Below are 72089 nucleotides of genomic sequence, written 5' to 3'. Positions count from 1 at the left end.
GTCATTACTTTGGATGAGAATAACAAAAGGATCTGCTTTAGTCCGCTTTGGGCGAGAATAGAAGCAATGGCAAAGCAATTTCTTGATCAATTTTTAGCTGATTAAGATTATGGTGTTTAGGTAGGAATTCTTCTCCTATTCATAATAGAATCGCTGAAGTTCACTTTGACTTCAGTTCAAGCCTTATAATTTAGATCCCTAAACTTGTATTTGCCTTCACATCATGCTGGATAGAAAGAGTTCAAAACACCACATATGTTCTGTTTTAGGGATTAGTGATGATCAGCAACCAACAATAATCATTTTCCTACTTTTACAATTTGAATAAAATAAGTTCAGGAATTGATGACATAGAGAATTATGAAGTTGATCGGAGTAAATATACCTATTTGTACACAGATACACAAAGTTTTTGTCTCTTAAACCTCAATCAAATTTATTGTAATTTCATATCTTAAATTTGCTATCTCATTTTATGACCGCGCGAAGCGCGGACAGGTTGACTAGTTAATAATATTGGTCACTCTGCTAGCCTTATTTCACATTACAAGATGTCACCATATTAAGAAGATGGTCACTGGCTGTGCTATAAGCTACTTTTGTGGAATTTTGTGAGTCAACGCAATACTTATAGTACTCTTTATTGCTTAATGCTTTCTTCCTGAAAAAATTGATTAATTATTAAGATAGAGAGTTGTTGTGCAATTGTTGGATATTATCACGCTTAAATCACGGATTCATTTGCAAAATTATGGGTAAATTACTTAGATGTTCATTCAACTATATAAAATTATGAAATAAAATTATTTTTATTTTATTTGTAACAAGAAAGTTATTCAATTATCCCTATTGCACTCTAATAATTAATCAACCAATTTTTTTAATTTTTTGGTGGAAAAAGTTGATGTGGCAGTTCACATGGTTTTTATTTTTTATTTTTGGATCACATAAAATAGTTAACACCCAAACAATACATAGAAATCCACCCATATACCCAACCTCGGGCCTCGGGAGCAAAAGACCTAATAAGAAATGCCCCGATTTTTAAAAGTCACGGACACCCCGCTCGGGAACTATTATCTCGGGAAGCCCAGATAAAACAAGAAAACAAGCCCAATGGGTAGCTCCCGAACTAAAAGACTACGACTAATTTAACACGGCTCGGAGACGTCCGAAATCCGTAACAAGTAGGCCTACCGAGAAATAAATGTTTCTAAAAGGCTACCCTCGACAAAATCTCAGACTTAAGATATTTTCCAGAAAAAACTTTGATAACATCGAACCCCGATAATGCCTAAACCCAGAAAGGAAATAAAGGCGAGGTTTGTTCGAACCCTCGAATAGCCGAAAGGACAAGAAAGGCTTTATATTTATATACAATAGTTTTTTAACAAAGGCCAAATCAGCCTAAAAACAAAAATTTACAACGGCCAAAAAACAACCTTGGAAAAAATACAAAAAAAAAAACGAAAAAATCCTAAGAGGCTCGGTCTTCATCGGAGGTCGCATCTCCATCCTCGGAATCTTCTCTGTCTTCAGATTTACTCGAACTATCGGAGTCTTCCTTAGGGAAGGCCAGCTTCCGGGCCCTGGCTTCCTCTACTCTGGAATTCTCGATCTTAGCCATGACATTGAAGCCCTGGGCCTGAACTTCCTCGAGGGCTTCCCTTCGAGCTTTCCATTTCGCATGTTCGACCATGCCCTTGGCCTTAGCCTGGTTGGCTTCGACATCAACCCTAAACTGGGCCACTTTAGCATCAACGTTTTTATGGCCACGACCACCTCGGATCTGGCCACTTTGAGTTCATTGGCCAAGCCTGCCTTATCAGAAACGGCCAAATCCAACCGAGACTGAAGCTCATTGATCTTTTCGACCTGCACCAAGGCTTTCTCTTCTGCAGCTTGGAGCTGGGCCTCGGCCGACTCCAATTGAGCTTGGACGGTCTCCTTTTTCGAGGCTAGAATGTCCATATTCTTTTTAAACTCTTCTGCCTCGGCCTGTATCGCATTCACCTGCGTTTGGAGCCACCCGATTAGTTCAAGACTCTGTCGGACCAGTAGAATCGGATCATTAGTAGTTATCTCCAATTCGTCTTCACTATCGTGAAGCACTCGAAATACCTGCTCAGCCATCTCAGTATGCTCATCCTGAGCCGTTACAAAATATCACTAAGGAGCTTGAAGGTATCACACTTCTCAGTAAGGCCCCGAACCTCAGCCTCATGCTCCTCCCAAACTCGGAGGAAAGCCTCATGATGCAACACCAAAGCCTACAAACAAAGAAGATGTTAGAATTATCTATAACTCTAAGTATAGAAGAAATAATTAAAAGTACCCTTGAAATTACCCGATTCAAAAAGTGTTGGGTGTCACGACCCAAAATCCGTTAGTGGTCGTAATGGCGCCTAACACCGCTGCCAGGCAAGCTAATCATAATTAATTAATTTAATTACTTATTGTAGTATTTTTGAATCGAAATTTCCTTCAATTAAATAGTAAAAGATAGAACTTACAGAATAAGTGATAAATATTTTCGCAACTAAAATACTAAACAAGCCATAACCACTCCCAAAACCCGGTGTCACAACTGCATGAACATTTACTAGGGAGTAAAAATAAAATACAGTATCTGTCCGGAGTACAATTTAGACAGAAAAATATAAATAACTCTGAAGAAGACTCTGTTGGCTGCGGATCATAATATAGAATGCAGCTCAACTAAATCCCCGCATTAACCACATCTCTGCGCCCACAAGGCCGCTAGACATATATGTACCTGCACAAAAATATAAAACATGTGTAGCATGAGTACGCAAACAACGTGTACCCAGTAAGTATAAAGCCTAATCTCGAAGAGGTAGTGATGAGAGGTCGACTTTGACACTCACTAAGGGTCAATAATATTAAAATAGAAATATTTAAATCAACATGATTTATAAGAATAACAATAATGTTTCTTAACCAACAGAAATAATTAATTCTTCCAATTCCAATAATTTTCAATTTATCGATTAGCTTCACAAGCTGCAATAAAATATCAAGGTATCGTATAATTATTATTATTAGGCATGATGTCTGCCGAGGTCGTTCGGCCCGATCTAGAGTGTCATGTACACTGCCGAGGGACATGTGGCACGATCCATAGATGCATCTATACTGCCGAGGCGTTCGCCCTGCTCCACAAGAAAGGGGGACATTTTCTTATGAACCTCCGAAATGAGAAGATATTATAAGATTAACACATGAAAATGTACCATTTCCATTAATAGTCAAATATATTTGCACAAGAATTCATGTATTTGAAATTTCAGTCTCTTTCCATTTTCTATAACAATTTATGAAATAATTCTAATATTTTAATTAAATAAGGGATACGATTATCATAAGTAATTCATGATTTGAGTCCTAAACTACCCGGACATAGCAATATTAGTAGCTACGCACGGACTCTCGTCACCTCGTGCATACGTAGCCCCCCTGAATTGGCAACAACTATTAATTTAAATCACCTATGGGGTAAATTCCCTTTTACAAGGTTAGACAAGAGACTTACCTCGCTCCGAAGTTCCAAACCGGCTCCAGCGCCACTCTAACACCTCAAACTGATGCTTGTCGATCCAAAAACTATGCAAACAATGTGCAATTCAATCAATATATGTTCTAATACCCATAACTAATCAATTCATGACAATTTCCAACTCCGCTCGAAAAATCGATAAAGTCACCATCAGGCCCACGTGCCAGGATTCCGAAAATTTTCGAAGATAAACACCACCCTTAACATTACAAACTTAAATATATAATTTATTCTCAATTCCATGCCTAAATTCGTGGTCAAAATTAAAAAATAACAATTTCTAGTTTTTTCTTCAAAATTCAGAATTTAGGAATTTTTTCGAAATATTCAATAACTTGATTTATAATAATGAAGTCGATTTTTTATTTGTTACTTTATGTGCTGTTCTCTTATTTGCCGGTGCAGTTGCTAAATCCGCCCAATTCCCACTTCATGTATGGTTACCTGATGCCATGGAGGGGCCTACTCCCATTTCGGCTCTTATACATGCTGCTACTATGGTAGCGGCGGGAATTTTTCTTGTAGCTCGGCTTCTTCCTCTTTTCAGAGTTATACCTTACATAATGTATTTGATCTCGGTTATAGGAATAATAACAGTATTATTAGGAGCTACTTTAGCTCTTGCTCAAAAAGACATTAAGAGAGACATGTGTGGAAGACCCATCGCAGATGCGGCTCCAGTTCACACCAACAACCCTCGCTTCTGCGCGCAAGGTAGCGCTCCTGCGCTCTGGCTTCTGAGCCCAACCTAGCGCACCTGCGCCTAACGGTCCCAGCAGCCTTGGCCCTTTCGCTTTTGCGCTTAGCTTGCCGTTTTTGCTGCGTCGCACCTGTGGCCCTTTTTCCGCAGGTGCGATTACACCAGAACTCAAGCCCTTTAGCAACACAACAAAACTCCAAGTTGATCCGTTGACCATCCGAAACTACCCCGAGGCCCTCGGGACCTCAACCAAATATACCAACACATCCCAAAACACATTACGAACTTAGTCGAGGCCTCAAATCATGCAAAACAACTTCGAAACTATGAATCAACCTCCAATTCAAACTTAATGAACTGTAAAATTTCAAACTTCTACAATTGATGCCAAAACCTATCAAATCACGTCCGATTGACCTCAAATTTTGCACACAAGTCATAATTGACATTATGGACCTACTCCAACTTCTGAAATTGGAATTCGACCCCAATATCAAAAAGTCCACTCCCGGTCAAACTTCTCAAAAACCTTCAAATTTCTAACTTTCGCCAAATGACCCCAAAATAACCTACGGACCTCCAAATCCACATCCGGACGCTCTCCCAATACCATAATCACCATACGGAGCCATTCCCAGACTCAAAATTCCAAACGGACATCGACAACCTTGAAATGCACTTCCACCCAAATTAATGAAATCATTCCAAAATGCCAACTTCCACAATAGGCACTAAAACGTTCTCGGGTCATCCAAAACCCGATCCGAATATACGCCCAAATCAAAAATCATCATATGAACCTATTGGAACCGTCAAATCCCGATTCTGAGGTCATTTTCTAAAAAATGTTGATCAAAGTCAAACTTGCTCTCTTTAAAGCCAACTAAGGAACCAAATGTTCCGATTTTAACCCGAACACTTCCAAATCCCGAACCAACCATCCTCGCAAGTCATAAATTAGTAAAGCATATACGGGGAGTCTTATCTAGGGGAACGAGGTTCTAAAAGTCAAAATGACAGGTCGGGTTGTTACATTCTCTCTCACTTAAATATACGTTTGTCCTCGAACCTGCCAAGAACTGCTTCGAAGTTTGCTGAAATCATTATTTCACCCCTTGAGCACCTATACGTGCTACCACAACCTATTTGAGCACTTTAGCTCGAGCCAGTCTGAAGATTCCCTCGTTTATTTGGCCAAAAGCCTTAGAGCCACATTCCAATATCTGAATTTCCCTACCAGGCCTGTTTCCAACATACGAATACTGTATAAATCATTACTTACTGTACCAAACATGATTGCATATCCTTACTGAATTCACACCATGCACCGCATAGTTCACATGACCATAATAATGCCCTCTGACAACAATAGCCACAATTCCACGAATCTGATGCCCACAACACACCTCATGACACGTATAAGTCCTGTTCCAACTCTTGCAACACTGCCATGACGGAAGAGATGTGTAGAAATTCATAACCAACTACATAGTCAATAAATCATTTAGTCCCTCATCCTGAAAGGAACCATTACCTCATTATGAACCAAATAACATTATTTTCTCTTTAATATGCCTCATATAAATCCGATCGCACTGATCCCAGGTCCAAAAATCTCGCCTCACCCAGTACAAGTCATTCCGATAATAAGCCACCACAATCCCTACCAAAAGTCTCATATGATGCCACCATGTGCCAACAAGCCACAAACCCAAATGTGATATATAAGGAAAAACGAACTCTGGAAAGAACTACTCAACCCACGTAACAAATTAAACAACCGAAAAGGTGTTATGAACCTTCCTCAGAACATGAGAAATAAGACACACAAGAATAGATATGGGGAACTGTACTCAATATCATACTGTTGCGGTGTGCACCCCAATCCACTCAATATACCGTTGCGGCGAGCAGCCCAATCCAAACAATATACCCGTGGCGGCATGCCACCCGATCCACACATGACAATAAATAGGGAAGTACCCATCAAGCCAAAATGATTATACCTACGAAATACCCGAATGTCAACCACAAGCACGCCAAGTGCACAATACCATCAGATAGCGCCATACGCTACAAAACTCAAACACGACTAAGGTGCAATAAATGACCTGCATCTCGAGAGCCATCCTGCTCATATAACACCACAAACTATATGGGATCTCAATACGAGTGCGAATAATCAAACCGCCTCACAACCGACATGGCATAATAGAGACTACACGGAATGGCTGACAACAGAAATAACATCCAAGGCTCGAAGATCCCTCCAAAAATAATGTTATGCTGAATTGGACACATCTAGCCTGATATAGAGCTCACATTCACATTTAGATCCATCCACGGACCTCAAGTCGATTCTGATCGTCTGGGCTAATAACCTTTCAAGGATCCACAATAACTCTTTTTCCTATGACATACAAGAATAACCGTCAAATCGGAAACAAACTTCCACAGTCTACAACCAAATGAACCGAGCGCCCTTCAGGCATAAATCCTCACATTAGCGATAGTACCACAATCTCCATACTTGGTTTTAAATCTTTAATCAATTAAGTGACTACATGTCACACTTATACAATCTTCCCGTGGGATACACTCCCATGACCTTCCGCACCAGGTAACAAGTCTGCACGTCCATACCACCGGCCACACTAATGCTGTAAGGCAAATTAGGAATCCGCGATCAGTACGTAAAGCCTCTTACACATAACACCGATCACAGGTGACGCTTAAGACAATACCAGCTTACTCTAACCATCTGAATCCTTTCCTGCTCATCCGAGCTCTTAACATTCTTGTCGATACCAAATTGTAACCTTGATCCTCAACTCCCAATTCCTATGCCGCTCACTGCACCTAACATACCAATATGTGAGAGTACAAGAATTCCATCATGAATCCTGATCCACTAATAGACCAAACACTCCATCATATAGCAACCTTTTACTTAACTCATTTCAGGAGAACTATTGCAACACGCGACTGAATTCCTATAATCGTAGAAAATACAATCCCCAAGCAGTGGTCTAAAGCACCATAACTCTTCCGGGATCCATCTACACATAACAAGCCATAATACTCGAATGACTCCAAATAAAATCAATTACGGCGGCTGTCAAGCCTCGCACGTACCGCCACACATCATATGTATAACTTAACACGCTGAAGAAACTGATCATTTCCAGTATCATGCCAATTCAACCATTGCTAACCGATCCGACTGCTTCTAATTTTACCCTAGACTTTCCTTAGAAATAACAATAGCTCCATTCAAATTATATCGAACTCAATCCGCACTTGCCTCGAGTGACTCCATTTCACGAGCCCACATTGCCTCAGAACCCACGAACCATCTTATACCCTCCTTGTGCGCACATTTACATCTTCAATCGGTACACCCATTGTGATAATTCCTCTATTAATCTGAAGTCATTTTCTTCCATTCCTCCAATGCTACACCACAACTCGAAGATAATGTAGAACACTCTAAGCCCCTTTCATAATCTGCTACAAAAGCTCGATACTTAACCATACTACGGACTCGAAATCCTTAGGCACCGCACTTAAAGTTTTGAATCCACTAAGACCGTTGTTGAGAGTCATTCACTCTGACTTGGTCTCGATTATAATCAAACTCCAAGGCCCTGCTAGCACATGAACACCCTCTCAAAGAAGCACCCAGCTGGATCACTTTCCTTGTACATCACCTCCACACGAAGCATAAACCCCGAGTCTTCTCAAAGTCTGAACATGAATCGATAAGGCCAATTACAACACACATTCCTCAAATCCTTTGCTCAAATTACCACTGATATTCTCTTTCCTTAGTCGTAATAACCTACCAATATGCCGATAACCAGAAACCTCACAAATACATAACCGTGCAATCCAATCGTAGGAAGTGGGGCTCTCCCACTTAGCTTGGTGCTACCATTGCATAACTCTGGAACCCACCAAGACTCCTTATCCCCCATTGACATGATTTTGCATAATCAACCTGCCAAATTCCTCGAAATCCTTCTGTTAACACTTCATGAACACTCTGAATCGCTAGCCATATTTACATATCCGACCTCTTACCCGATAGCCAGTAGAATCCTTCATAGAAGCTTAGTCAACACCACACGACCGATAACCTGCTCACAGGAGATAACCCACATGTGTAAATTACATGCCGACATCTTCCAACAGCGCTGCACCGAGTACAATTACTACAAAATCAATAAACCACCCTGAGCCCGTGCTCATTCACCAATTGTACAAGTCCATTCACTCCCCGTTGATATCAACTAAAGGTGCAACGATACATCCCAACCCGAAGTCATGTTGCATTCCTCTTCATATCAAGCAAACTCATTTCTGTCACATCCAATATTCCCCCAGTATAACAACCAACATTCCAAATTAAGTCCGTAGACCCAGTCACTGTCCACCATGAATCCCAAATAGATCCAAACTTTCCTCAAAACGTGTAGTTATCCTACCACGTAACCCATATGCTACCTTGCCACTCTCCCACTTTTGTCAAACCCTCTCCTTTAAGAAACTACTCGACTTCTGTTTCTCACACTTGGCCTTTTAGGAACCTAAACACCACAAGACACCTTCTACATGTCCTTTCTCATCCTTCGCTGCCCAGTTGTTGCCTTAAATAAAAATCTATCTCTGTAGCACTTGAACCAATCGATCACCACCAACTTTAAACCTTTTCGAGGACTATCTTTCTCGAGCCATCAATACTAGGAACACCGCTTCGGTCCTGAACCACTGCATATCGCGGTCTCTGACAGCCACTTCTCCGGCATCATTTCACAATACCCTACCCCAAAGGCGAATTGAAGAAGACCATAACACCGACAAACTTAACACATTTCATCAAGGACAATGTCACCACATCACAAAAAAAAAAATTCTACCGCGGTCGAAAATACCAAGTCTTATTACCCCATCGACCCAAACCTGAGCACTCGTAGTCCGATTGTCTTTCCTCTGTCAGAAATAAAATACTGAATCTCTGAATCATGCACTAAGTAAAACATACTTTCAAGTCATTCACTGCCTCAACGCATAGACAAGCATACTACCATTACACGAACACTGTGCGATAGCATCGTACGAATTGTCATAATAATCAATGCCAAATCTCAAAACCTTAGGCAATACTGATACTGAGCTGAAACGACAGACCCGCCTTCCGCAAGGCGACGATAATAGCTCAATCAAATATGCAGGGAAAAACATCCTGCACCACATTTGTAGTACCATTAAACTTCCTCGATTCCCAATTTATAACAAGCGCTTCACATCACATAAGATTGAATAGGAAGAAAATGAAGGAATAAGCCTCAAAGGAATCGAATTACACGATGTGGAATCAAGAAGGGAAGTGCTCCTAACAACCCTGTAGCCTCTTGAAGAAAAGTACAGACGTCTTCGTACCGATCTGCAAGACTCTATTAGACTTGCTCATGACTCGTGAGACCTAAGTGAACCTAGTGCTCTTGTACCATGTTGTCACGACCCAAAATCCATTAGTGGTCGTGATGGCGCCTAACACCGCTTCCAGGCAAGCGAACCATAATTAATTAACTTAATTACTTATTTTAGTATTTTTTTAATCGATATTTTCTTCAATTAAATAGTAAAGGATTGAACTTACAGAATAAGTAATAAATATTTTCGCAACTAAAATACTAAACAAGCCATAACCACTCCCAAAACCTAGTGTCACAAGTGCATGAGCATTTACTATGGAGTAAAAATAAAATACAGCATCTGTCTGGAATACAATTTAGACAGAAAAAATATAAATAACTCTGAAGGAGACTCTGCTGGCTGCAGATCGTAATACAGAATGCAGCTCACCTAAGCGCCTGCATTAATCACACCTCTGCGCGCACAAGGCCGATAGACATATATGTACCTGCACAAAATTGTGCAGCAAGTGTAGCATGAGTACGTAAACAACGTGTACCCAGTAAGTGTCAAGCCTAATCTCGAAGAAGTAGTGACGAGAGATCGACTTTGATACTCACTAAGGGTCAATAATATTAAAATAGAAATATTTAAATCAACATGATTTATAGGAATAACAATAATGTTCCTTAACCAGCAGAAATAATTAATTCTTCCAATTCCAATAATTTTCAATTTATCGATTAGCTTCACAGGCTGCAATAAAATATCAAAGTATCGTATAATTATTATTATTAGGCACGATGTCTGTCGAGGTCGTTTGGCTCGATCCAGAGTATTGTGTACACCGCCGAGGGACGTGTGGTACGATCCATAGATGCATCTATACTGCCGAGGCGTTCGGCCCGCTCCACAAGAAAGGAGGACATTTTCTTATGAACCTCCGGAATGAGAAGATATTATAAGATTAACACATGAGAATGTACCATTTCCATTAACAGTCAAATATATTTGCACAAGAATTCATGTATGTAAAATTTCAGTCTCTTTCCATTTTCTCTAACAATTTATGAAATAATTCTAATACTTTAATTAAATAAGGGATACGATTATCACAAGTAATTCATGATTTGAGTCCTAAACTACCGGGACATAGCAATATTAGTAGTTACATACGGACTCTCGTCACCTCGTGCGTACGTAGCCCCCCCACGATTAGCAATAATTATTAATTTAAATTACCTATGGGGTACATTCCCTCTTACAAGGTTAGACAAGAGACTTACCTCGCTTCGAATTTCCAAAACTAGCTCCAACGCCACTCTAACACCTCAAACCGATGCTTGTCGATCCAAAAACTATGCAAACAATGTGCAATTCAATCAATACGTGTTCTAATACTCATAACTAATCAATTCATGACAATTTTCAACTCCGCTCAAAAAATCGATAAAGTCACCATCGGGCCCACGCGCCCGGATTCCAAACATTTTCGAAGATAAACACTACCCTTAACATTACAAACTCAAATATATAATTTATTCTCAATTCCATGCCTAAATTCGTGGTCAAAATAAAAAAAAATACTAATTTCAAGGTTTTTCTTCAAAATTCCAAATTTCTACAAATTTCCATGAATTTACAAGACTAAATTCGTATATATAACTCACAAGTGGTAGAAACCACTTGCCTCATTATTGACAGTGAAAATGGTGCTCCAAAAATCGCTCCAAGGTCGGCTCCCATGGAGGAAATGAGATGAAATAAGCCAAAACCCAATTTGGCTAACTTATGTATTCTGCCCAGGTGACCTTCGCACCTGTGGTACATCAACCGCACCTGCGGCTCCGCATTTGCAGAAGACCCATCGCAGATGCGGCTATAGTTCACACCAACAGCCCTCGCTTTTGCGCACAAGGCAGTGCTCCTGCGCTCTCGCTTCTGCGCCCAATCTAGCGCACCTGCGCCTGCGCTTCTGTGCATAGACGTTCCACTTCTGCGGTCCCAGCAGCCTTGGCCCTTCCGCTTCTGCGCTTGGCTTGCCGCTTTTGCGGCATCGCACCCGCGGCCCTTTTTCCGCAAGTGCGATTACACCAGAACTCAGGCCCTTCAGCAACACAACAAAACTCCAAGTTGATCCGTTGACCATCGAAACCACCCCGAGGCCCTCGGGACCTCAACCAAATATACCAACATGTCCCAAAACACATTACGAACTTAGTCGAGGCCTCAAATCATGCAAAATAACCTCGAAACTACGAATCACCCTCCAATTCAAACTTAATGAACTTTAAAATTTTAAACTTCTACAATCGATGCCGAAACCTATCAAATCACGTCCGATTGACCTCAAATTTTGCACACAAGTCATAATTGACATTACGGACCTACTCCAACTTCCAAAATCGAAATCCGACCCCGATATCAAAAATTCCAATCCCGGTCAAACTTCTAAAAAACCTTCAAATTTCTAACTTTCGCCAAATGACCCCAAAGTGACCTACGGACCTCCAAATGCACATTCGGATGCGCTCTCAATACCAGAATCACCATACAGAGCCATTCCCAGACTCAGAATCCCAAATGGACTTCGACAAACTTGAAATGTACTTTCACCCAAATTTATGAAATCATTCCAAAATGCCAACTTCCACAATAGGCCCTGAAACATTCACGGGTCATCCAAAACCCGATCCGAACATACGCCCAAGTCCAAAATCATCATACGAACCTATTGGAACCGTCAAATCCCGATTCTGAGGTCTTTTTTAAAAAATATTGACCGAAGTCAAACTTGCCCTCATTAAAGCCAAGTAAGGAACCAAATGTTACAATTTCAACCCAAACACTTCCAAAACCCGAACCAACCATCCCCATAAGTCATAAATTAGTAAAGCATATACGGGGAGTCTTATTTAGGGGAACGGGGTTCTAAAAGTCAAAATGACCTGTCGGGTCGTTACATTGGGCCTCATTGAAAAGGCAAGCGGATCCTACCACGTCCATCACAGCTTGGTCATCCTCGGTCACCAAGGACCGAAGGTATCTAGCAATCCCCACGGGGGGAGAAAATATTTAAGCATCCTCTGGGACCAAAAGCACTATCTTTCGCCTTTGGTCGGGGTTGACGCTCGGGGCCGGGAATAGGTCTACCAGTTTGGGGGTCGATGAAGATCCAATAGTGCCTGATGACGGTACTTTCTTCGGTACCGATAATCCACCAAACCCGGTAATATCCTCCGAAGCAGCGAAATCGAGCCCATCCAAAAAGTCATGAATATCAGTCCCCCCCTGAACAACATATTGGCGTCGTGGATCATAGCATCTGACATCTGAGGGGATCCCGAAATATCAACCATCCCGAGCTCGTCCCTCGAGATATTTTTCGCTGCCTGAGAAGCCTCGCCCCCGGTCTCCCCTTCAGCCATCTCGTCTTGGGACAGAGTGGCCTCAACCCTTCATGGTTCAGGAACTACAGCCAGAGCCCCCTCACCTACCTTCTCCGATTCAGAGGATTTTTGTATCAACACATTAGCCCGCACACGGGCCACAAGCGAAGTAATATTTTTCTTTTCTTCTTCGGACTCATCCCTCAATCGACGAATGGAGTCCGAGGTCATAGCATTGGTGTCCCCCTTTGGCTTGCGAGACCTCCTTGCCGATTTTTTTTTTCGAGCCTGGGGAGCTCGGAGCCCTTTTTCTCTTTTTATCCTTGGCCTCCTTCGGAGCAGGTAATTGGTAAAGGACTTCTTCGTCACTAGATGGGGGCCTCATCACGACATCCTTCCCGAGACCTACAAGAGAACAAAGATAATCAAATTTGAGAAAGAAACCTTAACGATAAATCGATCTAACGGAGAAACTTACCGTGATTGCGGGCCTCCCATCGATCCTTTGACAGTTCTATCCAAGCATGCTCGGAGTATGTTTTCTGTGACACCAGGCCCTCGACCCATTGCTTGAGTCTCGGAACTAGTTCTGGCATTTGGGCCACAGCTGCAACATCAAAAAATAATTAAGAAAAGAAGGCAAGAAGTAAAACATCAAAAGGAAATATCCAAAGCGGGGTAATACTTACGATGTATATTCCATTTCTTAGGAAATGGCATATCTTCGGTAGGGATCAGGTCCAAAGTCCTTATTCGGACAAATTGGCCCATCCAACCTCAGTCATGGGTTTCTTCTATGCTCGAGAATGGGGCTTTGTTGGCTCGGCGAGCAAGCTTGATCAGCCCCCTTCGATAAAGTCGGGGACTGTAAAGATGCATAAGGTGATCGAGGGTGAAAAGGCACCCCTCGATTTTGCTTGAGAAGAATCGGAGGAGAATCACTATTCTCCAAAAGGAAGGATGGATCTGGCCGAGGGTCACATCGTATCTCTTGCAGAAGGCAACGATGACGGGGTCTAAGGGACCCATCGTGAAAGGGTAAGTATAAACACTTAGGAACCCTTTCACGTGGTTAGTAATCGCTTCCTCAGGCGATGGGACTACCACATGTTTGTTGGCCCAATTGCATTCCTCATTAACATTTTCGAGGATTGTTTTGGTCAATGAACATCTGTACCTCGAAATTGGCTCACATCGGCCCGGTACCGAAGAGGCCTTCTCGTCCTTAAAATCAGAGACAGTTGGGCACCCCACCGGGATGAATTTCTTAGGGAGGGTCTCCGCCGCAGCCTCGCCGCCGGCGGGTCGTGATGAAGAAGAGGCCTCTTTTTGCGGCACAACTTTGGAGGTTATTGCCATTGATGAACAAAGAAATATAAACTAAGATAATATGTGGTTTGGTTATGAGAAATCTGGATGTAGAATTTATGGAGCAAAGAGAGTTTTTAAAGAAGAAACAAGAGTAAAGAAATCTTTGAGTGTAAAAAGATTAAATGGAGAGAGCTAGGGTTCTTATAGGTTGATGGCGACGGTTCGGAACCGGTAGTGGCCGACCAGTAACTGATGGACATTAAATGCCTTCGTAGCTGAACCGATAGGATGTTTCATCGTATACGTCATGATCGGGCTCGTCGCTGACGTCATTACCCATCAAGTCGGAGTCTCGAAAATTCATATCGTTTCTCGCCATCTTCCTTCCGAGAAACGAGAGGACTATCTGTATACGGTCAAAATAGTGTTTGCCTTTCGTATGACTGATCGAGACTGTAACATAATCAGACAAGGTTCGGGATCATATAAAATCAAACTATGATGCGAGGTTAGATTGCCAGGTTCGTGACCCATAGACCGATCGAGATCAGCCAAAATCATGATCGAGATCGGCCAAGATTGAGACCGAGCTAAAAAGAGATCGAGCGAGACCGATAAAGGTTTATCGAGCCCAAAGACAAAAAGCCAGAATATCCGTAATAGGGCCCGAATCACGGCAAAAATTGGTTCTGGCATGTAAAAAACAAGCCCAATGGGTAGCACCCGAACTAAAAGACTACGACCAATTTAACACGGCTCGGAGACGTCCGAAATCCGTAACAAATAGGCCTACCGAGAAACAACCGGTTCTAAAAGGCTACCCTCGGCAAAATCTCAGACATAAAGATATTTTCCGGGAAAAACTTTGATAACATCGAACCCCGATCCCGCCTAAACCCAGAAAGGAAATAAAGGCGAGGTTTGTTCGAACCCTTGAATACAACCTTATTTTATGCTAAGGCATTTTCAACTTTTGTAAGTACAAAAAAGCAAAGAAAAAATACGAGAGCCGAAAGGGAAAGAAAGGCTTTATATTTATATACAAGAGTTTTTTAACAAAGGCCAAATCAGCCTAAAAACAAAAATTTACAACGGCCAAAAAACAGCCTTGGAAAAAATACAAAAGAAAAAACGAAAAAATCCTAAGAGGCTCGGTCTTCATCGGAGGTCGCATCTCCATCCTCGGAATCTTCTCCATCTTCAGATTTACTCGAACTATCGGAGCCTTCCTTAGGGAGGGACAGCTTCCGGGCCCTGGCTTCCTCTACTCTGGAATTCTCGATCTTAGCCATGACATCGAAGCCCTGGGCCTGAACTTCCTCGAGGGCCTCCCTTCGAGCTTTCCATTTCGCATGTTCGACCATGCCCTTGGCCTTGGCCTGGTTGGCTTCGACATCAACCCTAAACTGGGCCACTTTAACATCATCATTTTTTATGGCCATGGCCACCTCGGATCTGGCCACTTTGAGTTCATTGGCCAAGCCTGCCTTATCAGAAACGGCCAAATCCAACCGAGACTGAAGCTCATTGATCTTTTCGACTTGCACCAAGGCTTTCTCTTCTGCAGCTTAGAGCTGGGCCTCGCCCGACTCCAATTGAGCTTGGACGGTCACCATTTTCGAGGCTAGGATGTCCATATTCTTTTTAAACTCTTCTTCCTCGGCCTGTATTGCATTCACCTACGTTTGGAGCCACCCGATTAGTTCAAGCCTCTGTCGGACCTGTAGAATCGGATCGTTTGTAGTTATCTCCAATTCATCTTCACTATCGTGAAGCACTCGAAATACCTGCTCAGCCATCTCAGCATGCTCATCCCGAGCCATTACCAAATCTACCTGAAGCCTCTCTCTAAGGAGCTTGAAGGTATCACTCTTCTCAGTAAGGCCCCGAACCTCAGCCTCATGCTCCTCCCAAACTCGGAGGAAAGCCTCGTGATGCAACACCAAAGCCTATAAACAAAGAAGATATTAGAATTATCTATAACTCTAAGTATAGAAGAAATAATTAAAAGTACCCTCGAAATTACCCGATTCAAAGCGTGTTAGGTGTCACGACCCAAAATCCATTAGTGGTCGTGATGGTGCCTACACAGCCGCCAGGCAAGCCAACCATAATTAATTAACTTAATTACTCATTGTAGTATTTTTGAATCAAAATTTCCTATCAATTAAATAGTAAAAGATAGAACTTACAGAATAAGTGATAAATATTTTCGCAACTAAAATACTAAACAAGCCATAACCACTCCCAAAACCCGGTGTCACAAGTGCATGAGCATTTACTAGGGAGTAAAAATAAAATAAAGTATCTGTCCGGAGTATAATTTAGACAGAAAAATATAAATAACTCTGAAGAAGACTCTGTTGGCTTCGGATCGTTATATAGAATGCAGCTCACCTAAGTCCCCGCATTAACCATACCTCTGCGCCCACAAGGCCGCTAGACATATATATACCTGCACAAAAATGTAAAACAAGTGTAGCATGAGTACGTAAACAACGTGTACCCAGTAAGTATAAAGCCTAATCTCGAAGAAGTAGTGATGAGAGGTCGACTTTGACACTCATTAAGGGTCAATAATATTAAAATAGAAATATTTAATTCAACATAATTTATTAGAATAACAATAATGTTCCTTAACCAATAGAAATAATTAATTCTTCCAATTCCAATACTTTTCAATTTATCGATTAGCTTCACAAGCTGCAATAAAATATCAAGGTATCATATAATTATTATTATTAGGCATGATGTCTGCCGAGGTCGTTCGGCACGATCCAGAGTGTCGTGTACACTGCCGAGGGACATGTGGCACGATCCATAGATGCATCTATACTGCCGAAGCGTTCGGCCCACTCCACAAGAAAGGAGGACATTTCCTTATGAACCTCTGGAATGAGAAGATATTATAAGATTAACACATGAAAATGTATCATTTCCATTAATAGTCAAATATATTTGCACAAGAATTCATGTATTTGAAATTTCAGTCTCTTTCCATTTTCTATAACAATTTATGAAATAATTCTAATATTTAATTAAATAAGGGATACGATTATCATAAGTAATTCATGATTTGAGTCCTAAACACCCGGACATAGCAATATTAGTAGCTACGCACGGACTCTCATCACCTCGTGCGTACGTAGCCCCTTTGAATTGGCAACAATTATTAATTTAAATTACATATGGGGTAAATTCCCTCTTACAAGGTTAGACAAGAGACTTACCTCGCTCCGAAGTTCCAAAACCGGCTCCAGCGCCACTCTAACGCGTCAAACTGATGCTTGTCGATCCAAAACTATGAAAACAATGTGCAATTCAATCAATACATGTTCTAATACCCATAACTAATCAATTCATGACAATTTTCAACTCCGCTCGAAAAATCGATAAAGTCACCATCAGGGCCAACGTGCCCGGATTCCGAAAATTTTTGAAGATAAACACTACCCTTAACATTACAAAGTTAAATACATAATTTATTCTCAATTCCATGCCCAAATTCGTGGTCAAAATCCAAAAATATCAATTTCTAAGTTTTTCTTCAAAATTCAAAATTTCTACAAATTTCCATGAATATACAAGCGTAAATTTGTATATTTAACTCATAAGTGGTAGAAATCACTTGCCTCATTATTGACAGTGAAAATGGTGCTCCACAAATCGCTCCAAAGTAGGCTCCCATGGAGGAAATGAGATGAAATGAGCCAAAACCTGAATTGGCTAACTTATGTATTCTGCCCAGGCGACCTTCGCACTTGCGGTACATCAGCCGCACCTGCGGCTCCACATCTATGGAAGACCCATCGCAGATGCAGCTCCAGTTCACACCAACAACCCTCGCTTCTGCGCGCAAGGTAGTGCTCCTGTGCTCTGGCTTCTGAGTCTAACCTAGCGCACCTGCGCCTAGCGGTCCCAGCAGCCTTGGCCCTTCCGCTTTTGCGCTTGGCTTGCCATTATTTGTTGCGTCGCACCTGTGGCCCTTATCAGTATCAGTATCGGTATTGCCTAAGGTTTTGAGATTTGGCATTGATTGTTATGACAATTCGTGCGTTGCTATTGCACAGTGTTCGTGTAGTGGTAGCATGCTTGTCTATGCGTTGAGACATTGAATGACTTGAAAGTATGTTTTAATCAGTGTATGTTTCAGAGATTCAGTATTTTATTTCCGATGGAGGAAAGGCAATCGGACTACGAGCGCTCAGATTTGGGTCGATGGGGTAACGAGACTTGGTATTTTCGACTACGGTGGAATTTTTATCTGTGATATGGTGATGTCATCCTTGATGGAATGTGTTAAGTTTGTCGGTGTTATGGTCTTCTTCAATTCACCTTTGGGGCAGGGTATTGTGAAATGATGTCGGGGAAGCGGCTGTCAGAGACAGCGATGTGCAGTGGTTCAGGACCGAAATGGTGTTCCTAGTATTGATGGCTCGAGAAAGATGATCCTCAAAAAGGTTTAAAGTTGGTGGAGATCGATTGGTTCAAGTGCTACAGAGATAGATTTTGATTAAAGGCAACAACAGGGCAGCGAAGGATGAGGAAGGACATGTGGGAGGTGTCTTGTGGTGGTTAGGTTCCTAGAAGGCCAAGTGTGAGAAACAGAAGTCGAGTAGTTGCTTAAAGGAGAGGGTTTGACAAAAGTGGGAGAGTGAAAAGGTAGTATATGGGTTACGTGGTAGGATAACTACACGTTTTGAGGAAAGTTTGGAGTTATTTGGGATTCATGGTGGACAGTGACTAGGTCTACGGACTTAATTTGGAATGTTGGTTATTATACTGGGGGAATATTGGATGTGACAGAAATGAATTTGCTTGATATGAAGAGGAATGCAACATGACTTCGGGTTGGGATGTATCGTTGTACCTTTAGTTGATGTCAATGGGGAGTAAACGGACTTGTATAGCTGGTGAATGAGCACGGGCTCAGGGTGGTTTATTGATTTTTTAGTAATTGTACTCGGTGCAGCGCTGTTGGAAGATGTCGGCATGTAATTTCCACATATGGGTTATCTCCTGTGAGCAGGTTATCGGTCGTGTGGTGTTGACTAAGCTTCTATGAAGGATTCTACTGGCTATCCGGTAAGAGGTCGGATATGTAAATATGGCTAGTAATTCAGAGTGTTCATGAAGTGTTAACAGAAGGATTTCGAGGAATTTGGCGGGTTGATTGTTCAAAATCATGTCAATGGGGGATAAGGAGTCTTTGTGGGTTCCAAAGTTATGCAATGGTAGCTCCAAGCTAAGTGGGAAAGCCCCACCACCTACAATTGAATTGCATGGTTATCTATTTGTGAGGTTTCTGGTTATCGGCATATTGGTAGGTTATTACGACTAAGGAAAGAGAACATCAGTGGTAATTTGAGCAAAGGATTTGAGGAATGTGTGCTGTAATTGGCCTTATCGATTCATGTTCAGGCTTTGGGAAGACTCAGGGTTTATGCTTCGTGTGGAGGTGATATACAAGGAAAGTGATCCAGCTGGGTGCTTCTTTGAGAGGGTGTTCATGTGCTAGCAGGGCCTTGGAGTTTGATTATAGTCGAGACCAAGTCACAGTGAGTGACTCTCAACAACGGTCTTAGTGGATTCAAAACTTTAAGTGCGGTGCCTAAGGATTTCGAGTCCGTAGTATGGTTAAGTATCGAGCTTTTGTAGTAGATTATGAAAGGCGCTTGGAGTGTTCTACGTTATCTTCGAGTTGTGGTGTAGCATTTGAGGAATGGAAGAAAATGACTTCGGATTCATAGAGGAATTATCACAATGGGTGTACCGGTTGAAGATGTAAATGTGCGCACAAGGAGGGTATAAGATGGTTCGTGGGTTTTGAGGCAATGTGGGCTCATGAAATGGAGTCACTCGGGGTGAGTGCGGATTGAGTTTGATATAATTTTGAATGGAGCTATTGTTATTTCTAAGGAAAGTCTAGGGTAAAATTAGAAGCAGACGGATCGGTTAGCAATGGTTGAATTGGCATGATAGTGGAAATAATCAGTTCCTTCAGCGTGTTAAGTTATACATGTGATGTATGGCGGTACGTGCGAGGCTTGACAGCCGCCGTAATTAATTTTATTTGGAGTCATTCGAGTATTATGGCTTGTTATGTGTAGATGGATCCCAGAAGAGTTATGGTGGTTTAGACCACTACTTGAGGATTGTATTTTCTGCGGTTATAGGAATTCAGTCACGTGTTGCAATAGTTCTCCTGAAATGAGTTAAGTAAAAGGTTGCTATGTGATGGAGTGTTTGGTCAATTAGTGGATCAGGATTCATGATGGAATTCTTGTACTCTCACGTATTGGTATGTTAGGTGCAGTGAGCGGCATGGGAATTGGGAGTTGAGGATCAAGGTTACAATTTGGTATCGACAAGAATGTCAAGAGCTCGGATGAGCAGGAAAGGATTCAGATGGTTAAAGTAAGCTGGTATTGTCTTAAGCGTCACTTGTGATCGGTGTTATGTGTAAGAGGCTTTACGTACTGATCGCGGATTCCTAATTTGCCTTACAGCATTAGTGTGGCCGGTGGTATGGACGTGCAGACTTGTTACCTGGTGCGGAAGGTCGTGGGAGTTTATCCCACGGGAAAATTGTATAAATGTGACATGTAGTCACTTGATTGATTAAAGATTTAAAACCAAGTATGGAGATTGTGGTACTATCGCTAATGTGAGGATTTATGCCTGAAGAGCGCTTGGTTCATTTGGTTGTGGACTGTGGAAGTTTGTTTTCGATTTGACGGTTGTTCTTATATATCATAGGAAAAAGGGTTATTGTGGATCCTTGAAAGGTTATTAGCCCAGTGCGGTACGATCAGAATCGACTTGAGGTCCGTGGATGGATCTAAATGTGAATGTGAGCTCTATATCAGGCTGGATGTGTCCAATTCAGCATAACATTGTTTTCGGAGGGGTCTTCGAGCCTTGGATGTTATTTCTGTTGTCAGCCCTTCCGTGTAGTCTCTATTGTGCCATGTGGGTTGTGAGGCGGTTTGATTATTCGCACTCGTATTGAGATCCCATATAGTTTGCGGTGTTATATGAGCAGGATGACTCTCGAGATGCAGGTCATTTATTGCACCTTAGTCGTGCTTGAGTTTTGTAGCGTATGGCGCTATCTGATGGTATTGTGCACTTGGCGTTCTTATGGTTGACATTCGGGTATTTCGTAGGTATAAGCATTTTGGCTTGATGGGTACTTCCCTATTTATTGTCATGTGTGGATCGGGTGGCACGCCACCACGGGTATATTGTTTGGATCAAGTTGCTCGCCGCAACGGTATCATGTGTGGATTGGGGTGCACACCGCAACAGTATGATATTGAGTGCAGTTCCCCATATCTATTCTTGCGTGTCTTATTTCTCATGTTCTGAGGAAGGTTCATAACACCTTTTTGGTTGTTTAATTTGTTACGTGGGTTGAGTTGTTCTTTCCAGAGTTCGTTTTTCCTTATGTATCACATTCGAGTTTGTGGCTTGTTGGCACATAGTGGCATCATATGAGAATTTTGGTAGTGATTGTGGTGTATTACCGGAACGACTTGTACTGGGTGAGGCGAGATTTTTGGACCTGGATCAGTGCAATCGGATTTATATGAGGCATATTAAAGAGAAAATATCGTTATTTGGTTCATAATGAGGTAATGGTTCCTTTCAGGAGGAGGGACTAAATGATTTGTTGACTATGTAGTTGGTTATGAATTTCTACACATCTCTTCCGTCGTGGCAGTGTTGCAAGAGTTGGAACAAGACTTATACGTGTCATGAGGTGTGTTTTGGGCATCAAATTCGTGGAATTGTGGCTATTGTTGTCAGAGGACGTTATTATGATCATGTGAACTATGCGGTGCATGGTGTGAATTCAGTAAGGGTATGCAATCATGTTTGGTACAGTGTGGAATGATTTATACAGTGTCCGTATGTTGGAAACAGGCCTGGTAGGGAAATTCAGATATTGGAATCTGGCTCTAAGGCTTTTGGCCAAATAAATGGGGGAATTCTCAAACTGGCTCGAGCTAATGTGCTAAACTAGGTTGTGGTATCACGGATAGGTGCTCAAGGGGTGAAATAATGATTTTAGCAAACTCCGGAGCAATTGTTGGCACGTTCGAGGACGAACGGATGTTTAAGTGGGAGAGAATATAACGACCCAATCTGTTGTTTTGATTTTTAGTACCCCGTTCCCCTAATTAAGACTCCCCGTATGTGCTTTACTAATTTATGACTTGCGGGGATGGTTGGTTCGGGATTTGGAAGTGTTCGGGTTGAAATCGGAATATTTGGTTCCTTAGTTGGCTTTAAAGATGGCAAGTTTGACTTTGGTCACCACTTTTTAGAAACCGATCTCGGAATCGGGATTTGACGGTTCCAATAGGTTCGTATGATGATTTTTGACTTGGACTTATGTTCGGATCGGGTTTTGGATGACCTGAGAACGTTTCAGTGCATATTGTGGAAGTTGCACAATCAACCCGCCAAATTTCTCGAAATCCTTCTGTTAACATTTCATGAACACTCTGAATCACAAGCCATATTTACATATCTGTCCTCTTACCGGATAGCCAGTAGAATCCTTCATAGAAGCTTCGTCAACACCACACAATCGATAACCTGCTCACAGGAGATAACCCACATATGAAAATTACATGCCGACATCTTCCAACAGCACTGCACCGAGTAAATTACTACAAAATCAATAAACCACCCTCAGCCCGTGCTCATTCACCAGCTGTACAAGTCCGTTCACTCCCCGTTGACATCAACTAAAGGTGCAACGATATATCCCAACCCGAAGTCATATTGCATTCCTCTTCATATCAAGAAAACTCATTTTTGTCGCATCCAATATTCCCCCAGTATAACATCCAACATTCCAAATTAAGTCCGTAGACCTAGTCAGTGTCCACCATGAATCCCAAATAGCTCCAAACTTTCCTCAAAACGTGTAGTTATCCTACCACGTAACCCATATGCTACCTTGCCACTCTCTCACTTTGGTCAAACCCTCTCCTTTAAGCAACTACTCGACTTATGTTTCTCATACTTGGCCTTCTAGGAACCTAACCACCACAAAACACTTCCCACATGTCCTTTCTCATCCTTCGCTGCCCAGTTGTTGCCTTAAATCAAAATCTATCTCTGTAGCACTTGAGCCAATCGATCGCCACCAACTTTAAACCTTTCGGAGGATCATCTTTCTCGAGCCATCAATACTAGGAACACTGCTTCGGTCCTGAACCACTGCACATCGCGGTCTCTGACAGCCGCTTCCCCGGCATCATTTCACAATACCCTACCCTAAAGGCGAATTGAAGAAGACCATAACACCGACAAACTTAACACATTCCATCAAGGATGACGTCACCACATCACAGATGAAAATCCCACCGCGGTCGAAAATACCATGTCTCGTTACCCCATTGACCCAAACCTGAGCGCTCGTAGTCCTATTGCCTTTCCTCTCTCGGAAATAAAATACTGAATCTCTGAATCTTGCACTGAGTAAAACATACTTTCAAGTCATTCACTGCCTCGACACATAGACAAGCATACTACCATTACACGAACACTTTGCGATAGCAAAGCACGAATTGTCATAACAATCAATGCCAAATCTCAAAACCTTAGGCAATACTGATACTGAGCTGAAACGACAGAGCCGCCTTCCGTAAGGAGACGACAATAGCTCAATCAAATACGCAGGGAAAAATATCCTGCACCACATCTGTAGTACCATTAAACTTCCTCGATTCCCAATTTATAACAAGTGCTTCACATCGCATAAGATTGAATAGGAAGGAAATGAAGGAATAAGCCTCAAAGGAATCGAATCACACGATGAGGAATCAAGAAGGGAAGTGCTCCTAACAACCCTGTAGCCTCTCGAAGATAAGTACAGACGTCTCTGTACCGACATGCAAGACTCTACTAGAATTGCTCATGACTTGTGAGACCTAAGTGAACCTAGTGCTCTGGTACTATGTTGTCACGACCCAAAATCCATTAGTGGTCGTGATGGCGCCTAACACCGCTGCCAGGCAAGCCAACCATAATTAATTAACTTAATTACTCATTTTAGTATTTTTGAATCGACATTTTCTTCAATTAAATAGTAAAGGATAGAACTTACAAAATAAGTGATAAATATTTTCGCAACTAAAATACTAAACAAGCTATAACCACTCCCAAAACCCAGTGTCACAAGTCCATAAGTATTTACTATAGAGTAAAAATAAAATACAGCATCTGTCTATCTGTACAGAATACAATTTAGAAAGAAAAAATATAAATAACTCTAAAGGAGACTCTGCTGGCCGCGGATCGTAATACAGAATGCAGCTCACCTAAGCCCCCGCATTAACCACACCTCTACGCCCACAAGGCCGCTAGACATATATGTACCTGCACAAAAATGTGCAGCAAGTGTAGCATGAGTACGTAAATAATATGCACCCAGTAAGTATCAAGCCTAATCTCGAAGAAGTAGTGAAGAGAGGTCGACTTTGACACTCACTAAGGGTCAATAATATTAAAATAGAAATATTTAAATCAACATGATTTATAGGAATAACAATAATGTTCCTTAACCAGCAGAAATAATTAATTCTTCCAATTTCAATAATTTCCAATTTATCGATTAGCTTCACAAGCTGCAATAAAATATCAAGGTATCGTATAATTATTATCATTAGGCACGATGTCTGTCGAGGTCGTTTGGCCAGATCCAGAGTATTGTGTACACTGCCGAGGGACATGCGGCACGATCCATAGATGCATCTATACTGCCGAGGTGTTCGGCCCGCTCCATAAGAAAGGAGGACATTTTCTTATGAACCTCCGGAATGAGAAGATATTATAAGATTAACACATGAGAATGTACCATTTCCATTAACAATCAAATATATTTTCACAAGAATTCATGTATGTAAAATTTCAGTCTCTTTCCATTTTCTCTAACAATTTATGAAATAATTCTAATACTTTAATTAAATAAGGGATACGATTATCACAAGTAATTTATGATTTGAGTCCTACACTATCCGGACAAAGCAATATTAGTAGCTACGCGCGGACTCTCGTCACCTTGTGCGTACGTATTCCCTCTTACAAGGTTTGACAAGAGACTTACCTCACTCCGAAGTTCCAAAACCGGCTCCAACACCACTCTAACACCTCAAACCGATGCTTGTCGATCCAAAAACTATGCAAACAATGTGCAATTCAATCAATACGTTTCTAATACTCATAACTAATCAAGTCATGACAATTTCCAACTCCGCTCAAAAAATCGATAAAGTCACCATCGGGCCCACATGCCCGGATTCCAAACATTTTTGAAGATAAACACTACCCTTAATATTACAAACTCAAATATATAATTTATTCTCAATTTCATGCCCAAATTCGTGGTCAAAATTAAAAAATACTAATTTCTAGGTTTTTCTTCAAAAATTCAAATTTCTACAAATTTCCATGAATTTACAAGCCTAAATTCGTATATTTAACTCACAAGTGGTAGAATCACTCGCTTCATTATTGACAGTGAAAATGGTGCTCCAAAAATCGCTCCAAGGTCGGTTCCCATGGAGGAAATGCGATGAAATAAGCCAAAACCCGATTTGGCTAACTTATGTATTCTGCCCAGGTGATCTTCGCACCTGCGGTATATCAGCCGCACCTGCGGCTCCGCATCTGCAGAAGACCCATCGCAGATGCGGCTCCAGTTCACACCAACAACCCTCGCTTCTGCGCGCAAGGCAGCACTCCTGCGCTCTCGCTTCTGCGCCCAACCTAGCGCACCTGCGCCTGCGCTTCTGCGCATAGACGTTCCGCTTCTGTGGTCCCAGCAGCCTTGGCCCTTTCACTTCTGCGCTTGGATTGCCGCTTTTGCGGCGTCGCACCCGCGGCCCTTTTTCTGCAAGTGCGATTACACCATAACTCAGGCCTTTCAGCAACACAACAAAACTCCAAGTTGATCCGTTGACCATCCGAAACCACCCCGAGGCCCTCGGGACCTCAACCAAATATACCAACACATCCCAAAATATATTACGAACTTAGTCGAGGCCTCAAATCATAAAAAACAACATCGAAACTGTGAATCACCCTCCAATTCAAACTTAATGAACTTTAAAATTTCAAACTTCTACAATCGATGTCGAAACCTATCAAATCACGTCTGATTAACCTCAAATTTTGCACACAAGTCATAATTGACATTACAGACCTACTCCAACTTCCGAAATTGGAATCCGACCCCGATATCAAAAATTTTACTCCCGGTCAAACTTCTCAAAAACTTTCAAATTTCTAACTTTTGCCAAATGACCCCAAAATGACCTACGGACTTTCAAATCCGCATTCGGATGCGCTCCCAATACCAGAATCACCATACAGAGTCATTCCTAGACTCGGAATCCCAAACGGACATCGACAACCTTAAAATGTACTTCCACCCAAATTTATGAAATCATTCCAAAATGCCAACTTCCACAATAAGCGCTGAAATATTCCCGGGTCATCCAAAACCCGATCCGAACATACGCCCAAGTCTAAAATTATCATACGAACCTATTGGAACCGTCAAATTCTGATTCTGAGGTCTTTTAAAAAAAATATTGACCGAAGTCAAACTTACCCTCTTTAAAGCCAACTAAGAACCAAATGTTACAATTTCAACCCGAACACTTCCAAATCCCGAACCAACCATCCCCGTAAGTCATAAATTAGTAAAGCACATACGGGGAGTCTTATTTAGGAGAACGTGGTTCTAAAAGTCAAAACGACCGGTCGGTTCATTACATTGGGCCTCATTGAAAAGGCAAGCGGATCCTACCGCGTCCATCACAGCTTGGTCATCTTCGGTCACCAAGGACCGAAGGTAACTAGCAATCCCCACGGGGGGAGAAAATATTTGAGCATCCTCTGGGACCAAAAACACTATCTTCCGCCTTTGGTCAGGGTTGACACTCGGGGTCGGGAATTAGTCTACCAGTTTGGGGGTCGATGAAGATCCAATAGTGCCCGATGATGGTACTTTCTTCGGTACCGATAATCCACCAAACCCGCTAATATCCTCCGAAGTAGCGGATTCGAGCCCATCCAAAAAGTCATGAATATCAGTCTCCAAAGAAGGCAAGAAGTAAAATAATTAAGGCATGAATATCAGTCTCCAAAAAGTCATGAATATCTGTCTCCACAGCTGCAACATCAGAAAATAATTAAGAAAAGAAGGCAAAAAGTAAAACATCAAAAGGAAATATCCAAAGCGGGGTAATACTTACGATGTATATTCCATTTCTCAAGAAATGGCATATCTTCGGTAGGGATCAGGTCCAAAGTCCTTATTCGGACAAATTGGCCCATCCAACCTCAGTTATGGGTTTCTTCTATGCTCGAGAATGGGGCTTTGTTGGCTCGGCGAGCAAGCTTGATCAGCCCCCCTCGATAAAGTCGGGGACTGTAAAGATGCATAAGGTGATCGAGGGTGAAAAGGCACCCCTCGATTTTGCTTGAGAAGAATCAGAGGAGAATCACTATTCTCCAAAAGGAAGGATGGATCTGGCCGAGGGTCACATCGTATCTCTTGCAGAAGGCGACGATGACGGGGTCTAAGGGACCCACCGTGAAAGGGTAAGTATAAACACTTAGGAACCCTTTCACGTGGGTAGTAATCGCTTCCTCAGGCGATGAGACTACCACATGTTTGTTGGCCCAGTTGTATTCCTCTTTAACATTTTCGAGGATTTTTTTGGTCATTGAGCATCTATACCTCGAAATCGGCTCACATCGGCCCGGTACCGAAGAGGCCTTCTCGACCTTAAAATCAGAGACGGTTGGGCACCCCACCGGGACAAATTTCTCAGGGAGGGGCTCCGCCGCAGCCTCACCGCCGGCGGGTCGTGATGAAGAAGAGGCTTCTTTTTGCGGCACTACTTTGGAGGTTATTGCCATTGATGAACAAAGAAAGATGAACTAAGATAATATGTGGTTTGGTTATGAGAAATCTGGATGTAGAATTTATGGAGCAAAGAGAGTTTTTAAAGAAGAAACAAGAGTAAAGAAATCTTTGAGTGTAAAAAGATTAAATGGAGAGAGCTAGGGTTCTTATAGGTTGATGGCAACGGTTCAGAACCGGTAGTGGCCGACCAATAACTGATAGACATTAAATACCTTGGTAACTGAACCGATAGGACGTTTCGTCGTATACGTCATGATCGGACTCGTCGCTGATGTCATTACCCATCAAGTCGGAATGTCGAAAATTCATATCGTTTCTCGCCATCTTCCTTCCGAGAAACGAGGGGACTATCTGTATACGGTCAAAATAGTGTTTGCCCTTCGTATGACTGATCGAGACTGTAACATAATCAGACAAGGTTCAGGCTCATATAACATCGAACTATGATGTGAGGTTAGATGGCCTAGTTCGTGACCCATAGACAGATCGAGATCGGCCGAAATCAAGATCGAGATCGGCCAAGATCGAGACCGAGCTAAAAAGAGATCGAGCGAGACGATGAAGGTTTATCGAGCCCAAAGACAGAAAGCTGAAATATTCGTAATGGGACCCGAATCACGGTGGAAATTCCGGCACATATCAAGGAAAGGCCAATTAATTAATCTATCATGGGATTCACTACTATTTTAGAATTATATTAAGAGTAGGACTTCCCTACTATATAAAGGGGTTTTTTGATCATTTGTAAGCGATATGAACACAATACAAAGCAATATATTGCCTTCTTTCGGCTCTCAATTTCTTGTTACACTATTCATACACCAGTTGAATCCTTACTTGTTTGGAAGGTGACCGAATTCAAGGGCAAAGGCTAATTGATTTATTTGATTTGCATTTATCTCTTTTGCAGCTAATTATAGCACTGATATATATTTATACATTTTCCCGATTTGTATCAAATTATATCACGTATCCTTAGAGCCGTGTATAAATTTAATTGTTATCCATTTTTTCGGGTAAACAAGTTTATTGACGAGTAGGTTGTGATGATTAAATTTACCAATTCAATTGTTTAACAAAGTCTCCCTTTCGGGTCCATTTTGTTTCCTTTTAAAATCTTGACTTTGTCCAAGGCTCTCATTAGTATTTATCTTCAAAGTTTCCCATCAGTTTCATTCTTTATTTTTCTTTTAAAATCTTGTCGTTGTTCAAAACGATTCCTCAACTTAAAAGACAAGTGGATAGAAAGCTGGATCTCGATATGTACGGTGGATTGATATATAGTCGCTTTCATTCCTTTTTAACTATACATAGATGAAAAGATACTTGAGTACTAAATCAATTTTCTTTAATTGAGAGCTGAATTGATTTTCGTCCATCCTCAATGCTCGAACAATTAATAATATTGGTCACTCTGCTAGCCTTATTTCACATTACAAGATGTCACCATATTAAGAAGATGGTCACTGGCTGTGCTATAAGCTACTTTTGTGGAATTTTGTGAGTCAACCAATACTTATAGTACACTTTATTGCTTAATGCTTTCTTCCTGAAAAAATTGATTAATTATTAAGATAGAGAGTTGTTGTGTAATTGTTGGATATTATTACGCTTAAATCACAGATTCATATGAAAAATTATGGGTAAATTACTTAGATGTTCATTCAACTATATAAAATTATGAAATAAAATTACTTTTATTTTATTTGTAACAAGAAAGTTATTCAATTATCCCTATTGCACTCTAATAATTAATCAACCAAAGTTTTTAATTTTTCGGTGGAAAAAGTTGATTTGGCAGTCCACATGGTTATTTTTGTATTTTTGGATCACATAAAATAGTTAACACCCAAACAATACATAAAAATCCACCCATATACCCAACCTCGGGCCTCGGGAGTAAAAGACCTAATAGGCAATGCCCCGATTTTTAAAAGTCACGGACACCCCGCTCGAAAACTATTATCTCGGGAAGCCTAGATAAAACGAGTAAACAAACCCAATGAGAAGCATCCGAACTAAAAGACTACGGCCAATTTAACACGGTTCGGAGACGTTCGAAATCCGTAACAAATAGGCCTACCGAGAAACAACTAGTTCTAAAAGGCTACCCTCGGCAAAATCTCAGACTTAAGATATTTTTCGGAAAAAACTTTAATAACATCGAACCCCGATAACGCCTAAACCCAGAAAGGAAATAAAGGCGAGGTTTGTTCGAACCCTCGAACACAACCTTATTTTATGCTAAGGCATTTTCAACTTTAGTAAATACAAAAAAGCAAATAAAAAAATACGAGAGCCGAAAGGGCAAGAAAGGCTTTATATTTATATACAATAGTTTTTTAACAAAGGCCAAATCAGCCTAAAAATAAAAATTTACAACGGCCAAAAAAAAACCTTGGAAAAAATACAAAAGAAAAAACGAAAAAATCCTAAGAGGCTCGGTCTTCATCGGAGGTCGCATCTCCATCCTCGGAATCTTCTTCATCTTCAGATTTACTCGAACTATCGGAGTCTTCCTAAGGTAGGCCAGCTTCTGGGCTTGGCTTCCTCTACTCTGGAATTCTCGATCTTAGTCATGACATCGAAGCCCTGGGCCTGAACTTCTTCGAGAGCTTCCCTTCGAGCTTTCCATTTCGCATGTTTGACCATGCCCTTGGCCTTGGCCTGGTTGGCTTCGATATCAACCCTAAACTGGGCCACTTTAGCATCAGCATTTTTTATGGCCACAGCCACCTCGGATATGGCCACTTCGAGTTCATTGGCCAAGCCTGCCTTACCAGAAACGGCCAAATCTAACCGAGACTGAAGCTCATTGATCTTTTCAACCTGCACCAAGACTTTCTATTCTGCAGCTTGGAGCTGGGCCTCGGCCGACTCTAATTGAGCTTGGACGATCTCCATTTTCGAGGTTAGGATGTCCATATTCTTTTTAAACTCTTCCGCCTCGGCCTGTATCGCATTCACCTACTTTTGGAGCCACCTGATTAGTTCAAGCCTCTGTCGGACCTGTAGAATCGGATCGTTAGTAGTTATCTCCAATTCATCTTCACTATCGTGAAGCACTCAAAATACCTGCTCAGCCATCTCAGCATGCTCATCCCGAGCCGTTACCAAATCTGCCTGAAGCCTTTCTCTAAGGAGCTTGAAGGTATCACTCATCTCAGTAAGGCCCCGAACCTCAGCCTCATGCTCCTCCCAAACTCGGAGGAAAGCCTCGTGATGCAACACCGAAGCCTACAAACAAAGAAGATGTTAGAATTATCTATAACTCTAAGTATAGAAGAAATAATTAAAAGTACCCTCCAAATTACCCGATTCAAAGCGTAGTGGGTGTCACGACCCAAAATCCATTAGTGGTCGTGATGGCGCCTAACACAACTACCAAGCAAGCCAACCATAATTAATTAACTTAATTACTCATTATAGTATTTTTGAATCGAAATTTCCTATCAATTAAATAGTAAAAGATAGAACTTACAAAATAAGTGATAAATATTTTCGCAACTAAAATACTAAACAAGCCATAACTACTCCCAAAACCCGGTGTCACAAGTGCATGAGCATTTACTAGGGAGTAAAAATAAAATACAGTATCTGCCGGGAATATAATTTAGACAGAAAAAATATAAATAACTCTGCAGAAGACTCTGTTGGCTGCGGATCGTAATATAGAATGCAACTCACCTAAGTCCCCGCATTAACCACATCTCTGCGCCCACAAGGCCGCTAGACATATATGTACCTGCACAAAAATGTAAAACAAGTGTAGCATGAGTACGTAAACAATGTGTACCCAGTAAGTATCAATCCTAATCTCGAAGAAGTAGTGATGAGAGATCGACTTTGACACTCACTAAGGGTCAATAATATTAAAATAGAAATATTTAAATCAACATGATTTATAGGAATAACAATGATGTTCCTTAACCAGCAAAAATAATTAATTATTCCAATTCCAATAATTTTCAATTTATCGATTAGCTTCACAAGCTGCAATAAAATATCAAGGTATCGTGTAATTATTATTATTAGGCATGATGTCTGTCGAGGTCGTTTGGCCCAATCCAAAGTGTTATGTACACTGCCGAGGGACGTGCGGCACGATCCATAGATACATCTATACTGCCGAGGCGTTCGGCCTGCTCCACAAGAAAGGAGAACATTTTCTTATGAACCTCCGGAATGAGAAGCTATTATAAGATTAACACTTGAGAATGTACCATTTCCATTAACAATCAAATATATTTTCACAAGAATTCATGTATGTGAAATTTCAGTCTCTTTCCATTTTCTATAACAATTTATGAAATAATTCTAACTCTTTAATTAAATAAGGGATACGATTATCACAAGTAATTCATGATTTGAGTCCTAAACTACCCGAACATAGCAATATTAGTAGTTACGCACGGACTCTCGTCACCTCGTGCATACATAGCCCCCCCACGATTAGCAATAATTATTAATTTAAATCACATATGGGGTAATAATTATTAATTTAAATCACATATAGCTCCAAGGTCGGCTCCCATAGAGGAAATGAGATGAAATGAGCCAAAACCCGATTTGGCTAACTTATGTATTCTGCCCAGGCGACCTTCGCACTTGCGGTACATCAGCCGCACCTGCGGCTCCACATCTGTGGAAGACCCATCGCAGATGCGGCTCCAGTTCACACCAACAACCCTCGCTTCTGCGCGCAAGGCATCGCTCCTGCGCTCTGGCTTCTGCGCCTAACCTAGCGCACCTGCGCCTAGCGGTCCCAGCAGCCTTGGTCCTTCCGCTTCTGCGCTTGGCTTGCCGCTTTGCTGCGTCGCACCTGTGGCCCTTTTTCCGCAGGTGCGATTACACCAGAACTCAGGCCCTTCAGCAACACAACAAAACCCCAAGTTGATCCGTTGACCATTCGAAACCACCCCGAGGCCCTCGGGATCTCAACCAAATATACCAACACATCCAAAAATACATTACGAACTTAGTCGAGGCCTCAAATCACGCAAAACAACATCGAAACTAAGAATCACCCTCCAATTCAAACTTAATGAACTGTAAAATTTCAAACTTCTACAATCAATGCCAAAACCTATCAAATCACGTCCGATTGACCTTAAATTTTGCACACAAGTCATAATTGACATTACGGACCTACTCCAACTTTCGAAATCGGAATCCGACCCCGATATCAAAAAGTCCGCTCCCGGTCAAACTTCTCAAAAACCTTCAAATTTCTAACTTTCGCCAAATGACCCCAAAATGACCTACGGACCTCCAAATCCATATCCGGACGCGCTCCCAATATAATAATCACCATACAGAGCCATTCCCAAACTCGGAATCCCAAAACGGACATCGACAACCTTGAAATGCACTTCCACCCAAATATATGAAATCATTTTCAAAATGCCAACTTCCACAATAGGCGCTGAAACGTTCCCGAGTCATCCAAAACCCGATCTGAACTTAAGCCCAAGTCAAAAATCATCATACGAACCTATTGGAACCGTCAAATCCTGATTCCGAGATCGTTTTCTAAAAAGTGGTGACCAAAGTCAAACTTGCCATCTTTAAAGCCAACTAAGGAACCAAATATTCCGATTTCAATCCGAACACTTCTAAATCCCGAACCAACCATCTCCGCAAGTCATAAATTAGTAAAGCACATACGGGGAGTCTTAATTAGGGGAACGAGGTTCTAAAAATCAAAACGACAGGTCGGGTCGTTATATTCTCTCCCACTTAAACATCCGTTCATCCTCGAACGTGCCAACAACTTCTCCGGAGTTTGCTAAAATCATTGTTTCACCCCTTGAGCACCTATCTGTGATACCACAACCTAGTTTAGCACATTAGCTCGAGCCAGTTTGAGAATTCCCCCGTTTATTTGGCCAAAAGCCTTAGAGCCAGATTCCAATATCTGAATTTCCCTACCAGGCCTGTTTCCAACATACGGACACTGTATAAATCATTACACACTGTACCAAACATGATTGCATACCCTTACTGAATTCACACCATGCACCGCATAGTTCACATGATCATAATAATGTCCTCTGGCAACAATAGCCACAATTCCATGAATCTGATGCCCAAAATACACCTCATGACACGTATAAGTCCTGTTCCAACTCTTGCAACACTGCCACGTCGGAAGAGATGTGTAGAAATTCATAACCAACTACATAGTCAACAAATCATTTAGTCCCTCATCCTGAAAGGAACCATTACCTCATTATGAACTAAATAACGATATTTTCTCTTTAATATGCCTCATATAAATCCGATCGCACCGATCCCAAGTCCAAAAATCTCGCCTCACCCAGTACAAGTCGTTCCGGTAATACACCACAATCACTACCAAAATTCTCATATGATGCCACCATGTGCCAATAAGCCACAAACTCGAATGTGATACATAAGGAAAAACGAACTCTGGAAAAAACAACTCAACCCACGTAACAAATTAAACAACCAAAAAGGTGTTATGAACCTTCCTCAGAACATGAGAAATAAGACACGCAAGAATAGATATGGGGAACTGCACTCAATATCATATTGTTGCGGTGTGAACCCCAATCCACACATGATACCGTTGCGGCGAGCAACCCGATCCAAACAATATACCCGTGGCGGCGTGCCACCTGATCCACACATGATAATAAATAGGGAAGTACCCATCAAGCCAAAATGCTTATACCTGAGATTTTCTTGTGGAGGCGTTCGACCCGCTCCACAAGAAAGGAGGACATTTTCTTATGAACCTCCAGAATGAGAAGATATTATAAGATTAACACATGAGAATGTACCATTTCCATTAACAGTCAAATATATTTGCACAAGAATTCATGTATGTGAAATTTCAGTCTCCTTCTATTTTCTCTAACAATTTATGAAATAATTCTAATACTTTAATTAAATAAGGGATACGATTATCACAAGTAATTTATAATTTGAGTCCTAAACTACCCAGACATAGCAATATTAGTAGCTACGCACGGACTCTCGTCACCTCGTGCATACATAGCCCCCCCACGATTAGCAATAATTATTAATTTAAATCATATATGGGGTAAATTCCCTCTTACAAGGTTAGACAAGAGACTTACCTCGTTTTGAAGTTCCAAAACCGGCTCCAACACCACTCTAACACCTCAAACCGATGCTTGTCGATCCAAAACTATGTAAACAATGTGCAATTCAATCAATACGTTTCTAATACTCATAACTAATCAAGTCATGACAATTTCCAACTCCGCTCGAAAAATCGATAAAGTCACCATCCGGCCCACATGCCCGGATTCCAAACATTTTTGAAGATAAACACTACCCTTAACATTACAAACTCAAATATATAATTTATTCTCAATTCCATGCCCAAATTCGTGGTCAAAATTAAAAAAAAATACTAATTTCTAGGTTTTTCTTCAAAATTTCAAATTTCTACAAATTTCCATGAATTTACAAGCCTAAATTCGTATATTTAACTCACAAGTGGTAGAAATCACTCGCCTCATTATTGACAGTGAAAATGGTGCTCCAAAAATCGCTCCAAGGTCGGTTCCCATGGAGGAAATGAGATGAAATAAGCCAAAACCCGATTTGCCTAACTTATGTATTCTGCCCAGGTGACCTTCGCACCTGCGGTACATCAGCCGCACCTGCGGCTCCGTATCTGCAGAAGACCCATCGCAGATGCGGCTCCAGTTCACACCAACATCCCTCGTCTCTGCGCGCAAGGCAACGCTCCTGTGCTCTCACTTCTGCGCCCAACCTAGCGCACCTGCGCCTGCGCTTCTGCACATAGACGTTCTACTTCTGCGGTCCCAGCAGCCTTGGCCCTTCCGCTTCTGCGCATGGCTTGCCGCTTTTACAGCATCGCACCTATGACCCTTTTTCCACATGTGCGATTACACTAGAACTCAGGCCCTTCAGCAATACAACAAAACTCCAAGTTGATCCGTTGACCATCCGAAACCACACCGAGGCCCTCGGGACCTCAACTAAATATACCAACACATCCCAAAACACATTACGAACTTAGTCAAGGCCTTAAATCACTCAAAACAACATCGAAACTACGAATCATCCTCCAATTCAAACTTAATGAAATTTAAAATTTTAAACTTCTACAATTGATGCCGAAACCTATCGAATCACGTCCGATTGACCTCAAATTTTGCACACAAGTCATAATTGACATTACGGACCTACTCCAACTTCCAAAATCAGAATCCGACCCCGATATCAAAAAGTCCACTCCTAGTCTAACTTCTCAAAAATCTTCAAATTTCTAACTTTCGCCAAATGACCCCAAAATGACCTACGGACCTCCAAATCCACATTCGGATGCGCTTCCAATACCAGAATCACCATACAGAGCCATTCCCAGACTCGAAATCCCAAACGGACATCGACAACCTTGAAATGTACTCACCCAAATTTATGAAATCATTCCAAAATGTCAACTTCCACAATAGGCGTTGAAACGTTCCCTGTTCATCCAAAACCCGGTCCGAACATACGCCCAAGTCCAAAATCATCATACGAACCTATTGAAATCGTTAAATCCTGATTCCGAGGTCTTTTTTTAAAAATATTGACCGTAGTCAAACTTGCCCTCTTTAAAGCCAACTAAAGAACCAAATATTCCGATTTCAACCCGAACAATTCCAAATCCCGAATCAACCATCCTCGCAAGTTATAAATTAGTAAAGCACATACAGGGAGTCTTATTTAGGGGAACGGGGTTCTAAAAATCAAAACAACCGGTCGAGTCGTTATATTAGGCCTCATTGAAAAGGCAAGCGGATCCTACCGCGTCCATCACAGCTTGGTCATCCTCGGTCACCAAGGACCGAATGTAACTAGCAATCCCCACGGGGGGAGAAAAGATTCGAGCATCCTCTGGGACCAAAAGCACTATCTTCCGCCTTTGGTCGGGGTTGACACTCGGGGCCGGAAATTGGTCTTCCAGTTTGGGGAAGATCCAATACTGCCCGATGACGGTACTTTCTTCGGTACCGATAATCCACCAAACCCGGTAATATCCTCCGAAGCAGCGGACTCGAGCCTATCCAAAAAGTCATGAATATCAGTCTCCCCCTTGAACAACATGTTGGCCTCGCGTATCATAGCATCTAAAATTTGAGTGGATCCCGAAATATCAACCATCCCGAGCTCGTCCCTCGAGATATTTTTCGTTGCCCGAGAAGCCTCGCCCCCGGTCTCCCCTTCAACCATCTCGGCTTGGGATGGAGTGGCCTCAACCCTTCATGGTTCAGGAACTACAGCTAGAGCCCCCTCACCTATCTCCTCCGATTCAGAGGATTTTTGTATCAACACATTAGCCTGCACACGGGCCACAAACGAAGTAATATTTTTCTCTTCTTCTTAGGACTCATCCCTCAATCGGCGAATGGAGTCCGAGGTCATAGCATTGGTTTCCCCCTTTGTCTTGCGAGAGCTCCTTGCCGGTTTTTTCTTTTCCGAGCCTGAGGAGCTCGGAGCCCTTTTTCTCTTTTTATCCTTGGCCTCCTTCGAAGCAGGTAGTTGGTGAAGGACTTCTTCGTCACCAGATGGGGGCCTCATCACGACATCCTTCCGAGACCTACATGAGAAAAAAGATAATCAAATTCGAGAAAGAAACCTAAACGATAAATCGATCAAAGGGAGAAACTTACCGTGATTGCGGGCCTCCCATCGACCCTTTGATAGTTCTATCCAAGCACGCTCGGAGTATGTTTTCTGTGACACCAGGCCCTCGACCCATTGCTTGAGAACCAGTTCAAGTCCCGGAACTGGTTCCGGCATTTGGGCCATAGCTGCAACATCGAAAATATAAGTAAGGAAAGAAGGCAAGAAGAAAAACATCAAAAGGAAATATCCAAAGTGGGGTAATACTTACGATGCATATTCCATTTCTCAGGAAATGGCATATCTTCGGTAGGTATCAGGTTCGAAGTCCTTATTCGGACAAATCGGCCCATCCAACCTCAGTCACGGGTTTCATCTATGCTCGAGAATAGGGCTTTGTTGGCTCGGCGAGCAAGCTTGATCAGCCCCCTCGATAAAGTCGGGGACTGTAAAGACGCATAAGGTGATCGAGGGTGAAAAGGCACCCCTCGATTTTGCTTGAGAAGAATCGGAGGAGAATTACTATTCTCCAAAAGGAAGGATGGATCTGGCCGAGGGTCACATCGTATCTCTTGTAGAAGGCGACGATGACGGGGTCTAAGGGACCCATTGTGAAAGGGTAAGTATAAACACTTAGGAACCCTTTCACGTGGGTAGTAATCGCTTCCTCAAGCGATGGGACTGCCACATGTTTGTTGGCCCAGTTGCATTTCTCTTTAACCTTTTCGAGGATTGTTTTGGTGATTGAGCATCTGTACCTCGAAATCGGCTCACATCGGCCTGGTACCGAAGAGGCCTTCTCGACCTTAAAATCAGAGACGGTTGGGCACCCTACCAGAATGAATTTCTCAGGGAGGGGCTCCGCCGCAGCCTCACCGCTGGCGGGTCGTGATGAAGAAGACGCCTCTTTTTGCGGTACTACTTTAGAGGTTATTGCCATTGATGAACAAAGAAAGATGAACTAAGATAATATGTGGTTTGGTTATGAGAAATCTGGATGTAGAATTTATGGAGCAAAGAGAGTTTTTAAAGAAGAAACAAGAGTAAAGAAATCTTTGAGTGTAAAAAGATTAAATGGAGAGAGCTAGGATTCTTATAGGTTGATGGCAACGGTTCGGAACCGGTAGTGGCCGACCAGCAACTAAAGGACATTAAAAGCTTTGGTAACTGAACCGATTGGACGTTTTGTCGTATACGTTATGATCGGGCTCGTCGCTGATGTCATTATCCATCAAGTCGGAGTCTCAAAATTCATTTCGTTTCTCGCCATCTTCCTTCTGAGAAACGAGGGGATTATCTGTATACGGTCAAAATAGTGTTTGCCCTTCGTATGACTAATTGAGACTGTAATATAATTAGACAAGGTTCGGGCTCATATAAAATCGAACTATGATGCGAGGTTAGATTGCCAGGTTCGTGACCCATAGACCGATCGAGATCGGCCAAGATCGAGACCGAGCTAAACAGAGATCGAGCGAGACCGAGGAAGGTTTATCGAGCCCAAAGACAGAAAGCCGGAATATCCGTAATGGGGCCTGAATCACGGCGGGAATCACGACACATATCAAGGAAAGGCTAATTATTTAATCTATCATGGGATTCCCTACTATATTTAGAATTATATTAAGAGTAGCACTTTTCTACTATATAAAGGGGTTTTTGATCATTGGTAAGCGATATGAACACAATACAAAGCAATACATTGCCTTCTTTCAGCTCTCAATTTCTTGTTACACTATTCATACGTCAGTTGAATGCTTACTTGTTTGGAAGGTAACCGAATTCAAGGGTAAAGGCTAATTGATTTATTTGGTTTGCATTTATCTCTTTTGCAGTTAATTATATCACTGATATATATTTATATATTTTTCCGATTTGTATCAAATTATATCACGTATCCTTAGAGCCGCGTATAAATTCAATTATTATTATTTTTTCGGGTAAACAAGTCTATTTTTTTTCCGAGTAGGTTGTGTTGATTAAATTTACCAATTCAATTGTTTAACAAAGTCTCCCTTTCGGGCCCATTTTTTTTTTTCCTTTTAAAATCTTGACTTTGTCCAAGGCTCTCATTAGTATTTATCTTCAAAGTTTCCCATCAGTTTCATTCTTTATTTTTCATTTAAAATCTTGTCGTTGTTCAAAAAGATTCCTCAACTTAAAAGACAAGTGGATAGAAAGCTGGATCTCGATATGTATGGTGGATTGATATATAGTCGCTTTCATTCCTTTTTAACTATACGTAGATGAAAAGATACTTGAGTACTAAATCAATTTTCTTTAATTGAGAGCTAAATTGATTTTCGTCCATCCTCAATGCTCGAACAATTAATAATATTGGTCACTCTGCTAGCCTTATTTCACATTACAAGATGTCACCATATTAAGAAGATGGTCACTGGCTGTGCTATAAGCTACTTTTGTGGAATTTTGTGAGTCAACCAATACTTATAGTACTCTTTATTTCTTATTGCTTTCTTCCCGAAAAAATTAATTAATTATTAAGATAGAGAGTTGTTGTGTAATTGCTGGATATTATTACGCTTAAATCACGGATTCATATGCAAAATTATGGGTAAATTACTTAGATGTTCATTCAACTATATAAAATTATGAAGTAAAATTACTTTTATTTTATTTGTAACAAGAAAGTTATTCAATTATTTATATTGCACTCTAATAATTAATCAACCAATTTTTTTAATTTTTCGGTGGAAAAAGTTGATGTGGCAGTCCAAGTGTTTTTTTTTTTTTTTTTTTTTTTTGGATCACATAAAATAGTTAAGACCCAAACAATACATAGAAATCCACCCATATACCCAACCCGTATGGGTGGGTTTCTATATTTTGTTTAGGTGTTAATTATTTTATGTGGTCAACAAAAATAAAAAATCCGTGTGAACTACCGCATCAACCTTTCCACCTAAAAAAATTTGGTTGAATGATCATTAGAGTGCAATATAATTAGTTGAGTGACTTTTCTATTACCAATGAAAGAAAAATAATTTTATTCTATAATTTCATATAGTTAAGTAACTATTTGAATAATGCACAAAAATAGGAATATAAGTTATAACCAGATTTTCATGTCAGGTCAATTTGCAAGCGTTACTTGATCAAAAATTAAAAAATAGGAATATAAGTTATAACCAGATTTCCATGTCAGGCCAATTTGCAAGCGTTTACTTGAACAAAAATTAAAAGAAACCATTCGGTCATGGCCTTTTGACCAAATAATTATTTATTGAGTTAATGTGTAGTTGTTAGGCATTACTAACCTTAATCCACGGAACCACAAAATATAATCAGCTTTCCATGTCAATCCAACTTGGCAAGCGTTTACTTTTAATTTTGTTGACTTGGTTCATTGATTATATGGAAAGAGGTCATTGTACTATACGAAATTGACCAATTTGTCATTCGTTAATACTTTAGTTCATATATATCCTTATCGTCACATAGTTGGTCCATATATGCTCTTACCGTCACATAGTTGGTCCATATATGCTCTTTTCGAAACGGAATCCACCCAAACTAATTAGCTCTTGCTTTAATTGTATTAAAATGTATTACAAACTAATTTTTTTTGTTAGTACTTTTTTTTCTTTACCATTCTCTTTTCTTTCTTCTTTTTTCTTTTCTTTTCTTTTTATTTTCCTTTTTCTTTCTCCCATATCTGATTTCCTCCATTGCTAATGTCTTCTTCATTTCTGTCACCAATTTCACGTGATTTTATTACTAAAAATCAAACCTAAACCACCAAAAGCTTCCTAGCGAGAAGGCTCTAGTTCTTCTAAAAAGAAGGAGATAAAAATTGTCGGAGAAAATTTTTCGGTGGTGTTAATTTGGTGAAGGTAGGATATGATTATTCAGATTTTGAAGGCGTTGTTTTGTGTGGAGCTTCAGATCTGAAGGGAACAAGACCTTCAAAATCTGAATAATCATATCCTACCTTCACCCAATTAACACCACCAAAAAAATTTCTCCGATAATTTTCATCTCCTTCGGGTCAGAAAAACCTATGGGGTTTGTGATAGTAAAATTAGCAAGAATTCATAAATTTTGTCAAGTGAAATTAGTGACGAAAATGGAGAAGACATCAGCAATGGAGGAAATCGGATATGGAAGAAAGAAAAAGGAAAAAAAAAGAGAAGAAAAGAAAAAAGAAGAAAGAAAAGAGAAAGGTAAATAAAAAAAAGTACTAATAAAAAGGAAATAGTGTTTGTAATACACTTTAGTACAATTAACGAAAGAACTAATTAGTTTGGGTGGATTCCGTGACGGTAATGACATATATGGACCAACTATGTGGCGGTAGTGGCATATATGTGCTAAAGTATTAATGAAGGGCAAATGTGCTCAATTTTGTATAATACAAGGACAAATTTGGATCTTTTCCATTGATTATACTACTATTAGGCAATCTGCTGATACATTCAATCAAATACTTTTCCTTTGAATAATTGAAATTCTTCGCTAATATCAAGTTGCATAATATTCCCATCATATAGGTGTATTAATTGTTTAGGTTTGAAAATTAAAAGAGTCAGAATGGCTTAATTGCCTGTTAAACGTGGACCGATTTTTCAAGCTGGCTATACACTTACGAATTTTTCATTTTAACACTTTTAAACACCTCCATCAATGCGCGTTGTTCAATCGCATTGACATATTACCCACAATCAATGTTCCGGTAAGGTAATTTTTGACACATCATCATTTCTTGTATATTTAAAAAAAAATTCAATTCAATTCATCTCTTTCTTCCACGGACATTTCTCTATTTTTTGAAAAAGCTATACGATGACAATTCATATCCACTCTTCTTTTTATCAAATTTTCTGTGACGAAAGGGAGAAATGGAAGACACGTTGATGTAGGGTATTCGTCTGTCGGTACGGTATGATATTTAGATATTTTGGTTCGATATTTTTGGTATTTGATTTCGTAAAATGTTATATCAATACCGTACCTAATTAAATTCGGTATGGTTCGATTTTTCTCATTTCGGTTTCGGTTTATTCGGTTCGGTAACTTCAGTTTATTCGGTTTGAATACTAACTAGTGCATAGAGTCATAAACGGTAATATTCTTAATTAAAGTACTCAAAAATACAAAATTAAAAACGTTTGTTGACATAAATTTTGTCCAAAACCAGCAAATACCAACCTAGAGAGAGAAAACTTAGAGAAATATCTTGTTACTTGCTTAGAGTTAATGGATGAACTTAGAGAACAAAGGAAAGTAAAATTTTAGATTTCTTATATTTATGTAATAATTAATAAAATGTGTATTGTGTAATATAATATATATCGGTATGGTATCGGTATTTCGGTATTTTATTTTAAAATACCAAATACCATACCTAATACCAATTTTTTTTAAAATTTAAACCGAATACCATATCAAATACCAAAATATCGAATACTGAATATCAAAATTTTTGATTTCGGTATAGTAATTTGGTATTTACCAAATTATGCATAGCCCTACATTGATGGGCTGATTTGAGAAATGTTAGGAAAGCTCATCTGGATTTCTATGATTTAGGTTATTAGCGGGGGCGGAGCTAGAGACCGAGACGCGGGTTCAGCCGAATCCAATAACTTTGGTCCAAACTCTATATTTATTTTAAAATATTTATTTAATATATCCAAATTATTAATTTAGAACTCAGTAACTTAAAAGTGCTAAAATCCCGAACCCAAAATTTTTAAATTCTTGCTCCGAATTATTAGTTAACTTATTGTCGAATTGAGTTCTCAGTTATATGATGTTTAGTCCCTTGAGGTGGATAGCCTAGTTAATAGTCATACGTCTAGTTTGTTAAGTTGTTCTTGGATTCCTTTATATTGTCTTGTACTCGTTCATTTTCAACTATGTTGAATGAAAATTAAATCTTTTTGCTATATTTTTCTTTCTTCTTCTTTACTACTCCTCTGTTTCAATTTAAATGATAAACTTTTCTTATTAGTTCGTTTCAAAAAGAATGAAATTTTTTTATATTTAGAAATAATTTAACTTTAAACTTTTTATTTTATCCACTTTACCCTTAATGAGAAACTTTTATAGTCACACAAATATTATAGCCCCACAAAGCTTTTACCCGGTAAGCTTTTAGGACCACATGTTTCAAGTCTTCTTTTCTTTCTTGCACTTTGTGCCAAGTTACATTATCTCATCTATATTGAAATGGAGGGAGTTACTTTTCTTAGCTTCAACAATGGCTTTTCCCACCTGGAAATTGCAACACTTGGTATTGGAGCCGATATTTATCGACCTCAATTCCACTTCGATGGTAGGTCAACATTACTAGCATTCATCGCAGCTCTTAGCTACCGCATCTGAGGTCTATCTCCATGGTTCACCAAATCCACACGAAGTCTAAAGATGGCCCTGTCACCATCATGATAGGTTTAAGTTTAAGTTTCAATGATGACAATATTATCTTATGTTATATTTGCAGGACTAATAAAAAGGAAAGAATGGAGATGCTTAGCAAGATGCGATTGCTACAGGATTCGAAATAGCAAATAATGATCAATCAGGATTCGAATGAAGATGCTGTTGCTACATCAATGGTCAATCAAGAGAAGCAAATTTATTTGTCCTCATTCAAAGGAACTCAGATTGCCAATCATAGATACTCAAATCAAGAAGCTCGTCAGTAATTATTCTATGTCCAGAATTAAGCTTACTCCAGGCGTAAATGGCTCCTTAATTCAAGCTGTGACAAGGAAAGTCACAATCGAATCTGGACTCTTCAAAGAGCAGGATTCGAAGAGGCACCCCTTGGGTCAAAACCCTTTTGCAAAGATCTCGTGCCTCTGATTTCGCTGAAGGCTCAACGGCTCTTTTCTCTACTATGAGAAGGCTGATACTTTCAAGAAGAAGACTTGTACAACTACATACATTGTATTCTAAGTCCGTCTACTTCTTAGTTCAAACACAATAATCTTTAGTTATCAGTGTCTCAAAAGATAGAAAGATCTAGAACGCAAAAGAGAGTTGTGTTAATTACTCAGAACTCAAGGTGTGATACTGTTCGTTGGTGATGAACGCGTTAAAACCATATGTGTTGTAACATTTTCAAAGATCTTAAGGGAACCCTTGTGACCCAAGGGAAACTAGATGTAAGTACCATAACGATACCGAACCAGTATAAATCGCTGCGTGTTATTTACTCTTCTTTACTGCTTACTTTCATTCTGCATTGTGACCAGTCAACTAATACTTGTGTTAGTCGACTAATTTTTAAATAGTCAACAATTAACCCCCCCCCCCCCCCTGTACGTTCAATTGGTATCAAAGCAAGGATCACAATCTTGCCTAATCGCTAGTGAGGAAAAGATCATAGGATCCAATACTGTTGTTGGTGCTCTCTTTCAAGAAGGAACCTCTCAGGTTCGACCCCCTACTTCAACGGTCAGCATTTCTCTCACTAGAAAGTTCGCATGGAAATGTATACTATGTCATATGACATCAAAGTATGGCATGTGATTAAAAAATAAAATTTTCCAGTTCCTCCCAAGAGGGATGCAAATGGTCAAGTCATCGTATCTACTGATCCTCTTGACTTGGATGATTACACTGATGAACAAGATGCTGTCATCACTGTTAATGCAAAAACAAAAAATCTACTGTACAATGCTATCAGTGGAGAATAATATGAAAAGATATCAAGTTGAAAAACTGCAAAAGAAATGTGGGATAAACTGGAAGTCACTTACGAAGGAACCAACAAAGTGAAAGAGACTAGGATAAATCTCTTGGTTCGGGACTATGAGTTATTTCAAATGAAGGATGATGAATCTGTAGAAGAAATATTTTTTAGGTTCAGCAAAATACTTGGAGACCTCAAATCATTTGGAAGACCTATTAAAAGTGGCGAACAGGTTAGAAAGATCCTCAGAAGCTTACCTACAATTTGGCAGCCAAAGGTCATTGCGTTGGAATGTCAAGATCTGGGCAAAATTTCCTATGATAAGCTCAGAGGTGATCTAATTGCTTTAGAGAAAACTCATCTTGATAGACAAATTCAAGAGAAGAAGAAAACTGTTTCTTTCAAGGCAACTGTGGCTGAACTAGAAAATGAAGAAGAAGAAGAAGGAGGAGAACAATATGAAAACATTGCAATGCTCTCTCAAGTCGTAACCAGCATAATGAGAAGAAACAGAAATACTAGAAGAGGGAAGTTCAACTTCAGGAAAGAAAGGATGAGCAATGAAGCTGATAAAAATGATGGAAGGTGTTATGAATGTGGAAAGTTTGGTCACATTCAAGCTGACTGTCCGGAATTAAAGAAGAAGCTTAGCAGAAACATGCAAAAGAAGAAAGCTTTCGGAGCATGGAGTGATGGGGAAGAATCTGATCACGAGGAAATTGCTAACATATATTTTATGGCTCTAAGTGACAATGAATATTCAGGAGAATTTGGACTAATGGCAGACGACAACGATGAGGAAGACGACTCAAGAGAACCTCGTTCAATGTCAGATGAAGGAACTAGTGAGGTACATACTCCTTTATGCCCTAATTGTTATGAACTTCAAGAATTTGTTGATATTGCTTTTGCAGACACAGAAAGAGTAGTAAATGAGCTCAGAAGAACCAAGAGAGAAAAAGAGAGAGAGAAGAAAGACTAGGCCTTGAAACTAGAAGTGTACAAAATTGAGCGCGATATGCTTCAAGATGAAGTAAATGAACTCAAGCTTCAATTGAATGGCTTGTAAAAGACCACGAGTCTCAGTCCAGACAAGTCAAATCAGGCTGCTCATCACAAGAAGAAAATCACTTGTTCTTTTTGTGGTAAAAATGGCCATAGTACTAACAATTGCAGGAACAAAATTAGAGCTGAAAGTAGTATTGGTAACTCTAACAGCTCATCCTGCTCCTATTATGGTAAAAGAGGTCACACCTCAAATCATTGCAGGTTCAAAAACAATAGGAGATGGGTCTGGAGACCAAAATCTTCAAATCAAACTAACACTCAATAGTCTAACCATTCAGGACCCAAGCAGGCTTGAGTACCTAAAAATGAGTAATCTTTTTTTGCAGGAACACCGCAAGAAGAATCGAAAAGGAAAATGGTATCTCGACAGCGTGTGTTCCAGACATATGACGGGTGACAAACAACTGTTCAAATCAGTTACCAAGCTAGATGGAGGAACAGTTACTTTTGGTGACAAATCCAAAGGAAATGTTATTGGTGTTGGAAAAGTTCCTTTAAGCTCGACATGTGATGTAGATGAAGTCTTCCTAGTTGATGAACTTAGCTATAATATTCTCAGCATCAGTCAACTATGTGATAATGATTATGAGGTTCGTTTTAAGAAACATGGCTGGTTTATAGAAGACGAAACAGGTAATATCATCATTTCAGGTAATAGAGACAGAAATGTCTACACTATCAAGAACTTAGAAAACTTTGGGGATCAAATCTGTCTTACATCTATGATTGAATATCCCTGGATTTGGCATAGAAAACTTGGACATGCAAGCATGCATACTATTCAAAAACTGTCTAAACATGATCTTGTTATTGGACTCCCAAAACTAGATTTTTCGAAAGATCATATCTGTGATGCATGTCAATTAGGAAAACAAACTCGCTCATCTTTCAAAGTCAAAAATATTATTCCTACCTCTAAACCTCTTCAATTGCTGCATATGGATTTATTTGGTCCTACTAGAACTGCTAGTATAGGAGGCTAGAAATATGCTTTTGTTATTATAGATGATTTCTCTAGATTTACCCGGGTTATGTTTCTTAGTTATAAAGATGATGCTCTAAAGAATTTTGAAGTTTTCTGTAAGAAGGTTCAACGAGAAAAGGGATACTATATTTCTACTATCAGAAGTGATCATGGAGGAGAGTTTGAAAGTAGAGCTTTTGAAAATTTCTGCAACGATCAAGGAATCTCTCACAACTTCTTTTCACCAAGATCACCACAACAAAATAGAGTAGTAGAGCATAAAAACAGAACCTTGCAGGATATGGCAAGAACCATGATCGTGGAAAACTCTCTACCTCATCATTTTTGGGCAGAGGATATGAGTACAGCATGTCACATCATCAACAGATGTCTGATTCGACCAATTCTAAAAAAGACTCCTTATGAACTGTGGAATGGTAAGAAACCAAATATCAGCTATTTCCACCCCTTTGGATACAAATGCTTCATCCATAACAATGGGAAGGATAATCTTGGTAAGTTTGATCCAAAGAGTGATGAAGGTATATTTCTTGGTTACTCTCCTTCAAGTAGAGCTTACAGAGTTTATAATAAGAGATCCTTATGTATTGAAGAATCTATTCATATTATTTTTGTTGATAGTAACTCTCGCCCAAGGAATGAACATATTCCTGAAGATGAGGTAATTTCCTGTGCTCCTAAGTCAGTTATTGTAGGTAAGGATCATCAAGATGAGTTAGCTAATCAACATACTCAATCAGCTGAAGTACCACCAGAAGACCTTGACCTACCCCAGCCAGATCAGTCGACTACCGAAGAAAGGGTGACTCTAGTAAATACTCCAAATGAATGGAAGAGTGAACCGGGATATCCTCACAAATTCATTATAGGAGATCCATAGGAGGGAATAACTACAAGGAGATCTCAAAAGAATAAATCTCATGTAGCTCTCATTTCTTAAATTGAGCCCAAGAAAGTGGATGAAGCTCTAAAGGATTCTCATTGGATTAGAGCTATGAAAGAAGAATTAGATTAGTTTGAAAGAAATAAATTATGGGAATTGGTTCCAAAGCCTCAAAACTCTTCTGTTGTTGGAACTAAGTGGGTCTTCAGAAACAAATTGAATGAATCAGGTCAAGTTGTTCGAAATAAAGCAAGGTTATTCTTAATAGGAAGGAATCGACTATGATGAAACCTTTGCACCTGTGGCAAGACTTGAATCCATTCGAATACTACTCGCCTTCGCTGGTCACAAAGGATTTAAATTATTTCAAATGGATGTTAAAAGTGCATTCCTAAATGGTTATATCTCTGAAGAAGTATATGTGAAGCAACCACCTGGCTTTGCAAATTCCACCTTTCCAAATCGTGTATACAAACAAGCTCCTCGAGCATGGTATGAAAGGTTAAGTTCTTTCCTTCTAAATCAAGGTTTCAAACGAGGTAATATCGATACAACCCTTTTCATTAAGCAATCCAGTTTAGGTAATATTATTACTCAAATTTATATAGATGATATTATTTTCGGTAGCCCTAACTCTGTTCTTTGTGAAGAATTTGCTCTTTCCATAAAAGGAGAATTTGAAATGAACATGATGGGAGAACTGACCTTTTTCCTTGGGCTTCAAATCAAGCAGTACCCTAAAGGGATTTTCATCTGCCAAACCAAGTATACCAAGGAGCTTATCAAAAAGTTTGGGATGAAAGATGCTAAGGCTATTGGTACTCCAATGAGTCCAACTACCGTGCTAGATGAAGATAGCAATGGAAAACTGGTTGATGAAATCATGTATAGAAGGATGATTGGATCTCTACTATATTTAACTGCAGGTCGACCAGATATCATGTTCAGTGTATGCAAATGTGCTAGATTTCAGTCGGCTCCTAAAGAATCCCATCTCTCTGCTGTTAAACAAATTATTAGATATTTAATTGGTACATCTGAACTAGGACTATGGTATGATCACTCTAATAATTTCTCTCTAAGAGGCTTTTCAGATGCTGATTTTGCAAGAGACAAGATTGATAGGAAGAGTACCAGTGGGAAATGTCAATTGTTAGGAAATGCATTAGTATCTTGGCACAACAAGAAACAAAATTATGTTGCACTATTAATGACTGAAGTAGAATACCTAGCCGTTGGAAGCTGTTATACACAAATTCTATGGATTATGCACCAACTTCTTGATTTTAATTTATCTCTTACATCCACTCCTATCTTTTGTGACAATACTAGAGCTATCTGTTTATCAAAGAATTCTGTGCATCATTCTAGAGCAAAGCATATAGAAATTAAACATCATTTTATCCGTGATCATATAGCAAAATGTGACATTGTTTTAGAGTTTATTAGTACTGATTCTCAACTTGTTGATATTTTTACAAAATCTCTTTTGGAAGAAAGATTCTGCCTTCTCCGAAAAAAGATTGACATTGTGCCAAATTTGTAAATTAAATATTTTCTTGAGTGTTTTAAAATATTTTACCCTATAATAGAATATTTTATTTCCTTACTTATATGTGATCTAATTACTTTTCTGTGTAAGTGTAATTATTGCAAGTACCGCCGATCAGTCACTTCGAACCATCTCTTTCATTTGAACTTAGCCTTTTCATTAACCAAGGCGTCTCTTCGCTCTTCCCAAAATCTTCAATAAAAACTCTTCGTCTCCAATACTCCTCTCATTCTCTACCAAGCAACCCTTCACACCATGGCCAAAAGAAATATCTCCTCTGTAACCAGATGCAGTTGAAGGTTCCAAAAAACTCTTAACACTGAAGAGCTTGTGGATGTGGAGTCGTCCATTGACTCAGATTTTCTCAGAACAGACAATGAAAGCAGCGAATCATCTGAAAATCCTCCCATTAGTCAGAAAAAGGCCGGCAAGAGACCCATGGAGCAAACCCCCAAAAAGGCTGAATGCAAGAAGGGTAAAGTGGAACGCTTGGAATTTGGTCCTGAGGACAAGCTAATCTTCTACGGCCCCAGTGAAAAGGCAAGGTTTGAGTCCTACAAGTCAAAATCCTTGGCTTATGGACACTCTGTAAGTCTCTCTCTTATGAAAAGTCTTCATTGTGATGTGACTGCAATTATCGATTTTCAGCACCTTTCCCCTCTCTTTGACACTATTGAAAACTCTGTGTATGAAGAAACTGTTAGAGTGTTTTATGCAAATCTTTCGTGAATGATAAAGATGATTTGGAATCTATGGTTTTAGGGACTAGAATTGTTTTGGACTCTTACCAATCTGAAAAGATCTTTTCCGCCAAGTTTAGTGGGTATGATGTGTTTGTCCAAAATTTTTGGCCCAAAAACTTTGAAGTGTCTTTTGATGAAGCAAAATTTTTTCTGTCTGATAACCCCCCTGACATTGCCCCCAAAAATCTTAAGTTTGAACACCGTATCTTGGCCCACATGATTGCCACTACTCTCCTTCCCAGATCTGGGTCCCTTAGCTCTTTGTCTACTAGAGATGTCTTTGTCCTCTACTGTCTGGTTAATAATAAACGTCTTGATTGGTTTGTGTGGATTCGTCATTATATGCTTGAGAGTATCAGGGATATATCCTCCTCTGCTGCATGTCTGCCCTATGGTCTTCTCATCTCTCATATTCTAGAAGTCATGAAAGTAGACTTGGCACTCTTTACACCCAAGTACATCACCAGTACTTATGATAAGAAATTTTTTTAATAATGGGGTACACTCTGGGTGATGATGGATGGGTTAAGCGAGCCAAGGTTGAAAGTGCTCCAGCACCAATTGAAGTCCAAAATGATCAACTAGCTTCTCAGTCAACTGCCTCTCAGAATCTTCAACAAATTCAACATTACCTTGATGGAGTCAAGCTGCTTCTTGTTGAGATGAAAGAACAGGTAGATAAAATCAGGGACATCACCAAGGAGACAGGTACAGATGTGTCCAAGCTCAGGATGGACATAGGAGCCACACGGAGACAAGGAACCAGGGCTTTCAATTCTATGAGTGAAAAGATGGACAAACTCGTCAAGGACGTTGAAAACTCCTATGACTCCTTATGTACCAAAGTGATCAACAACCATAAATACTTCCTGGGAAGAAGTTAGTGCATTTTGACATGATGTTATGACAACTAATATTTTTTGCTGATGCTTATTTTTGTTGGTGGGTTTCTCTTAGACAATTTTTTTGGGTCTGTACTAACTAAGCCTCTACTGAAGGCACTACTTCTGCTGCTCTAACCACCTTATTAGTATGTACATTTTATCCTATATTATTATGTGTGCTTTTCTTTCCTTTTTGATTGATGTCAAAGGGGGAGAAAAAATGTGAGTAAACACCAGTAGGAAGACCTGCAATTACAGTTATTCAGGAGGAGATAGAAACAACATAATCTCGGGGGGGGGGGTAACACAACTCAAGGGTAGAAACATCTTCAAAGGAAAGTATCTTAAATTACTATTTACTCCTTCTTGATTGTCATCATCAAAAAGGGGGAGATTGATAGGTTTAGGTTTAAGTTTAAATGATGACAATATTATCTTATGTTATATGTGTAGGACTAACAAAAAGGAAAGAATGGAGATGCTTAGCAAGATGTGATTACTACAAGATTCGAAATAACAAATAATGATCAATCAGGATTCGAATGAAGATGCTGTTGCTACATCAATGGTCAATCAAGAGAAGAAAATTTATTCATCCTCAATCAAAGGAACTCAGATTGCCAATCATGGATACTCAAATCAAGAAGCTCGCCAGCAATTATTCTGTGTCCAGAATTAAGCTCACTCCAGGCGTACATGGCTCCTTAATTCAAGCTGTGAAAAGGAAAGTCACAATCGAATCTGGACTTTTCAAAGAGTAGGATTCAAAGAGGCACCCCTTGGGTCAAAACCCTTTTGCAAAGATCTCGTGCCTCTGATTTTGCTGAAAACTCAACGACTCTTTTCTCTCCTATAAGAAGGTTGACACTTTCAAGAAGAAGACTTGCGCAACTACATACATTGTATTCTAAGTCCGTCTACTTCTTAGTTCAAACACTATAATCTTTAGTTATCAGTGTCTCAAAAGATAGAAAGATCTAAAACACAAAAGAGAGTTGTGTCAATTACTCAGAACTCAAGGTGTGATACTGTTCGTTGGTGGTGAACGCGTTAAAACCATCTGTGTTGTAACATTTTCAAAGATCTTAAGGGAACCCTTGTGACCCAAGGGAAACTGGATGTAAGTATCATAACGGTACCGAACCAGTATAAATCGCTGCGTGTTATTTACTCTTCTTTACTTCTTACTTTCATTCTGCATTGTGATCAGTCAACTAATACTTGTGTTAGTCGACTAATTTTTAAATAGTAAACAATTCACCCCCCATCTTGTACGTTCACATCAGATTTCTGCATATCCAAGTTGTAACTCGACACAATCTGCTATTGAGAATTGCAGTGGCGAATATTATCAGTATCCATAAGGCTTTAAGTACAATGGTGTGACATTGGATCCATACGCTTATTACTTTGACAGTGCAGATCTTAGTTTCGATCAAAATTCCTATGGCTTGCGTATCTCAGCTGCTATGTACCTTTCATAAAATCCTCTACATAAAAGGCGTGCAACTAGTATCAAGAAGAAAGCTTGGGGGAAGAAGCGCAAGTATGAACTTGGTTGCAGCCCGCTAATACTAGGCTATCTAGTAACAACTAACAAGATAGTTAGAGGAGTTGTAACAATTCGACCGATCATTTCGAACTTTGGCACTTTGTTCGATGGTTTGAGACTTTGAGTAGCTTCATATGATACATTAGGATTTGAGTGGATTTTGGTTTTGATGTTCGAGCGGTTCTAGATTGATTTGAAAGAGTGGTTCTCAATTTGGAAGCTTTAAGTTGGAAGAGTTGACCAAGGTTTGAATTTTGAATAAACAACCTCGGAATCGATATTTGATGGTTTCAATAGATTCATATGGTGATTTTTGACTTAAGTGTATATTGGGTTTTGGATTTTGTGGTTCCTAGAAGATTTTGGCCCTATTTTCCAAAGTTAACAATTTGAAGAATTTTAGAGCTAAAGGTTTGACCGAAAGTTGACTTCGGTGTTACCATACTTCTATTATGGTTTGAGATATTGGATAGGTTAATTTAATTGATTGAAACTTGTATGCAAAGTTTGGTTGTGATCCGAAATGTCCAAGTATGGTCCGGACGTGTTCGACGAAGTTGAAATGTTTGAGAGTTAAGAGAAGAATTTGATCTTCGATTCTTTATTTATTATTATTTTTGATATTTTGAGCATTTGGACTTGTCCATATCAGGTACTTGAACTTGTATGAATGATTGGATAGGGTCCCAAGGGGCTCAAGTCAGTTTCAAAGTGTTCGAGAGAGGTTTTAGAATGGTTAAGTTGCAGAAAATTGGGCATCAGGTTGCAGAGGCTTGCCTTAAGGGTGAAAGTTGCGCTAATCCCAGGCGCAACCTCAGTAGGCTGGCCTTAAAGCCATGCTTTTGTGCAAACCCCAGGCACGACACCAAGTGCTGAAAGTTCAGCCTTCTTTATTTAAGTCTCATTTGTACATAGACTTTATTTTATCATTTTGGGAGCTACACAACTTGAATTTCGGAGATTTTTAAAGGAGATCTCATCTACATAATTTGGGTAAGGAATCCTAACCTAGATTTATGATTTTTACTTGAATCTATCATGATTTTTGCTCTAAATCAAGAGATCCAAAAGTAGAAAAGAGAGTTAGGGCTAGAAAGATAAGAAAATATATATTGAGGATTTGGGAGTCGGTTTGGACTCGATTTTTAAATCTAATCATATATTTGGACTCGTGAAGTTGTGGATAGTCGGGATCTACCCCTTGACTCGAGTTTTGATAATGTGGGCTTAAGTTGACTTTTTTTGACTTTTGAGGATTTGATTAAAGGTCGAGGCTTTATTATTTGGAATTGATTACTATAGCTTTGTTTGATATTGTTGAGTAATATTTGAGTAGATTCGAGTCATTTGGAGTTGGATTTGAAAGGAAATACAATTTTTTTGTTGATTGAAGCTTGCCGGGTGGAGATAATCTCTTATCTATCCTTGTAAGAAGGACTCTCCCCATAGGGGATCTCTTTGCTACTTGTTGCTCAATATAGGAGCCACGTATATGCGAGTGACGAGTGTATATGCGTAGCTAAGTTATCATCATTTATGGTGAAGTTTGGCGTATGATTATTCCTTGTTTGAACTATCTAAACCCATTATTCATGTTTCATTGATTCTATGACTACATGATGACTTGTAATTGTGGTTCAGAAATGTGCCTAGGGTTATGACTGTTGAATTGAGCATAAATGATTGTTATTGGCATATTGAGCTTCTTTCTTGAGTCGTAGTCACATACATGTCTTATTGATTCATAATTTGGTGGTTAAATGGCTTATCTCAAACATGTTAAATATTATGATAAGACTTTTGAATGATGAAATTTCTTATTGAATTGTTGAGATAAATTGAATTACATAATTAGTCATATGTGCTTTTATCTGTATTTTATTATTATGATACAATGCCTTTAATTATATTGTCTCATGTATGTGCTTATGTGTTGGAGAGTTGAATACTGTGAAAAGATGAGAGTTTTGGCACCACAGTCATTATGAGTAGATATTGATTATTGATAAAATTGTTGGTGGATCAGGTTGCACGCACTAATGGTAGTATATGTGAATCGGAATGCATACCGCAATGGTAGTATATATGGATCGGATTGTACGCTGCAACGATATTATTATATATGTGAATCGGGTTGCATGCCGACAATGGTAGTATATGTGGATCGGGTTGCACGTCGCAACAGTAATATATTATTATTATATATATGGATCGGGTTGCACGCTCCAACGGTAGTATATGTGAATGGGGTTGCACGCCACAACGTTACTATTATATATGTGGATTGGTTGCAGCCGCAACAATATTATTTCTATTAGTGGATGACGAGCGCAAAACATAATACAAAATTAATGCTCACTAATCAAAGATAGTATAGTTAATTTATTATCTCGACATGGATTTGATTTAAATAATGTTCAATTAACTCATGGTTTTCTGCTATTCAGGATAAGCAACACTTGATTTGGGGTAATTACTAACTATAATTAACTACCAAATTAAGATTACAACTAATTAGACTTGACCATAGAGAATGATAGTTAAACTAAAACGGTTTGTAAACAATATGAGAAATAAGGGTCGTGACAGGGTAGGTGTATGATAGCTATTCGAGATCTAACTCTGTTTAAATTTACTTATAATGTTCTAAAATTCTCACGAATTCACTCGATAATTAGCTTAAAAGTAAGGTCAAGATTCATCTCTCGATTAAATCTGAACTATGCAAAATAAACTAATATGAAGCACTGTGAAGATATGCAAGAATACGTGAATGGACTAGTCTTTAGGAAATCGTCGCTCCTAAGTTGGTTTAATCAATAATTAAAAAAGATCTCTCGATTACTTAGAAGAATCACTAAATTAAACCAAACCAAATAATGAAAAGATAATCACCAACATATTCCTCTTTCGATTAAATAAACTGGTGAATAATTTCGCAATCAATTCAAAGCTCCATAAGCATATTCAAGCAATTAAACTAGAGTTAAATCTAAAAACAACACTCAAAACACCATATCCGTCAAAACCCTAGGGAAGAACTACTCCATAGATATGGAAAAAGTCATCACAAATAAGTTTAAGAACACAGAGAACATCAAAGACAACTTTACGATACAAATTCCAGTTTTGCACTGATTGTTGGCAAGAGAATTGATGAAATCTTGTGTCTTCAAGCCGTGGTAGATCTCTAAAACTTTCCTAGGTTGAATCGCCTCAAAGGTTTTGTTTACTATGTATTTATATTATGTAGGAATAATCTTGGACTGAAATACCCTTAATGGAGTAAAATAAAAGTTTAGTTGGCCGAAAGTACACTGCCACGCCATGACCCACATGAGTCCGGAACCAAAGTGTGGCTTTTTTGGACTCAAAGCACAAAAATAGATTAAAAACAAACTGATGACCATTTTATGTATAGTGCATGGATTGCATGCGCTATACCTTAATGACACTTTTTTCTGTTAATATATAGTGCATGGATTGCATGCGCTATACCTGATTTTTAAATGTCGGTCAAAGTACAACTATAACGCATATACGAGATGCGGTATACCTAAAGTCAAAAAGACAGGTAGGTATAGCACATCACACATATGCTGTAACGATCCAACCAGCCATTTTGAGCTCTAACGCGTCATTTGGTGATTTGAGGCCTTGAGTAGTTTCAGTTCATGTATAATGACTTATACTTGTGGTCAGAATTGAATTTCGGGAAGTTTGGAGTTGATTCGGATGGAAAATTCTTAATTCGGAAGCTTTAAGTTAGAGGAGTTGACTAAGGTTTGACTTTGGAGTGAACGATCTCGGAATCGAGATTTGGAGGTTCAAATAGGTTTGTATGATGATTTCGGACTTAGGCATATGTTCGGGTTGAGTATCAGGTCGCCCAGGAGTATTTCAACACTTATTGTGGAAGGTTGGGATTTTGAAAGTTTTAGAAATTTCTAAGTTTGACTTGAAGTGGAATTTGGTGTTATCGATGTCCGTTTGAGATTTAGATACTTGGAATAGGTTCGTATTGTTATTTATGACTTACACGTAAAGTTTGGCGTCATTCCGGGATTTTTAAGTATGAATCAGACGCGTTCATCGAAGTTTGAATGTTTGAAAGTTGAAAGAAGGTTTCAATTGTCGATTCGTAGTTTTGATGTTGTTTGGTGTGATTTGAGGCCTCAAGTAAGTTTGTGTTGTATTTTGGGACTTGTTGGTGTGATTGGACGGGGTCCCAGGGGCCTCAGGTGTGTTTCGGGGTGATTTCGGACCAAGTTTGGCTGAGTTACTATTGCTGGTTTGCTGGTGCTAGTTTTGTTCTTCGCGAACGCGAAGGGTCTCACATGTTTGCGAAGAAGGATTATGACTGGAGGCCTTTTTGTTCTACGCGTTCACGATAAGGCAGTCGCGCTCGCAAAGGTTTGGGCAGTTGTGCTTCGTGTTCGCGAAGGCCTGGTCGCGTTCGTGAGAGAGAACTGGGCCTGGGAGTCTTAGCCTACGCGTTCGCGAAAATGGCGCCGCGTTCACGATGGTCAGGACTAGTAAGGCATCATGTTCGCGAGCCTATTTTCGCGATCGCGATGAAGGATTTGAGAGCAGAAGCTGGTTGTTATTCGCAAACGCAAGAGACTTGCCGCGTTCGCGAAGAAGGTCGGACTAGGCAGTGTTATTTTAAATTGAGTGTTTGGCTCATTTTCACCTCATTTCTTCCAAAGGAGCCGACTGTGGGGTGATTTTGGAGCGCCATTTTCATCATCAATCTTGAGGTACATGATTTCTACACCTTGTAAGTTAAATACATAGTTTATATGTAGATCTAAGCATGAACATTTATGGAAATTGTTGGATTTTTGAAGAAAAACCTAGAAATTGGTATTTTTGGATTTTGACCATGAAATTGGACAAGGAATTAGGAAAAAATTATATATTTGAGTTTTTGGGGTCATGGGTAATGTTTATCTTCGAAAAGTTTTGAAATTCGGGCACGTTGGCCCGAGGGTTAACTTTGTTGACTTTTCGAGCGGAGTTGGGAATTGTTATAAATTAATTAATTATGATGTTGGAGTTATATTTTTATTGATTTTCTTGATTTTTTGACTAGTTTCGGATCGATGGGCATTGATTTGAGATGTTAGAGAGGCATTGGAGCCGGTTATAGAACTTCAGAGCGAGGTAAGTCTCATGTCTAACCTTGTGAGGGGGGAATTTGCCCCGTAGGTGTTATTCTTGTTATATGCTACTTGCTGTGGGAGCTACGTACGTATGAGGTGACGAGTATCCGTGTGTATGCTAGAATTCCTGGTTATGACCTGAGATTAGACTTGCATAGAGTAATGGACACGCTGTTTTAGAAATTGGACGAGCTACTTAATTAACCGTGGAAATTATGCTTCCCTTACGAATTTCTCCCGCATTTTGCGTATTCATCCAAAAGTTTTCCTTAAAGTTTATAACTCACACGTATATTCATGAGTGGGGTCAAGAACCCGTTAAGCTTCTTATTCTAATGAGATCAGGTTGTTCGCCTCGGCAGGATATTATGGGATCGGGCCGTTTGCCTCGGCAAGATTATGTAACACACACTTATGGGATCGGGTCGTTCGCCTTGGCCGGATATTATTGTAATACACTCTTATATGATTGGGGCGTTCTCCTCGGCAGTATCATTTATCTTAGGATCGGGCCGTTAGCCTCGACATTTCTATAAAACACTCTTATAGGGTCGTGCCGTTCACCTCGACAGTATCATGTATCACACTCCTCTGGGATCGGTCCGTTCACCTCAGCAACTTCATGAAATACTCTTATGGGATCGGGCCGTTCGCCTCGGCAGAATCGTGCGTAATATTTGACAAGAAGCCATTGTATCAGTGAGTTTTCTTGACTTGAGTTGCGATGACCTATATGGTGGGGACCATATTATATATACTCTATTTGGGGATGTAACCGATATTTGAGGACTTGTGTTTACTGTTCAGAGGAGGATCGTATCATTTTACCTACACTTGTTTTCACTGTTTAAATGCCATACTTTTATACTTGTTTACTTTATACTGTACTTGATTTATTGGACCACAAGTAAGTGTCGATGTCGATCCTTCGTCACTACTTCTCTGGGGTTAGGCTAGATACTTACTGGGTACGCGTTTATTTACGTACTCATGCTACACTTCTGCACTTATTGTGCAGGTATATACATTTCTGGTGATCTTTTGGGCGCAAAGGTACAACTATTGCGGGAACTTTATGGTGAGCTGTATTCCATGTTACGAACCACAGCATATGGAGTCTCTATCATAATTATTTACATTATCATGTCTATCTTGTATTCCAGATAGATGTTATATTATTATTGTACCTTCTAGAAGATGCTAATGCACTTGTGACACCGGGTTTTGGGGGTTCTTAGTGAATGTTCACTATTGTATTTCACGTTATTATTGTCATTTCACTTTATGATTTAATTATTATTCTGAAATTTGTAAAGAATAGCACAGGTTTCTATGAGTTCCAGATTTTACTCTATTATTTAATGGGATTCGTGATTTCAAAAATAATAAAATGAATAATTAAGTTGGTAGTTCACTGTTGGCTTGTCTAGCGGCGACGTTGGGCACTATCACGCCCTATTGTGGATTTTGGGTCGTGACATATACTCTATACTTATATTAAAAAATGCCCAATCTTCTTCCACGCGGACAGAAACAAAAAAGGTCCCCCCATTTTTAAAGCTTAAAGCTCCATTGGAGCCCACTCGTCCCCCAAAAATCGTGTCCCCCCATTATTTTAGCGAGCTAACACCCGATCCAAGGCGTTGTCATGTATTGAATCTCTTTTATTGCTCGTTTCGGTGGTCAAATCTTTAATTTTTTTCAATTCAAAAAACTCTAAAAAGATGTATTTCGAATCACTTTTGTAGTAAAACTCATGTATATAATTATCTAATTTCTTGCTTTTACCGTGTTGTATGCTTTTTGTGATCGCTTTTTGATATATTTAATTTTTTGTTTTTATCCGGATTAGTTTATTTATGTGCAAAAAATTATAAAAATTGTATATTATTCTTTTGTTGAATAATTAGTGTTAAATGTAACGTTAGTGCCGTATATATAATAATATGTGACTTTGTTGTTGTTTAGTGCCCTTTAGTGTTATGTTGTGCCTTTTATTGTTATGTAGTATCCTTTAGCCTAGTAAAACTTAGCCTAGTAAAACTGACAATAAATTTTAGTTTATGTTAGTTGATGTTGTTTATGGCCATTTATAGTAGTGTGACTTTAGTGCTCTTTAGCATTCTTTAGTATAGAATAAAAACTGAGTGCCCACATTAACTAACCCGGTTAGAGTACTCAATTATGGATTAAATGTTAATCAATTATTAAGTGTTTATGAAATATATTACTAGATAACAATCAACTATTAGATATGAATCATAAAATAATTAGTTGACAGTACAAAAGAGACGCTGCCGAATTTTTGGGTAAAATATAAAAATTAACAAACAAATCGTTGCGAATGAAATAAATTGAATATTATTTAGTATTAAGTTTGTAGCATTTTTTATATGAATAATTATTAAATATATCTTGATTAATTATGAAAATTAGATATTTATGTCGCTCCCCGACCTCGGAGAGCGCGACCGGCGCTCAACCGAGATACTCCGGTCAAGCAAGCCTTTACAATACCTTCTACCCAATTCATCCATGAATAAATAGAAGAATACATTTCATTAATATGTTAGTAAGAAGTCATGTGAACAACACCGGTTCTTTTTCCATTAGTCACGTCATTAACAAGTCTTCAAAACAGTACATTGTACAATCATAGCTAAAGTGGAACAGGTGATACGATTGCAACATTTTTAGTTTAACCTTTCCAAAAATAGATACAACCCACACTATGTCTACGGAGCCTCTAACAGAACAAAAGAGTGTTATGACAGTGCCGGCAACAAGGCCCCGGCTATACCTCAAAACGCTATGTATAAAGGATAAAAGATATAGGACCCCGAGATGAAGTGGGGCTCACTAAATCAGCAGAGGAGAGGGTATGCTGCTATCAATGATCAATGCCACCTGCTATGGAACCACCTGCATCCATTAAAGATGCAGCGCCCCCAGCAAAAGGGACGTTAGTACATATGGAATAGTACTAGTATGTAAAACTAAACACCCTCTCAATAGAACGAGCAACAGTAAACGGAGAATAAAACATGAAATCAATAAGAGACTCAAACAGTATCAAGGTGTCAAGTCAAGGGAAAGACAAATTTCAAATAGGATTTGGTAATATAAGTTGGGAGATCTTTAGCACTGATACACCACCGTATTTTAGCATGGAGTCCGATCTCAGCCCGACCAGCTAAGCCGTCTCACCCCGAGACGTATACTCATAATACCACCATGTGTGCGGCATGGCGTCCGATCTCAGCCCGATCGGCTAAGCCGTCTCACCATAATGCCGTGTGGGTCGACATCACATCACATCTCGCTAGCAATAATCTCATCCCATATAAGGGAAAACATCTCAATACACCAATCTCATCCCATATAAGGGAAAACCGTCTCATCACATTAACATGGGGATTTGCCCCACAATGACTCCTATACCAACACGTGTAGCTTCGGGGTTAGGTTGTTCCGACTACCCTTCCTCGGTGGCTAAACGATACTCCCAAGGCATTTATTATTAAAAGTATTTACCACTCAATTCATATTCTTTTACATGTCATTCATTTTATTGGCATCGTTGGCCATAATGCAATATCATTCTTGGCACGTTTGCCGTATTTCTTAATTCATGCTCACTATTTCACTTTCAATCATTATCATGGATAATCAACAACAAGGCCTTTCAAATTAAGACTTTAAATACATACTTGAGCAATTTTAGGGTCTTAGGCACATGTGACTTCTTACACAATTGACGTGATAGCTTTCATAAAAAAATTATGCTTTTAAATCATAACATAGTAACACACAGCCCATACTTAAACCACATTCTCAAACATTAACTCAACATAACAAGAATCTTTGGAATACATATAGAACGCATAATTATTTCTACACAAGGTTTATTTGACAAAAATTCAATTTACAAAGAGCATGATGAAACTTACAAGGGCATTGTGGGGTTCAATTCTAAGAGAATAATTTAGCCAATATACCTTGCCTCGAGCATTTTAATTTATTGCAATATTTCGTAAATCCTAGCCACTTCGATCTATTTAGAGATATAGCAAAATTGAACACAAATTAGAAAGGAGTTCATAGTTCCAACTCACTTGAGTATTTTATCAAACACTAGGTGTGCATTAAAGTTTCAAGATCCTCCTATGGTGGATTCTTTCACCCCACTACCCAAAGTTCACCCAAAATAGCTCAACAATCTCCCCACTACCCTAGATGGTACATGCATGTAAAATAACCAACTCCCATACCCAAGAATTGCTTGGATTATTACCTATTTACAATTAAAATCACGAAATTGAGGGCTATGGAGTAGAACCTTACCTCTAGGATGGAGACCTAGTGAATTCTCCTTGCAAATTCTTCAACTTGAGCAAGAATTGATGGATGATGAGCTTAGGAACTTCCTCTCTCACTCTATGTCTTTCCCCTTTAAAATGATCCCCAAGAGTGTTTTATAAGAATGGGGTCGGGTTCAAAAATTAGAAAAATAGGAGCCTCGTCACATATCTGCGGTCGCATATGCGACCGCATAATGCTTTTGCGGTCCGCAAAATGGGCCGTATAATGGCCCTCCGGAACTAGGCATTTCTGACCCACTCTGCGCTCCGCAGACCAATTCTGCGGTCGTATAATGCACTGCAGAACTCCCATCTGAAAAATGTCATATTGGGTCTGCGATGGGTGATGCGACCCGCATAATGATTATGCAACCGCATAATGGACCGCATAATTATCCAAAATTTTGCCACAATTTTCTTCTTCGATCTGCGGTAGATCTGTAGGCCGCAGATCAGTTCTATGACCGCAGACTGGACTGCAAAAATGCCCTGCATTTCCAAAAATTTTCTTCAACTCCCAAACACACTGTTCAACCCAAAAAATCCGAACCGCGGCGAGCTTTTACAATCGTTAACACAAAAACCTTCTTCGGCACCACGAAACCCCGAGTCTTAGGTAAAATTTTACGGGGCCTTATAATTTAATTCTCTTATAAAACAAAAATATCTGAAAAAAGATGACAGTTCAAACAAATCCCTACCGAATTTTAGTCAAAAAATGTAAGAAACTAACATATAAAATATTAATATAGAAAATTTATCAACTAAGTAACAAAGTTGAGCTTTATCAGCAAAAAACATATTCTTTGACAGCACCGTTGGTCTAGATTCATCTCATATTGCTATCCGAATGTCATCAAGATCCCTTGTGAGGGAATCCACATCCGGCATACCAGGAAACTGATCAAGGTAGGAAATTGCCCTTGAATGAAAGGGCACATGGAACTCATACACTTTAGGTCTAACAAGAGGTGGAGTCTGCATATATGGAGCATGCTCATTGGTGGAATCATGCTCCCTCGGCAAATTAGGTTGCTCATTCTCATTCTCATCAGCAAAGTGTGTTTCCTCATCATCATCGCCCTCATCAGGGAAGGGTGTATCATCTCCAAACTCATCAGTACTGTTGTCATAATCACTATCATCTTCGTGACTCTGTGCATCTGCCAGATCCTGATTATATATATCGTATTCGGGCAACTGAGTAATGACATGATCTTCAAGTTGCTCGTTTTCACTACACAACCAATAAAATAATGAGTTTCTAAAATTCATCCCAACATTATATATTAACTTTATCTCTTAACTTACAATTCATAATCTGTTGATATCCCATGATGCATATTATCGAGTTGCTGATGACTCCCGGATGGACCACCATTATCCAAAACATCAAAACTGTGCATATTTTAACTGTCCGTTGATTCATAAATTGTATAATTCATATCTGGCTGGTACCCACTTCGGAATATATGAGTGTTAATACGAATATGATACATAAAAAAACATACTAAGACAAAGGAAACTGGAAAATTACCACTTGGCATGTGGATTATGTAAACTTGGGGAGAAATTATGTCCTCGCTCCTCATTCACCCGCGGAGATCAGTTTAGATCTGGCCAAACTCTTTCAAACGGAACCTGTTCGGATAAAACTGCTCCAAAAATATATAACGACTCGGCCGGTCATTTTGAGAATTAGCATTCCGTTCGGTGGCTTAAGGTCTCGAGCAACTTTGTATTGTATATTATAACTTGTGTGTGTGGTCGAGTTTGGCTTTAGATGATTCGGGATTGATTTGGAAGAATAATTATTGTTTTAGAAGCTTAAGTGAAAAGTGTTGACCGGAGCTTTGAATTTTGTGTAGACGACTCTGGAATGTTGATTTGATGATTCCAATAATTTTGTATGGTAATGTTGGACTTAGGCATGCGCCCGGATTTGGAATTGGAGGTCCGTAGGTTAATTTGATGCATTTCCGCGAAAATTAGAAGGTTTAGAGGTTTGACCGGGAGTTGACCATGTGGATATGGGGATCGGATTGGGATTCCGAGAGTTGGATTAGATCCGTCATGTTATTTGGTACTTGCATGCAAAATTTGAGGTTATTCCGAGTTGATTTGATATGTTTCGGCGCGAGTTGTAGAATTTGAAAGTTCATAAGTTCATTAAGTTCGATTTATGGTGCAATTCGTAGTTTTGATGTTGTTTGATGTTATTTGAGGCCTCTAGTAGGTCCGTGTTATGTTATGAAACTTGTTGGTATGTTTCGACGGAGTCCCGGGAGCCCCGGGTATGCTTCAGACGAGTTTCAGATCATATTTGGTCATGATGGTAGTTCTGGTACTGATTCTTCGCACCTGCGCATATTTGGTCGCAGGTGCGGACGCGCTTATGCGATGAGATTTTTGCTTCTGTGAATTAGAGGCGTGTTGGTGAGTTCCGCTTCTGCGGAGAATTTAGCGCAGATGCGCATGCGCTTTTGTGGGTGATGGATCGCTTTTGCGAGAAAAGGCACGAGCTAGGTATCCGCTTCTGCGGTGGAATTGGCCCTTCTGCGGAGTTGCAGGTGCGGTCGTGGCTCTTTAATTTGATGTCGCAGATGTGACGCAATGGCTTACAAATGCGAGGCCACAGGTGTGGCATTTTGTCCGCAAATGCGAAAAATGCTGAGCAGAAAGCTTATAATTCAAGGGTTTGCCATTTTTATCACATTTTGAGTTAGAGGCCTCGGATTTGAGGAGTTCTTCACGGGTTTGGTTGGGGTAAGTGTTCTTTATCCGAAATTGATTATATTTCATGATTCCATCATTATTTCTATCTTTAAATTAGTGAATTGAATGAAAACAATGAGAATTTTTGTAAAATCTTTCAAAATGTAAAATGAGGATTTGATGGGCGATTCAATATCAAAATTTGATAATTTTGATATGGTTGGACTCGTATAGGAATGGGTGTTCGTATTTTGTGAATTTTATCAGGATCCAAGGTGCAGGCCCGGGGTTGACGTTTTGGGTTGACTTTTTAGTTTTAATTAAAGATCGAAGATTTATTATCCGGAATCATTTTCGATGAGTTTTATTTATATTATGAAGTTATTTTGGCTGGATTTGAGATGTCTGGAGGTTGTTTCACACAAGAAGGTAATTTTTGAGTATCAATCTAGCTACTTTGAGGTAAGTATCTTGTCTAACTTTGTGTGGGGGAATTACTCTTTAGCATTCGAGTCATTGTGCTATTTGTGTCATGTGAAAGTTATGTACGCGAGGTGACGAGTACGTACTCGAGCTTATATGTAAAAATTGACCGGTCTAGACTCTTAGGCATCTTTCATGTAGTTATTTGGAATTTGTTAGCACATGTTTTATCTTTTATTTGTCATGTATGCTATTACATGATTTATTTGGGATTGTCGTTATATGGCACATTCTTTACTTGTCGAGTTTGCTCTCATATGCCTTATTTGGAGTAGTTACCACTTTTACTATTACGTGATCTCTTTTATTGTTGAGTTGCTCTTCGTTGAGATTATTGTTACATAATATCCCTTGTTGCCAGTTTATTCTCATGTCTTTAGACGTAGTGCTAGCTCATGTCATCCCTTTCGGAGTTAGCTTAATTCATATACTAGAATCCGGAGTTTTCTATATCATGGAGATACTTTCACCATTGAGATTATTCTTAAACAATTAATTGGAATTGAGGTTATCGAGAGTCATTAATCTATTTTAATGGAAGTTTTGTTTAAAGGAGGTGTTGTTCCTTGTTGAGTTACTTTTCCGTTCATTTTGTTGTTATTGAGATTCTATATATATTGTGTTGAGTCGTGGGTTATTTGTTATGAACATATTAATATCGTTGAATCCTTGGAAAGGTTGTGGCCTAAGGCACTTGTGATATGAGTGATATGTTGTGTTGTTGTAATGATAGTACGTGTGAATTGTTTTGTGGTTTGGTTGTTGTTACGCAGAATATAAAGGTGGCATCTCACTATTTTTGAATGTACGGAGAGATACAGGTGGCTATTGTGTTATTGTCTGGGTAGAGTGATAAGGGTAGCTATTATATGAAGTGATATGGGTGGTTATAAGAGAGATAAGGGTGGCTAATGATAATGTCAGGGCAGAGCGATAAGGGTGGCTATTATATGGAGTGATATGGGTGGCTATCAGAGAGATAAGGGTGGCACTATCAGGGATGATGTGTGATGGTTGGAGACATTGTGCTTGTGGTTTTCATGTGATGGTGTGCTTTTCCTTGTGTTTGTCACACGTTGCGTGACTTGTTTTGTTATTTCGATGAGCTATTCTATGTCTTTGATATTACTTGTTTACTGGGCTGTAGTAGTACACTCGCACAAGCATACACCATGGCATGCCACTTATACTAGTTCAAGAGTATGAAACTTGACATTTACTGATCATGCCCATGTGTTCTTGTATTATTCGTTTTCATGTTGCTATCAAGCCTGTGAACATGTCGGGCGGACTTGAGCCTGTGATTATGCCTGGCGGATATTGATTGTGAGCCTGTGATCATACCGGGCAGATTGTGATTGTAAGCATGTGATCATGGTTGGCGGATTGTGATTGCGAGCCTGTGATTATTCTGGGCGGATTGTGATTGTGAGCCTGTGATTATGCCAGGAGGATTGTGATTTTGGCACGTGAGTTGTCCGTGGGGTTGTGATTCAAGATGTGGGCACGAGGTGCCGTGAGTATATGATGGTGGGTTGAGAACCGGGGCTTGTTACTATGACATGAGGTATCACATAATGATTTCATTGTGAAACACAACTTGATTAGTTGGTTGTCTTTTGTGTTCCTTACTTGGTTTAGACAATACTTTACGGTGTTCTTATTGTTTTTCTATTTATATCAATTATTGATTCTTGTTGCCATTTACTAATTTCTGCTTTCCATTATTAGCTTTATACTTTTATACTGCATATGTTATTTTGTCTAGTGAGTGTCTTGACTTGTACCTCGGCCCTACTCCACTGAGGTTAGTCTTGATACTTACTGGGTACCGACCGTGGTGCACTCATACTTCACTCCTGCATATTTTTGTGCAGAGCCAGGTATTGGAGATATCGGACCCGACAGAGTTAGCTTGTTGATCGCGAGGATTCAAGGTAGAGTTGCTTGGTCGTCGCAGCCCCTTGGAGTTCTTTCCTTTTTTGTACTGTCAGCTTATATTTGAACAATATTGTATTTTGATCCTTGAGATCATTCCATGTATTTAACTATAGTTCATGACTCTGTATCATCAGTCTTGGGAAGTTATTATGATTATTGTCGCATAGGCTTATTCCGCTTTTGTCTCGGCACTTATATTAAACTATGTTTCAAGTTATCATTGTTAAGAATTGGCTTAATCGTTGTTAGTAAATGGCTTACCTAGTCTTAGTGACTAGGTGCCATCACGATATCCTACGAAGGGAAGTTAGGGTCGTGACAAGTTGGTATCAGAGCTCTAGGTTCATAGGTTTTACGAGTTACGAGCAAGTTTAGTAAAGTCTTGCCGATCGGTACGAAGACGGCTGTACTTATCTTCGAGAGGCTACAGAACTATTAGAAAAAATATCCACTTTTTTCATTCCTGTCGTGTGGATTTGTTGATTTTGAAGTTTGAGCCTTTGTATCTCTATTCTCTCAAAGATGGGGAGGACGCGTACTACTAGATTAGCTGACTAGACACCCGTGCCCCTGCTAGAGGCGCGAGAGGCCGAGGAGGTGCACGTGCAGCAGTTAGAGCAGCTGTCAGAGCAGCAGTTGAGGAGCCGCCAGTAGATCCTGTTGGGGGACCGGCACCGGAGGCGCGTGTTGTTACCCCCGGACTTCAAGAGACTTTAGCACAGTTCTTGAGCATGTTTGGTACTATGGCTCAGGCGGGATTGATCCCCATTGCACCAGCTAATTAGCAGATTAGGGGAGGAGCTTAGACTCCCAACTCTCGTACGCCAGAGTAGCGGGCTCACATTGGTCAGGTTTTGTGTATGGTGCCGGTACATCCTGTGTTTTCGGTTCAGCCTGAGGTCAGGCCAGGGGCATCAAAGGAGGAGCAGAAGAGGTTTGAGAGGTTCAAGAGGTATAGTCCACCTACTTGTAGTGACATAACTACCAAGAATGCACAGGGATTTCTAGATAAGTGTCATCGTATTCTCCGCACCATGGGTATTGTGGAGGTGAGCAAGGTTGCTTTTACTATATTCCAGCTATCGGGGGCAGCGTATCAGATGTGGCAGGTTTATAAGGAGGGTAGACCAGCCTATGCGACACCACCCATTTGGGCTCAGGTTTTAGAGATGTTCTTGAGGGAGTTTGTTTCCCAGACCCTCCGAGATGTGTGGCATGTAGAGTTTGAGAAGCTGCGTCAGGGCACCATATAGTGTCAGAGTATGCCATCAGGTTTAGTGAGTTATCCAGTCATGCACCTACTTTGGTTCCTACAGTCAGAGAGCGAGTCCGCAAATTCTTTGAGGGGCTCATTTATCATCTTAGATTTTGCATGGCTCGGGAGTTGCAGACTGATACTCTATTTCAGCAGGTGGTGGAGATTTCTAGGATGTTGGAGCGTGTTCGGAGTGAGCAAAGGGAGGCTAAGGAGACCAAGAGGTCTCGAGGTTCTGGAGGGTTTAATGGATTTTACTCTTCAGCTATGACCCATCATGGGGGAGGCTCGGGCAGTCGGTCAGTCCAACCCGCACTTCGAACTATTCGTGGCTGCTCGTACGAGGTTCCTATAGTGGTTATTCTAGTTATATGGCACAAACTCAGTACGAGCAGCCACGCCCGCAGAGGGGTTGTTATGAGTGTGGTAATCCTAGGCACATCATGAGAGATTGTCCTAGAATTGGGAAAGGCAGATTTTATCAGAGCACTCAGGCTATGGGCCCCGTTCCAGTTGCTACTCCACATACACAGATAGCTAGGGGTGGATGACAGGCGGGTAGAGGGCGCCCTAGAGGGGAAGGCCCGACCCATTGGTATGCTTTCTATGGTAGGGCTAAGGCCGCTGCACCAGATGGTATTGTTACAGGTATGATTTCAATTTGTTATAGAGAAGCATCATTCTTATTTTGATTTGGTTCTGCTTATCGAGGTGAGTCCTCCTATCATGCTTCACATGTGGGTGAGTTTCATGATTTTGTACTCTACTTATGTGTTTACCCCTGTTGGGAGATTCTATGGTGGCAGCCTGTGTCTATTGTTTTGTTTTGTTCATTATTGAGAGCCATAAGGCTAGAAGTTATCTTTTTGTTACTCATTTCGGTAGGTTTTGATGTGATTTCTAGATGGTTTAGTTACAATTGGTTATTTAGATGCTCTACCGGTATGGGGAGTTCATTGCGTGTTGTTATTTTGTTTTGCGGAATTGAGTTAGTGGAAGTTTTCGGTTGGTACGCTATGTATTTTACTTGTGATTCATAGTTGAGGTGAGACCTTCGCATCTTCATGTGATTTGATATGTTTTAACCGGGTTACGTGCCGCGGTGGAGTTGTATCAGGATGAGATCCTTGTGATTAATTCATATATTTTGATTCTCCCTTGTGGAATTGATTCGTTGTATGGTACTGATAGGGAGTTGTGCTTGTCGGGCTTGTTCGATAGTTCTCTCATGTATTTCTCTTTGCATACTTAGTCATATTCGCATTGTGCTTATTGGGTTTTAGCTTACGAGGTGTGTGCCCACGTGGCGTTATATGTGACTTGTTGATTTGGGTGAATAGTTATGAGGTCTTCATGTTTTTGCATCGTTGTCAGTGTTGTGAAGGTTTGGAATAGGGTTCTAGATGATATGAGCTTAATTGCCGGTGCTGGATTTGATTATGGGTTATCGTGGTCAGTGTTGTTGTTATGGGCATTGCGTGACATGCTACGTCGTATGGTTATACCTTATGGGTGTATGTATAAGCCATTGCAGCAAGTTGAGGTTGATAAACTGTGTTTATTTGGGAATCAGGTCTTTTGAAAATGATCAAATGGTGAGAAATTCGATTCTAAGGTTTACTAGTGTGGGTGGAAGGAATAGTTTTTAGTTGAGATGGTGTTGTCGGGCCTATGTGGTTTGGGGTGACGTGGGATCACCCGCGGGTGTATGTATGGTAAGTTCACTCAGTGATCTGATGACTTCAAAACGATTCTTGGCAAGTTCGAGGACAAACATTTGTTTAAGAGGAAGAGGATGTAACGACCCCGCCGGTCGTTTTGAGAATTAGCATTTCGTTCGGTGGCTTAAGGTCTCGAGAAGATTCATATTGTGTATTATAACTTGCGTGTGTGGTTGAGTTCAGCTTTCGGATGATTCAGGATTGATTTGAAAAAATAATTCTTGTTTTAGAAGCTTAAGTGAAAAGAGTTGACCGGAGCCTTGAGTTTTGTATAGACAACTCCAGAATATTGTTTTAATGATTCCAATAGCTTCGTATTATAATTTTGAACTTAGGCATGCGCCCGAATTTGGATTTGGAGGCCCGTAGGTTAATTTGATGCATTTCGGCAAAAATTGGAAGGTTGAAGGTTTGGAAGGATGAGAGGTTTGACCAGGAGTTGACCTTGTTGATATCGGGCTCGGATTGAGATTCCGAGAGTTGGATTAGCTCTGTTATATCATTTGGGACTTGCATGCAAAAATTGAGGTTATTCCAGGCTGATTTGATATGTTTCGCGCGCGAGTTGTAGAATTTAGAAGTTCACAAGTTCATTAAGTTCGATTTGTGGTGCGATTCATAGTTTTGATATTGTTTGATGTGATTTGAGGCCTCGTGCAGTTCCGTGTTATGTTATGGAACTTGTTGGTATGTTTCGACGGGGTCCCAGGAGCCCCGAGTGTGCTTCGGACGAGTTTCAGATAATTTTGGTCATGATGGCAGTTCTGGTAGTGGTTCTTTGCACCTGCGCATATTTGGTCGCAGGTGCAGAAGCGCTTATGCGATGTGATTTTTGCTTCTATGAATCAAAGGCATGTTGGTGAGTTCCCCTTCTGCGGAGAATTTAGCACAGATGCGCAAGCATTTTTGCGGGTGATGGATCGCTTCTGCGAGAAAGGGCGCGAGCTGGGTATCCGCTTCTACGGTGGAATTGACGCTTCTGTAGAGTCGCAGGTGCGGAAAAATTCTCCGCATGTGAGGTCATGGTTCTTTTATTTGATGTCGCAGATGCGACGTGATGGCTCGCAAATGCAAGGCCGCAAGTGCGGCATTTTGTCCGCAAATGCGAAAAATGCTAGGAAGAAAGGTTATAA

At 39.9% G+C, this 72089-nt stretch overlaps 1 protein-coding gene across 1 annotated transcript; it reads left to right on the top strand.

Moving 5' to 3' along the window:
• The first annotated feature begins 45688 nt into the window (after positions 1–45688).
• Positions 45689–46630, top strand: LOC138907445 (uncharacterized). Its single transcript, XM_070198042.1, has one exon. The coding sequence runs from the start codon at positions 45689–45691 to the stop codon at positions 46628–46630; it is 942 nt and encodes a 313-aa protein (XP_070054143.1).
• Positions 46631–72089: the final 25459 nt, after the last annotated feature.

This window comes from Nicotiana tomentosiformis, chromosome 3 (genome assembly GCF_000390325.3).
Source record: "Nicotiana tomentosiformis chromosome 3, ASM39032v3, whole genome shotgun sequence".
Lineage (NCBI taxonomy): Eukaryota > Viridiplantae > Streptophyta > Magnoliopsida > Solanales > Solanaceae > Nicotiana > Nicotiana tomentosiformis.
Note: the sequence above shows the minus strand (reverse complement) of the source record. Positions and strands in the feature narration are given on the sequence as shown.

Excerpts from the sequence above, each read along its gene's own strand:
- LOC138907445 (XM_070198042.1), top strand. The coding sequence starts at position 45,689 with ATGTGGGATAAACTGGAAGTCACTTACGAAGGAACCAACAAAGTGAAA.